The 72,089-nt window shown below is 46.7% G+C and overlaps 1 protein-coding gene and 1 pseudogene across 1 annotated transcript; one reads left to right on the top strand and one right to left on the bottom strand.

The window, feature by feature from the left end:
• Positions 1-9,824: 9,824 nt before the first annotated feature.
• LOC125516847 lies at positions 9,825-14,912 on the bottom strand (annotated as a pseudogene).
• LOC125512354 (putative invertase inhibitor) lies at positions 14,908-15,980 on the top strand. The gene has a single exon (XM_048677445.1). It carries the CDS (start codon positions 15,031-15,033, stop codon positions 15,592-15,594), a length of 564 nt encoding a protein of 187 aa, XP_048533402.1. The 5' UTR covers positions 14,908-15,030; the 3' UTR covers positions 15,595-15,980.
• Positions 15,981-72,089: the final 56,109 nt, after the last annotated feature.

The following is a 72,089-nucleotide window of genomic DNA, read 5'->3' on the forward strand; positions in this document are numbered from 1 at the left end:
AGGTTCGAAGGCAAGTTAAATGTCAAGGGAGGACTTGCAACTATGATAATGGTCAGCGGCAAGTTGTGTGTCGAGGGTGGACTTGCAACTTTGTTGGGGTTCAAGAGCAAGTTGCTGGTTGAGGGTGGACTTGCAATTGGATTAGGCCGGTTCATGGACAAGTTGCACATCATGGGTGGACTTTCAACTGGGTTGGGGTCAGGGATGAGTTACGTGTCGTTGGTGGGTTGCAACTATATCATGGACAAAAAAGGGGGTCGAGGGTGTCTAGTTGCATGTCAATGGCGGATTTGCAACTGGGACAAGGGTCGAGGGGTGGCAAATTGCATGTCGAGAGTGGACTTCCAACTAGGTCGTGGTTTGGGGGCAAGTTGCATGTCGAGGATGGACTTGCAACTGGGTCGGGGGTTGGGGACAAGTTACTTGTCGACATTAGGGTCCAAAAAGGGGTGAGGTTGGCAAGTTGCATTTTGATGTTAGACTTGCAACTGGGACAAGGGTTGAGGGTGGCAGGTTGCATGCCGCTGGTGGACATGCAACTAGATCGGGTCGAGGCAAAGTTGTAGGTCGTGGGTGGAATTGCAACTCGGACCAAGGGTCGAGAGTCGGACTCAGTTGTGTATCGAGGGTGGACTTGTAACTCGGGCCACAAATAGAGGCGGGCCTAGTTACATGTTAGGGTGGACTCGCAACTAGGACAAAATAGGGGCTACCCCTAGTGACGTGTCGAGGATGGACTTACAATTGGGACAAGGAAAAAAATGAGCCACCCGGTTGTATGTTGGGTGTGGAGTTATGACTCCGACAAAAAAGATCGCCCCACTAGTTGCGTGTCAATGATGGACTTGCAACTGGTACAAATAACAGGTCAGGCCCAGTTGGGTATCGAGGGTAGACATGCAACTCGGACCAAAAAAGAGATAGGCAAGCATAATTGCATGTGAGGGATGAACTAAGAACTAGGACAAAAAGGGGTCGGCCCCGGAGTTACATGTCACGAGTGGACTTGCAAATCAAACAAGAAGTAATGGGTAAGGCCCAATTACGTGTCTAGGGTGGACTTGCAGTTGGGATAAAAACATGGGCCGGGCACAGATGCGTATCAATGCTGGACTTGCAACTGGGGCAAAGAAATTGGTTGTAGTCCCTACTTGCGTGTTGATATTGGATTTGCAACTGGGACAAAAAAGGGGTCGAGATCCCAGTTGCATGTCAGTTGTCAACTTGTAACTAAGACAAAAAATGGTTTGAACCCTAGTTGCAAGTCGATGGTTGACTTGCAACAGTGACAACAACAAAAACGGGTCCATGCATGACAGGGTTGCACTTGCAACTAAATTTAGAAATATTTCGAGCCCAGTTGCATGTTAGTGGTCTATCGACAAGAAAAATAAAAGATGTTTGCTCTAGTTTGTAGGTCGGTGGCCAACCTGTAACTTGGACAAAAAATTTGAAAGGCCGGCCAAGTTACATGTCGAGAACACACTTGCTGCAGAAATCAAAAAATAGGCCAGGCTCAGTTGCATGTCGATGGTCAACTTGCAATTAGGACAACAAAAATAAAAGAGGCGGTCTTCTTGCATGTCAAGGTTAGACATGCAAAAAAAGGCGGTCTTTGCATGTGGTTATGGGATGAGGATCCCCTGCCGTGCCCCAGCCTACCTTTAAGTCACTCACACATGGGTCCCACAGAGCATGGGGCCCACCTGTCAGTGACTCAAAGGCAGGGTATGGCAGGGATTGCAAAGTCAGAGGATACACGTCCGTGCTTATGATGTTTGGAAGCAAATCATTGCTTGGGTCGCCTCTGCATGAAAGACAATGGGGAAAATGGGATATAAAGAGGGAAAGAGTAAAGAATGGAAATGATGATCCAACGGCCAGATCGTCTCTTCGACCTATACTGCCCCTCGTCTCTTTAATTATGACACAACTTAATAAAAATGAAATGTGCTACAAAAAAGGCCCAACAAAAAGACACACAACATAATGGGCCACAAAGTGGACAACAAACGCACAGAGAGATAGTACAAAACAACCCCATCAAAGAATTTCACAAAATTTACAGCGACTGATTGAAACTTACATAAAACATCACTAAAAATCTTCTCATTGAAATGAGTTTTAAAAATTATTCACATATTTAAAAAACAGTTGACAAAATTGAACAATGTTCGCCAAACACCCCAAACCCCAAAACTAATGCAAAAAGAAAAAAAAATACAAAAATAAAAATGGTAGTTACGCTCGCTCCTCTAGCTACATAGTCGAACCAAAACAAACAAAAACAGAGAATAAAAAGAAAATGACCCACTAGAAATAGTCGTATCGGACCTCACTGCTTCGCGAGGGACGAGCATAACATGAGACATATTGAGAGTGGATGCAACTAGGTCGGGAGTGAGGAAAAATTATGTGTCGAAGATGAACATACAACTGGGTTGGGGGGCGCCGGAGGTGGGGGGGGGGGGGTGGGGGCAAATTTTTTAGTCAAAAAATGACATGCAATGAATTTTTTTTAGGGGGGGGGGGGGGGGTCGACGCAACTGCACATATCATGTCAAGAAATATTCAAGTATTAAAAATAGAAAACTGAACACGACCTTAGAAAACACACACACACACACACAAAAAGGACTCAAAACCTCGTGGTCTGTCATCTCTTGGTCACGTGGAAGCTGGATCTGAGTGAACTCCCCTTCGTGCTCACATCGCAGTGAGAGAAAAGAGAGATCTTGCCTGAGTGAGCTCCCTTTCGTGCTCACATCGCAGTGAGAGAAAAGAGAGATCTTGCGTGCCAGGGTCAAGCTAGATGCCGTTAACAAATCCCTTATTTTTTTGGGGAGTAAAAAAAGCCTCGATTGTTCTAACCAAATAGTACGACGTTCATGCAATCAACAAGAAAAAAAGGCCCATATAGAGTCACATCGCCTGCAGCAGACATGGGCTAAGGCCCTCACGCATGACACGAACGAAGACAACAGGCGATCGACAAAAACGACAAGCCCGACCCAGGATAGCAGCCAGCGACAATAGATCAAGACGTTTGCACGAATTTTTCAGCGATTAGATCCTGTGGTAGACAACTTTTTTTTGCGAATGAAACTTGTATTACTCAACCCCCACGGGTACAATCAGCGAGACACAAGTTCTCGACATTCTCCGGGCCAGAACAAAGCCAAACTGCAGTACGATTGCTACGCCTAGCATAACTAGCTAAGAAGTGACTAATATAATTCTGGTCTCGCTTTACATGAGTAATGCAAGTCTCACGTGTGCTCAAGAGAGCTTTGATCTCCTTCACTAAAGTCATGTGTCCAGAAAGGTCTTGTTTCCTCTTCTTTAACATATTCACCATCTTCAAACAATCCATTTCTAGATGAATGGGGCCATCGCACCAATTCAGGGACAACGCCAAACCTTTCCTGGCTGCCATCAGTTCTGCTTCTAGTGCAGTTGAGCATCCGTCCAGATATCGGCAAGAGGTGAAGATGATTTTCCCTTGTTGGTCTCGTAAAATCATGCCTGTACTAGCAACCCCATCAGTAGTAAAAGAGCCATCTGTGTTTAGCTTAAACCAACCTGGATCAGGGGGATTCCATCGCCTACTGGGTGCCTCAAGAGATACTGAAGTTGGTTGCAGTTTTGAATTTCTATCTAGCCTTCACATAGTTCTCATTCGGAAAGTATTTGACTTGAACCAAAGAGCTCAGATAGCTGATTAAGAATCGGCAAGACACATCCAGTGGTGGAGGGATTTTATCATGGACAATCTCATTACGAACGAACCATATCCGCCAAAGAAGCATCAGAATCATATCAATAGTGTGCTTATCCAGACCACCCACAAGGATTAGCAGCCAATCCCTTCCCGTATTTGTAATTGCATCAAGCTGTGGAAGCTTCCAAAATTCAGACATATAATTCTAGAGCAGCCGTGCCATACGACATCGAACAAATGGATGAAAATTAACTTCAGGTTCAATGCCACAAACGGGGCATTGGTCCGTCACTTCTAGCTTCCTTTTCATCTTATTTCTCCAGGTCGGCAGTGAATCATCACGACAATTTAGATGTAACAATCTTAAATACTATGATTTAGATGCGAATTAGTCATTCTGTTTTACTATTTCTTATTATTATGACTGCCGGACTCCTTTTGTGCCTTTTTTTGCAACACAACCGTAAGCAACCTCGATTGCAAAAGGACTCTTTCATGACCGCACGCGTCAACGCGCGATCCGCTTCGTGCAACTCCAATCTGTTTCCATAAGCGATGTATATCTCTTTCCAATTTTTTTTTGTTGTTGCATTATTGCTTTCCAATTCAGTCGCAGTTGTTTCCATCTATTCGAATGGTGGCCTTCTATACTCGTTCAACGATGCAAGTATCCCAGCCCACCAGGGACTATGGTATCCCAGCCCATCAGGGTTTAAATCCTGATACTCGAATTTATTTCAGGATTTCCGGCGATGCACATTCAGTGAGAGGAGACGTTCCTGTCAACGACGAGACGTCTACGGTAACTTCATAAATCTCAAGATAATATACCGGCTCAGTCTTTCGAAGATGCTCATAAAGGTAAGGTGTGCGTGTGTACGTTCATAGAAGTGAGTGTATACACGTGTATAAGAGCACTTGTGTCTGTACTGATGCTAAAAAAAATATCCCATCATGCATGCACTTCATAATCTACAGCCCCTGATTTTTTGGTGGGCCCACCAATCTTTCCATCCATCAATTAGGAATAGCGCCCCGGTCGGAATTCGATCGCTCCAACGCGCGCGCATTAGCCTTCTCCAACTAATTTTTTTAGTAGAAAAGCATATAGCACACGTTGAACTGTTTTGTTTATAGCTTAAAAAAAAACTGTTCTGTTTACGTGACAGGCCAAACAGTTTGTACATCATGCTATTTTTATGTAATGCTATATTTTTTAAATTTCAACCGTTAATATCTAACATTTATAGTCGAGATAATTCAAACTACGTGGATGAACGTGATGGCTTATTTCACTTTTGTCTTAATTATATAATACTCCCTCCGTTTCTACATACTACCTCTCTCTCAGTTTATAGGGCGTGTGCGTATTCCTAGGTCGTCAATTTGACCAACCTAAAATAAGTCATATATTACAAAAAAATATACCAATATAAACTTCAGATGTTCTATTTTCAAACGATATAATTTTTATGTTATATAGTTTATATTAGGGTGATAAAATTGGCAACCTAGTTATACGCGTAGGACTTGTAAATTAAAACGGAGGTAGTATAAATTTTTCTCGAGATTTTAATATGGACTATATACGAATGTATATAGACATAGTTTAGAGCGTAGATTCACTCATTTTACTCTGTATGTAGTTTATATTAAAATCTCTAAAAAGACTTATATTTAGAAACAGAGTGATAGATAGATAGATTCTGAAAATTCACTCAAGAAAATCTTCTTGGGTCGGTCGTTCACAACTCTGGTGTCTAAAAATGGAGCCCAAGCAATTCTGGTTAACATGATACTCGATCCACCTCGTACGTGGCATTTCTCCAAATCGATCCTTCGCTAACCCTGTTAGAACTAGTAAGCTTGCACGTGCAATGCACGTCTCGATCGAAGCATCCTATTAAAATCAAATGAGTATTGAATTCTTAGTTCATATTCTAGAAATTTGGGGAAAAAGAATATCTATAGTGCCTGATGACCCCGCATGTCTAAAGGTCAAGTTTAATACAAACCATAAATTATCTTTTGATGATGTCATTTGAAGTTCAAGAAGACCAAAATGATTGTATAGTAAAGATTTCAGGATATCTAATTTTTTCTTGTCTGAACTTGAAGGACTTATAATAGGTATAGGTATTGCCCAAGTGAACATGGCTGCAAATTTTTAATAAATATAAAAGAAATAGTTGTCCTGGAAAAATTAAATCCATTCCCTCTTGGGTTCGGGCTACATGTTATCCTCACAAGTTGAATTGTTGGGCCTGACTACAACGCCACCAGTGGGAACACGGCGAGCTAGAAGAGTTCACCAATAGTCAGGACTATTTTGCTCCCATTCTGAGTTTGTCTCACCTCATGTAGTGCAACATATTGATGTACAAAAATGAAGAAATGGAATTTAATATTTTTGTATGACACAAATGGCATGCATCACGCCACAGTTTCTCTAAGCTAAGCTTAGCTCTAGAAGGATTAAACATGAATTAAACTTTTCATATCGACATCCTAACTGTGGAGAAAAGTCTAGTATTCTAGAATGATAAACTGTACAATAAGGTAAAAAGCTCTTAGTAAATCATGCGCTAGAATAATAATTGGTTAGCTAACCAGGAAAAAAACACGCGAAATTTAGGAAGACAAAAGCCACACAAAATAAATTTCTGATGAGATGAATATACCCTTAGGAAAATAAATCGCACCAATATCATGACGGACACACAAGTAACTTGGCAGGTTTAAAATGAAGGAAATGCATGATGTGATGCAACTATCAGTACATATTCCATTTGAAGCAACCTTATGTCAGTTAACTCACAAAAAGGGGGAAATAACATACTGAAAATGCTAAATACTCGAATTTCCATGATAGCCATAGTGACTCACTTCCTGTGTAATGAAACTTCAGCGGTGTTCTTTAGAAAGAAAATGATTAGGTGCAGATTGAAATACAGATACAAAATAGTCAAGTTGCCTGTCATCATGATTATCGAATCACGCAATGAACATCATGGAAGAAAGATAAGAAAAGTGCTTTCATTATGTATTGGAATATGAAATAGTTGTTCTGACTAAGCTTTTTAAGTGTAAGAAATGAACAGCATATCTTGCAAACTCTATACACAACATGCCTACCATATTTGGCTGCTGCACTTAAGCTCCTCCTCCTTCCATTTTAGAGCCCCATTCTTAAAACAAAACAGGGTTATTGTTCATGCATAAAAATCTGATCATTCTACAAAGGGGGAGTGGTAATTAAAAATCAATTCAGGAGCTATTATCAATATAAAATAAGAAGAAAAGAGAGAAATTTATTGTTAGCACTAATTCTATACAATGTAAACTTGTCATAGTCTGGATCCTCTTTTATTTGGCCACTATTAGCAAAAATTAGATCTATTTTTAGTTGCAACTATTATCAAACGTATTGTTAGACCACAAATTAAATCGTCTTATTGTTTAACATGTATGGCCGCAAGCCCTAACAGCAAAAGAAAAGAAAAAATAGTTGTTGCAGCTAAATGCTGGAACTGCATGTATACATAGAACAGAAAAAAATAGCAAATTTTTTTTTGGCAAAAAGTGCACTGATGATGGGCATATGTTTCCCCAATTGACATGTGGAAATTGTTGTAATGCACTAGCGAATTTGTGCCAGCAACTATGAATCAAAAATGGAAAAATAGACTCACCTGATTGAGCATCGAACGACAAATAATACAGCTGCAAATACTCCACGGATAATGGTGCAGAGCATTGCGTAATACATGAGTTATCTAGTTACGGCTGGTGTACGTAGGAACTTATTCTGAATTTTCTGATACCCAAAGGCAGATTTCAAACAAACTTCTTCCAATCTAGAAGTCTAGAAGCCTGACCAGTCCGAAAAGAGATACTGTAATTAAAAAAAACATATATGTATCAATACAAAGGGTGTTCAGTTTACCACAACACATGAAAATATAGTGCTACATCCCTGTAATAGCATCTATGACAACCATATAGAGATTTGAACAATAAAAAATTAAAAATGAATGATAAAGGGATCTACATGAAGCAACAATGGTGTAGGATCATGGAGAAAAGTAAAATATCTGGGATCTTCAATCTTGCAGGCACACATAGCGTTGGCCTTGTTTCCTGCAGATCGTCGTTCTGTTAGGAACATTTGGCTTCAGGCCTTTGGCTCTTCACCTCAAACCATTTTCTTAAGTAAATAATATGCAAATAAACCCACATCGAACCCATGAGTTGGCGCGGCGATGGTCGGCCTTGGCTGTGACCTCGTTAATCTAGCAGGTACAGTTTGGCGATTACTGGGATCGGCTTCGGTGGTGGCCCGTCTTCCCAGCCGCCATGGAGGAGTGCAAGGGAACGACCAGAGATGCGGAAGCGGTGCTGGGGTAGAGCTCTTCTGTTGGAAAAGGACAAGAATACATCATATATTTGTCATGCTTATCTATACCTACTATTAAAGGGAATAGGTATTCTTTGTCCGTCACACATATTTTATAGAATGACCCCTCACTTTTTTAAAAATCAACCTGCTATCAATCTACTATTTTTTTTAATATGACAGAAAACTTTTCATCCAGTTGGGCCTCGACTGCGCTCCATACGGCCCACCTCGCCTGTCCATCGTCTCCGGCGTGCGTAGCAAAAAAATAATAATGGCCAAAGTATGGGATCAAAACCGTGACCTGCCGCACAATAATAATGTGCACAACCAACTGATCTAACCATCAATTTATAAAATTATCTCATATCCTTTCTTTACCATCCGCCTAATCAACTTTATATGTAAGCAATTTAAAATCAATAAGCGCCTCAAGAATCAATAAGCAGAGAAACAAAATCGAAGGATTCGTGCGACACAATTAACAGGATTCTTGTGAAGTACCAAGGAAATAAAAAGATTTCAGCCGATATGCAAAGAAGTAATAAGGAAGGAAAGGAATTGAGTCCATTGTGGCAGGGGAAATAAGGAAGGACAAAAGAAACTGAAGTCGTTGTGGTAGAGAAACTAAGGAAGAAAAATAAGAGGATTTCATGCGAGTGCAAAGAAATAAGGAAGGGAAGGAATATATGAAAGAAGCAGTCCACACCTAGGAATATAAGGAAGGAGGAAAACAAGGAAGGACACCCTCTAATCCTCAACTTGAATAAGGAAGGAGAACATTACACATAATCAAAGGAGCATTATGGGCCTTGCTTAATATACAAGGGATTACATGCACATTGTGCCTTCACATATATGGGCCTGCATACGGTGATGATCAATAAAATCCCTAATCTTGTCTAAAAAAACCAAAATTATCTTGAGTAATCAGGGTTGCTTTAGCCAATTGAGATAAGAAAAGTTGTTCACAAGAACGGCCCACAAGTCGAACAATGCATTCATTTCCCCTGCCAAAAAAAAACAATGTATTAGACCTTTTGCAAAGATGATTGGCTTGAAAGAACAATTCTTCTTAATGTTAGGGATATTTGACCATATTTTTTAAACCATACTGATTGGATTATGAGTGTCGGAGGAGTGCGAGGAATATCTATCACGTTGCAACGCACGGGCCATTTTCCTAGTGGTCATAAATTTCTTATACGCACAAGGATACTTCAAAAGAAAAAAAATATCATATGTTAATTCATGAAAGTACCTAAGCAAAATCCCTACTAATGATCCACTTCCCGTTTTGAAAATGGTGATGACCAAAGTCTATATGAAGTACTGAAATTTCAATAAGTGTGCTTAGTAAAGGTTATGTTGACATACCTGGTTTCATTAGGGGTACATGAAATCAGCAGTCACCTGGACGTACTTCCCTTCATGACACCAGCCGGGCCTCCGCTGAATCCATACAGGTGCTGCCTTTGGCACGCTCCCGCGGGTAATCAGATCCACAACACCAACCATGACAAGTCAACGACAAGAATTATTCAGGAAACACATCAAAAGCAACAAAATCTAAAAAGATCTATCCTCATATTTTCCATCAAAGAAGAGACTGACGCAGTGCACTAACACCTTTTTAATTCAATTATGAACACCTATTTCCAATTTCAATTGGTCTCAGCTAGTGCTAAACGAATGTGCAGATAGAGATCACTCGCACTTATCAAAGACATCGCAGATCACATTCTGCCCCCCTAGAGCCTGGCCACCAGAAGGCACGACGCTGATCTTGAGCAGCTTCGATGTGACCGGCTCGGCCGAAGGCTGACCGTACAAGTTTGGGAACAGCTTGGCGATCTCATCTGTGGCAGATCGAGTCAAGGCCGTCAAATCCAAAATTCAAAGAAGCCCAGACCGCGATTCTGCTGGCCAAGGTCCGGGAGCGACGCATCCAAGACATAGGGAGTTCATTACTCACCGGGGCTTCCCGCGGCGGCGGTGGTGGTGGGCCCGTCGGCGAGTGTGAAATGGAAGCGGAGGACGGAGGGAAGGGGCAGCGTGTGCCGATGCGGCTCGTCTGCACCTCGCTGTACACGGCGACGGCTCGGGCAGCGACCTGCGGCGAAGGGCGCGGCGGCTCCCGTGGCCCGCGGTGAAGGGCGGCTCCGGCGGCGGCTCCGAGGCGGCGGCTCGGTGACCTGCGGCCCGCGCCCGGCTGCGGGAGGAACGGCGCGGGGGCATGAGGTCATGCGACGTGCGGGCGGGGCGAGAGGTTTGTGCGAACGGTTTCTTTTTTTTAGCGGCGGGGCAGCGTTAGTGATCGATGATCGATGGATTGTTGGCTTGATGCGTGTTTGCAGTGTTAAACACCGAAGGATTAAGGGTCATTGGATTTTGCTGATGGATGGATGAGATGATTTGGTTCTCCGCCCTCTCTTCCTTTTATAGGGGTAGTAGATAAATCCGAGGCATACCATTGATCATCTGAGGACCAAGCAATCACACGAGCATGACACCGAGATTTGTTAACGAGGTTCACCGATATGGCTACATCCTCGAAGCCTGACTATGGGCGCTCCTCCCCATGACACTGTTGGAAATATGCCCTAGAGGCAATAATAAAAGCATTATTATTATATTTCCTTGTTCATGATAATTGTCTTTATTCATGCTATAATTGTATTATCCGGAAATCGTAATACATGTGTGAATAACAGACACCAACATGTCCCTAGTAAGCCTCTAGTTGACTAGCTCGTTGATCAACAGATAGTCATGGTTTCCTGGCTATGGACATTGGATGTCATTGATAACGAGATCACATCATTAGGAGAATGATGTGATGGACAAGACCCAATCCTAAACATAGCACAAGATCGTATAGTTCGTCTGCTAGAGTTTTTCCAATGTCAAGTATCTTTTCCTTAGACCATGAGATCGTGTAACTCCCGGATACCGTAGGAGTGCTTTGGGTATACCAAACGTCACAACGTAAATGGGTGACTATAAAGGTAGACTACGGGTATCTCCGAAAGTGTCTGTTGGGTTGACACGGATCAAGACTGGGATTTGTCACTCCGTATGACGGAGAGGTATCACCGGGCCCACTCGGTAATGTATCATCATAATGAGCTCAAAGTGACCAAGTGTCTGGTCACGGGATCATGCATTACGGTACGAGTAAAGTGACTTGCCGGTAACGAGATTGAACGAGGTATTGGGATACCGACGATCGAATCTCGGGCAAGTAACATATCGATTGACAAAGGGAATTGCATATGGGGTTGATTGAATCCTCGACATCATGGTTCATCCGATGAGATCATCGTGGAGCATGTGGGAGCCAACATGGGTATCCAGATCCCGCTGTTGGTTATTGACCGGAGAGTCGTCTCGGTCATGTCCGCTTGTCTCCCGAACCCGTAGGGTCTACACACTTAAGGTTCGGTGACGCTAGGGTTGTGAAGATATGTATATGCAGTAACCCGAATGTTGTTCGGAGTCCCGGATGAGATCCCGGACGTCACGAGGAGTTCCGGAATGGTCCGGAGGTAAAGAATTATATATAGGAAGTGCTATTTCGGCCATCGGGACAAGTTTCGGGGTCACCGGTATTGTACCGGGACCACCGGAAGGGTCCCGGGGGTCCACCGGGTGGGGCCACCTATCCCGGGGGGCCCCATGGGCTGAAGTGGGAGGGGACCCAGCCCAAAGTGGGCTGGGGCTCCACCCCCCCAAGGGCCCATGCGCCTAGGGTTGGGGGGGAACCCTAAAGGGGGCGCCCCCTTGCTTGGGGGGCAAGCCCCCCACCCTTGGCCGCCGCCCCCCCTAGTAGATTCCATCTACTAGGGCCGGCGCCCCCCTGGCACCCCTATATATAGTGGGGGAGAGGAGGGACTTGACACACCAGCCCCTGGCGCCTCCCTCTCTCCCCGTTACTTCTCTCTCTCGTAGTATAGGCGAAGCCCTGCTACTGTGACGCCCTGCATCCACCACCACGCCGTCGTGCTGCTGGATCTTCATCAACCTCTCCTTCCCCCTTGCTAGATCAAGAAGGAGGAGACGTCTCCCGTCCCGTACGTGTGTTGAACGCGGAGGTGCCGTCCGTTCGGCGCTTGGTCATCGGTGATTTGGATCACGTCGTGTTCGACTACATCATCACCGTTCTTTGAACGCTTCCGTGCGCGATCTACAAAGGTATGTAGATGCATCCGATGACTCGTTGCTAGATGAACTCCTAGATGGATCTTGGTGAAACGAGTAGGAAAATTTTTGTTTTCTGCAACGTTCCCCAACAGACACCGCTACAATACCGCACCCGCTCGCCCTGGACACCGGCACATGCCATCGACTTCCCTTGCGTTCCGGTGCTATTATGTTGGCATATGTTACATCGTGTGTCTACCCCCATTATATATGAGAGACTTAGGATACAAGTGTCCTATTAGGACACAACTCCACATCCTATGTAAACACAATACAACTCCTAGTCCAACTGTAACTTACCTTGTACACTATATTCGACACAACTCTAACAAACTCCACCTTGGCGAATATACTCCACCACCCTGAATTTGTCCATGCGTCAAACTTCCATGTACATTGGACTTGAGCTTATCCCATGAGAACCGCTGCTACTCCAAAGACTCCATGTGACTTCACCTGCAACTTGTAGTCCCTTCTTTTCTTGACCACAGTCAACACTCGAGCAAAATCAAGTTTCACATTACTCTAGTTTGCACTCCCAACTTCCAGAGCATCAGTCCAACGCCATCACACACTGATCACTGACATGCGTGAAAGTGAACAACTCATATATTGGGTGTCAGACATGAGAGTTACCTGAACTCAACATCACCTCTCCTTTCTTGACCACCTGTCTGAAACTTGAAAGAATTTCACCATTGCTTATAGTCCTCCCGAGTCAAATTCGCAGTTGTCTCACCACATGTATGGCCACCAGAGCCCTGGCCCGTCTCCATGTCCGTGCGTACCGCACGCCTCGCCGCTATTACCGCGTCGAGCCTCTGCTGTCTCGGTCGGGTCTCAAGGGTCGCGAACCCACACCACTCAACCCCCACTGCAGAGTACCACCGATCATCACCGACCGATGACGAGTTTCACGCTTCCATCAGACCACTGGGCTCCAGTCCGAACTGCATGTCACTCGCTTTTCCCGCTGAATAGGCTTCGATTCCCTGGATCCTTACACCGTAGCCCCTCAATCCAGCTCCACATTCAACATGACTCCATGGTAGATTACCAGTCCACCCATGCGCCTCATCGACTTCAAGCTCCGTGTATACACCACCTTGAATCAATCCCGCGCCATAGTCTTGTCGAAGCCGCACAAGCCTCGGGCATGTGCATCACGTGTTTCCACGCCCCAGAAGTCGGTCACCATCAGCATCACGCTCCTACGTCGTCGTCGCCGATCCCACCACCGTCTTCTGTTCCAACCGGCTCACGTCGATCCGTCAGACTGTCCAGTCCGACCCAGCCGAACATATCCGACCGTAATCATGCTCCACCCTGCATCACAACTGCGTGCACGTCTATGCATGTCTTGGACGCCCTGTGTTTGCATGATCCTGCTCAACATGCTGCGGACTCCTCAAATCCTCAAGTGTGACTGCCATCCATACACAAACTGTGTACCAAACAAAAGGAGACCAAAAATAAAGTCCCATATAGCCTTCCTGTATGCACGTACCAGAGGAGACCAATGACACTAGTCAAACTCCACTCCACATACAAACACACGTAGCATCTGGACTTATCTTTCTTTCCTTTCTAAGTAGCAATCACGGTATGATTCTTGAGCCTTGTGCCAACTCCTTTTGTCAAAACAAATCTCCAGTACGTGCACGTCCAGCTCGCAACTTCCTGGCCAGTAGTACATCCTATCTGTACGCGCAAGCCGTGCGCTAGCACCTCGCCTTGATGTCCACTGCCTGACCCATGAAACAACCATGAAATTGGTGCATCGATGCCTCCGGCTACTCGCTGCCTCACGGTCGATCTTACCGCTACGCAGAACCACGTGCACATTGCTGGGCCTCACGATCGCTGCGCCAACACGCACCGAACCTGACCGCTTCCAGGCGCCGCACGCATCGATCTGCATGCCACTTGCGTGATGTCGCGGCGTTCCATCGATCTCGTCGAGACTTCCGCTGCACGCCGCGGACTTCCGCTGTACGCTGCACGCTGCTCGCCTTGGTCTATCCAGCCGCAAACCGATAGCTTCCACGAGAGAAATTTCTCAAACCGAATTCTCACGACCGCCGTCTTTGCACTGGATCTGACACGATCCATCCTCTAGATCAATCCGACGACCTCTTCGAACCTTGCTTTGATCCACTTGTTAGAATAAATCTGAGGTATACTATTGATCATCCGAGAACCAAGCAATCAAAACAAGCATGACACCGACATTTGTTAACGAGGTTCACCGATATGGCTACATTCCGGGGCCTGACTATAGGCGCTCCTTCCCATGACACCGCTACAATACCGCACCCGGTCGCCCTGGACACCGGCACATGCCGCCGGCTTCCCCTACGTTCCGGTGCTATTATGTTGGCATAGGTTACATCGTGTGTCTACCCCTGTTATATATGAGAGGCCTAGGATACAAGTGTTCTATTAGGACACAACTCCACATCCTATATAAACACAATACAACTCCTAGTCCAGCTGTAACCTATCTTGTACACTATATTCGACACAACTAAAACAAACCCGAGCATTTTTCTTTCGTGTTTTGATCGAGCATTCCACAATCTCGGACGCCATATCCCCATTCCCCACTAGTACATACTCCCTACCTCTCCACAGTCAGCCTGTCTTTCCCATTCACCACCAGACCTGAAACGTACACAACGCAGGCGAAAACCGTCGATCCAAGCCAACCATGAGGCCGCTCACCTATGTCTTCTTCCTCCTGCTCATCTCGTCAACCAGCGAGTCCTCCGCTACTACATTAGAAGACACATGCAAATCCTTCGCCGCAGGCCACCCGTCCATCGGCTACAACTACTGCGTCAAGACCTTCCACGCCGACAGCGCGAGCGCCACCGCCGACGCGCGCGGCCTCGCCGCCATCGCGGCAAAGATCGCGGGGGCGACAGCCAACGGCACGGCCAGACGCATCGCCGCATTGTGCGCCTCGGAGGAGGACGCCGGGAGGCGGGAGCGCCTCGGCGTGTGCGCGGAGGTGTACTCGGACGCCGTGGACCAGCTCGGCGAGGCCGCGAAAGACATCGCCCGGGGCGAGGACAAGTCCACCCGGGACGCGCTCACGCAGCTCAGCGCGGCGCTGGACGCGCCCGGGACCTGCGAGGACGCGTTCGGCGAGGCCGACGACGCGTCGCCGCTGGCCGCGGAGGACGCCGAGTTCAGGAAGCTGGCGACTATCGCCCTCGGCGTCACGGCGTTGCTGTCACCGCCGCCGTCGGCGCCGGGGATCAGTGACTGATAGTGCGTCCGTGTTGAGCATGCTTAGCATGGACAGGCAGGATCAAATAAGGTTTTCCGATGATTTCCATTGCAAGTGTGTGGTTTTTAATCTTTCCATGCTTTCGTTTCGTTTGGACGTGTTTGATTGCGTGGTGAGTGCGTTGCATGCCTCGCATGCAGTGGTTTGATCGATGGTGGTGTGGTGGGCGAGTGGCCAGCTTGGAATCTGCTCCCGCTTTTTTTGATCTTTGAACGTGGGGTGTTGGTTGTGCATGTGTGTCGTGGAACGTTGAGTGGAAGGAAGGCATGCTGCCTGCTGTAGCGCACCTTTGCCTTCCGATCTCGGCATATCTTTTTTCCCTCCATGGTTCATGGACATATATATATGGTTTTCAATGTTCGTTATTTGAGCTGATCAGTGCGAGTCTGTTAGCTGCAAGAGGGCTATGGATATTCATATGGACTAAGAAAACAGAGTGCGGATGATCCTACGCAGTGCCGGGCCCAAAAGGTCAAATTCTGCTTAAACTTAAATAATCTTTAACTTTTTAGCTTAACAACTAATCCCATTTCATATAATTTCTCTAGGGTAGGGGGTGGCACAGCCCCCCTTGGCCCTAGTGAAGCTCCGCCACTGATCCTATGCACACATGACAACATTGGCGGAGGACCCCCGGTGGGCAAGGTGTGGCAGTCGCCACACCTTGATTTGGTCCAAATTTTTTATATATACACTTCGTTCGCTAATCGCTAGGATTCTGGGAATTACTAATCGCTAAGTATATATATAGAGAGGCCGTTCATTTTATTGGGCCAGGCCGCCTTAGCCAGCCCAGTATTTGGGCCTTCTAGGGACGCATCATGCACGAACGCATCGAGATCGAGTCATTCATGTCAGGAGTAGGTGGAGTGGTGGAGCGATTCGAGCCAGGCAAACAGCGACCGAACGACGCAGCCGGCTGTGGCGTCGAGCATTCGTCGTTGGGCAAGCGTGAGGCGTGGCTGGGCGCTGATGAGACAGGGACGCGGGCACGCGGTGAGCGGCGGCTGCGGCTGGGTCTAGCAGACAACGCAACAGCACAACACGATGGCAGCCAGCTGCCCAGCTTCATGTCCTTCTCGTCTCGGTCGGCAGAAGATGGAGAGCAAGGGGAACGAGCCAATGGGGATATTTTTCTGAATTTTGTAGCATTTTTTGATACCTTGTAATATGCAGCAATCAGTAGTTCTAATTGCAATGATTTATCTCTTCTATTGCAAATGGAAATCATTTTTGGTGCTATATGAGCTATAATTATTCAGATTAGATGCACGTGTATTTTCTTAATTTTAAATCATTTTTGGATAGCATTTTTTGACATCTTGGAAGCAATGCAATATAGTGATACTTTAATGTTGTGAAATTGTGAATTGCAGGAGGGTAGGGCACCGCCATTGCCTGGGTCTTCTAGACACGATTGAAAGCTTCATTATCGGTATGTTTTAGATTGTTTTTCTATTGAAATATATCTACATTTTCATTGTATTTGGTATTTTGTTTGTGGTGTGCAATGTTAATGTGCATTTACTCTTTTGGTTTGTATCAAAAATACTCTTTGCTTAAGACTTTGCCACATCTTAAATATTTTTCGTCCTCCGCCTCTACATGACATGACAAGACTCTGCACTCGCAACGTGTTCTAGCAGTCGGCGAAAGCTTTACCTCTCTATTTAAAAATAGAATTAACTAATTCATAAGGAAAATCGACCAAAAACCATGCAAGCTCGATCAATATACAAAAAATCAGGCAAAAACATGTACAAAATGACCACACTGCCTAGCTAAACTAGTCATGGAGCGCCGCCAAACATGAGGAATCATGCCCCACCCGAGGAGCCATCGCTCCAAGAACGAGACATCCAATAAGGAGACGGCGTCGAAAACGCTGTCATGTTTTGATCCAAAAGGCATGGTCTGGGTTTTCACTCGAAGTGACACCCCAAGGGTTAGGGAGGTGTCGGGTCTCCAAAACATCGCCGCCAAGGAGGAAACCGACGCACACGAGCATCACCATTACCTGCAACAACTAGTCGGGGAAGGCTTTGTAACACCCACGATGCGGTTATATCTCCCACGTGTCGGAGCACGACTTAGAGGCATAACCGCATTGTAGGCATGTCGCAAGAGGGGTAATCTTTACACATCTCATGTACTGAATAAGAAAGAGATACAGAGTTGGCTTACAATCGCCACTTCACACAATACATAAATATAGCATTACATCATCCATATACAATCAAGGTCCGACTACGGAACCAAAATAAAGACAACCTCAAAAGCATAGGTCCTCGATCGCCCCAACTGGGCTCCTCTACTGATCAACAGGAAACAGAACAACACAACGAACAAGATCTTCATCGAGCTCCCACTTGAGCTGGGTTGCGTCATCTGCACTGGTATCATCGGCACCTGCAATTGTTTGGAAGTAATTGTGAGTCACGAGGACTCAGCAATCTCACACCCTCGCGATCAAGACTATATAAGCTTATGGGTAGGAAAGGGTAGTGAGGTGGAGCTGCAACAAGCACTAGCATATATGGTGACTAACATACGCAAATGAGAGCGAGAAGAGGAGCAAAGCACGGTCGAGAAACTAAAATGATCAAGAAGTGATCTTGAAACTACTTACGTTCAAGCATAACACAAGAACCGTGTTCACTTTTCGGACTCCGCCGAGAAGAGACCATCACGGCTACACACGCGGTTGATGCATTTTAATTAAGTTAAGTGTCAAGTTCTCTACAACCGGACATTAAAAAATTCCCATCTGCCCATAACCGCGAGCACGGCTTTCGAAAGTTCAAAACCCTGCAGGGGTGTCCCAACTTAGCCCATCACAAGCTTTCACGGTCAATGAAGGATATTCCTTCTCCCAGGAAGACCCGATCAGACTCGGAATCCCGGTTACAAGATATTTCGACAACGGTAAAACAAGACCAGCAAAGCTGCCCGAATGTGCCAACAAATCCTGATAGGAGCTGCACAAATCTCGTTCTCAGGGCACACTGGATGAGCAATCCGTACAACTAAAACCAACCCTCAAGTTTCCCTGAGGTTGCGTTGCAAGGGGCTCTAGTTTGGACCAACACTCAGAGGAGCACTGGCCCGAGGGGGTTAAAATAAAGATGACCCTCGGGCTCAGAAAACCCGAGGGAAAAAGGCTTAGGTGGCAAATGGTAAAACCAAGGTTGGGCCTTGCTGGAGGAGTTTTATTCAAGGCGAACTGTCAAGGGGTTCCCATTATAAGCCAACCGCGTAAGGAACGCAAAATTAAGGAACATAACACCGGTATGACGGAAACTAGGGCGGCAAGAGTGGAACAAAACACCAGGCATAAGGCCGAGCCTTCCACCCTTTACCAAGTATATAGATGCATTAATTAAATAAGAGATATTGTTATATTCCAACATATCCAATGTTCCAACATGGAACAAACTTCACCTGCAACTAGCAACGCTATAAGAGGGGCTGAGCAAAGCGGTAACATAGCCAAACAACGGTTTGCTAGGACAAGGTGGGTTAGAGGCTTCACATGGCAATATGGGAGGCATGATAAAGCAAGTGGTAGGTATCGCAACATAGCAATAGAGCGAGAAACTAGCAAGCAAAGATAGAAGTGATTTCGAGGATATGGTCATCTTGCCTGAGATCCCGCAAGGAAGAAGAACAAGTCCATGAAGAAGACAAACGGACGAAGTCGAACGAATCCTCACAAACGCGACGTTATCGGAACTAACCCGAAGAAGCAACACCGGAAAGAAGCAAACAACATAATAAACAACCACCGCATAAACATGGCATGATGCACAACCAAGTATGATGCATGTCCGGATTAATGAAGCATGGCATGGAAAAACGCACAAACAATCCTACAAATTAAGTGGAGCTCAATATGCAACGAGTTGCATATTGACGGAACACCACATCAATTATTTAGTTCACTCTCGTTTAGGTACCCAACAATTTTAAATGTTGTCAAACATGGCAAGAGGTGAAACATGAGCAAAATACACAGTTAGGCATTTTAAATGAGGCCGGAAACATCAAACAACAAATCCGGTAAACCCTCATGTGCATTAGTAATTTAATGCAACAACAATTTTTAAACATTTTTAATGTTATTATCATGATGCGGATGGCATGTTCAAGTTTTATGCAGTATTTATGAAAATGTCGACATGATAAGATATGAGGCATTTGTCATCATGGCGGAAACGAAAGGGGTGCCACGGCAACGAATCCGAACATGGTGCCACGACGACATATCGGTGATCCGGTAGCTCAAAGGGATACCGGTGCAAAAGGAAGTGGGTGTGAGTGTGTCATGCAAGATGATGGGGTGATCCCAGTTGCCGGGTTCCCACGGGTGGACGGCATGGCAACGAGGAGGAACATGCAAGATGGCAATTTCAGACACGGTGCAAACACGAGGTTCATCTCATTCAACACACATGCATTCGGTCCACGGACAGTCGTCTCGGGGTTATACCTTCAAAGTGCGCGGTTCGGGTTCGAAGGGACGTAGACGGAAGTAGGCGTTCTCGCCACGTTCGTAGTGGTAGTAGTTGTACTCATGCCGTGGTGGAAATAGTGGTTCACGTCGATGGTAGTGGTACATAGCAATCGTGGACGAACTTGGAGGGTCATCAGTAGTCGTTCATGAGGGTCTTGACGAATCCACGTAGTCGTACACGTTCAAGAAGAAATTTATGCAGCGTCGAGGCACTTGGCAATTTCGTGTAGTCGGTCTTGCCGGTCTTGGTCTCGACAATGTAGTTGTACAAGCACGCCATCGGACTTGTCGAACCCAAACTCTTCGAGGGCCGTCGTGGTACTTGGCGCTTGCCGGGTGGTGTTTGCCGAAACCAGGGGAACTTGACGAAATCTTCAACAATGGAACTTGGCGATACTCCTTGTTCGGTAGTCGTACATGGTTCGGAGTGGTACTTGCGTCTTCGGTCAGTAGTCGTTCGAGCATCCGTGGTCTTGCCAGAGGGGTACTTGGCGCTTGCGGTCCAACTCCGAGGTCATAGCCGTGTAGTCGAACTCCGTCATGGTCGTCGGTGTCTTGGCGGGTTGCAGAACAACAACGGAATGGAGGGAGACGAAGCCGCAGCCGGTGGTCAACGCCCATGGCAGTTCAGGGCGTGGTGCGGGGCTGCAGGCAGACGCTGCTGACGATCTGGGGACACCGGGACCGAAAGCAAAGGAGCAGGGGAGGAGATGGGAAGCAGCGGCTGCAGCTGGAGCTTGGGCCATGGCTGCACGACAGGAGAGGAGGAGGGCGCGACGAAGGGATGGCACGACCCGGTTGGCCGAGGAGTTCGACGGCGGCCATGCTTCAGCGGCCTCGGTCACCGGCAGCGGAGGTGCAAGGTGAGTTGCGGCCTCCTGGTGGTCACGGACGGCGGCGATGCTGGAGACAGAAGGAACGGCGCGAAGGACGGGCGGCTTGGGCGGCAGGATGTGCAAAAGGGAGCAGGGAGCAGAGGCCGACGGGCAGTGGGGATGGCCAACAGCGATGGACCCCAAGGAGCGGCGGTGCTGCAATCCTCCATGGCCTCGACATGGTTCCTGTTCGTCTGGTCGCTGGTCGTCGGCGCGTGGAGGAGCAAGGGCGAGGCAGAGGGGGAGAGGGAAAGAGGTGGCGGCGCTGTGGCCCTGGTAGGACGACGACCGTGGGCACAGGACCTCGCTCCTCTCCCTGGTGAAGCAAGGAAGGAGGGGATCGAGGGAGAGGGGTGCTGTGACCGAGAGAAGGTGGGGATCAAGCGTGGCTCTCTGGCGGCGCGAGGGAACGAGGAGGACGGGCGCAGGGGATCGAGCTAGCTAGGGTTACCTGCTACCTCTTGAGCATTGCGTTGGTTTTCCCCGAAGAGGAAGGGATGATGCAGCAAAGTAGCATAAGTATTTCCCTCAGTTTTTGAGAACCAAGGTATCAATCCAGTAGGAGGCTACGCGCAAGTCCCTCGTACCTGCACAAAAAAAAATCCTCGCAACCAACGCAAATAGGGGTTGTTAATCCCTATAAAGCCACTTACGAGAGTGAGATCTGATAGATATGATAAAGATAATATTTTTGGTATTTTTGTGATAAAGATGCAAAATAAAATAAAGGCAAAGGAAATAGCAAAGGAAATAACTAAGTAGTAGGAGATCAATATGATAAAGATAGACCCGGGGGCCATAGGTTTCACTAGTGGCTTCTCTCGAGAGCATAAGTATTCTACGATGGGTGAACAAATTACTGTTGAGCAATTGACAAAATTGAGCATAGTTATGAGAATATCTAGGTATGATCATGTATATAGGCATCACGTCCGAGAAAAGTAGACCGACTCCTGCCTGCATCTACTATTACTCCACTCATCGACCGCTATCCAGCATGCATCTAGAGTATTAAGTTAAAAACAGAGTAACGCCTTAAGCAAGATGACATGATGTAGAGGGATAGACTCATGCAATATGAAGAAAACCCCATCTTGTTATCCTCGATGGCAACAATACAATACGTGCCTTGCTGCCCTTACTGTCACCCGGAAAGGACACCGCAAGATTGAACCCAAAGCTAAGCACTTCTCCCATTGCAAGAAAGATCAATCTAGTAGGCCAAACCAAACTGATAATTCGAAGAGACTTGCAAAGATAACCAATCATACATAAAAGAATTCAGAGAAGATTCAAATAGTATTCATAGATAGAGTTGATCATAAACCCACAATTCATCGGTCTCAACAAACACACCGCAAAAAGAAGATTACATCGAATAGTTCTCCACAAGAGAGGGGGAGAACATTGTATTGAGATCCAAAAAGAGAGAAGAAGCCATCTAGCTACTAACTATGGACCCGTAGGTCTGAGGTAAACTACTCACACTTCATCGGAGAGGCTATGTTGTTGATGTAGAAGCCCTCCGTGATCGATGCCCCCTCCGGCGGAGCTCTGGAACAGGCCCCAAGATGGGATCTCGTGGATACAGAAAGTTACGGCGGTGGAATTAGGGTTTTGGCTCCGTATCTGTTCGTTTGGGGGTACGTGGATATATATAGGAGGAAGAAGTACGTCGGTGGAGCAACAGGGGGCCCACGAGGGTGGAGGGCACGCCTGGTGGGGGTGGGCGCGCCCCCCTACCTCGTGGCCTCCTGTTTTATTTCTTGACGTAGGGTCCAAGTCTCCCGGGTCTTATCTGTTGAGAAAATCACGTTCCCGAAGGTTTCATTTCGTTTGGACTCCGTTTGATATTCCTTTTCTTCGAAACCCTAAACAGGCAAAAAACAGCAATTCTGGGCTGGGCCTTCGGTTAATAGGTTAGTCCCAAAAATAATATAAAAGTGGATAATAAAGCCCAATAATGTCCAAAACAGTAGATAATATAGCATGGAGCAATCAAAAATTATAGATACGTTGGAGACGTATCATTACCGCGGGGCGTGGTTGGGCCTTGGAGGCCAGCCTAGCTGGGATGGGCTCTCTCCCCTCTATCTCTGATCATTAATAGAAGAAAGAAAGAAGAAAGAAAGGAAAGAGAGGAAAGAAAGAAAAAAAAGGAGAGAAGAAAAGGGATGATGGCACAGGGATTATTTTTCCTGGACTCACAAAATTGAGCTTGACCCAAGAAAAAAGGAAAAGCGCATGTGAGTGAAGTTTGGATTCAAACTCATTCGAATTATTTCAAATGGGTTCAAAAGTAAGGGGTGTTTGGAAGGCCCCAAAAATGTTCGGATTTTTGGAGGAACCTCGGCAAAAGGGAAGAGAAAAATTGGGCAAGGTTTTCAAGTCAAGCTTGAACTAGAAAAGACATGGGGAAAATGCAAGTGTGTTATGGTGAATTCCAAAAGAATGGAATATTTACTATAGCTCCCCAATATCGGGAGGATGTGTTATAAAGAGAATCACCATGTGAATTCCCTCGGTTTAAATGGACGGAAGATCCATGCGGTTTATTTATTTAAGTTGCCGAAAGGATCGATATGGTTGACTAGAGGGGGGGGGTGAATACGCAACTAACAACTTTTAACTTTTCTTTACCAAATTAAACTTTGCATCAAAGTAGGTTGTCTAGATGTGCAACTAGGTGAGCAACCTATATGATGCAATAACAACAAACAAGCAAGCAAGCAAGAGAAGTAACACTAAAGAGCTTGCATAAGTAAAAGTAAGAAATAACCAAGAGTAGATCCGGTGAAGACGAGGATGTGTTACCGAAGTTCCTTCCTTTTGAAGGGAAGTACGTCTCCGTTGGAGCGGTGTGGAGGCACAATGCTCCCCGAGAAGCCACTAAGGCCACCGTATTCTCCTCACGCCCTCACACAATGCGAGATGCCGTGATTCCACTATTGGTGCCCTTGAAGGCGGTGACCGAACCTTTACAAACAAGGTTGGGGCTCTCTCCACAACTTAATTGGAGGCTCCCAACGAAACCACGAAGCTTCACCACAATGGAATATGGCTCCGAGGTGACCTCAACCGTCTAGGGTGCTCAAACACCCAAGAGTAACAAAATCCACACAAGAAAGTATGGGGGAAGCAAATATCCTTTGGTGGAAGTGTAGATCTAGGTCTCCTCCTTCAATCCCTAGCAAATCAACAAGTTTGAGTGGCTAGAGAGAGAAAGATCGGGCAAGAGAGCTTGAAGTGCATTAATGGTGGAGTGAGAGAGGTCAAAGGTGAGAGTGGTAGGTGGGAGAAGCTCCCTTATATAGCAACCCTAAATTCCAGCCGTTACTGCGTTTTTTGCACTACAGCGGTACAACCGGTCCTCGTCCCGGTACAACCGGGACTCACGGTGTATCTGCAGAACCCTACCAAGCGGTACAACCGGACCTGCAGGCGGTAGTACCGGCTAAGAAAAATAACCGGACTAACCGCCTAGCCACCGCATCAAAACAGGAGCTTGACCGGTACTTGGGCGGTGCCTGGCCGGAACAACCACATGGCCTTGAGCTCTTGGGCGGCTAAGTTCTGAGCGGAAGAACCGCTCGGACCACCGGTGGTACCAGTCATCGAGGAACGACCGGACCAACCGGGCCACTACCGCCCAAGAACCGCATCAAAACAGAAGCGCGAGCGGTACTTGAGCGGTGCATGGTCGGAACCACCGCCCTAGCTTTTGCAGAGCATGGTGGCAGTACCACCGCCCGGAGGCAGCGGTACAACCACTTGAGCAAAGCTGATGAGCGACAAGACCCAGCGGTACAACTGCTCCAGAGAGCGTTACAACCGCTGGGCAGAAACAGTGAGCAGGAATAGATAAGGGAAGAGACAAGGAAAACTCTCTCTCACACACACACACCTGAGAAAGACAAAGGAGGGGTGATGAAGGTGTACGTGAAAAGATTCCCCCAGTTCTTTCTAATGAGGATTCCCTCTTGATAGTACGGGTTCCCTACGACCAAAGAGATAAAAAGCATAGGGGACTCCGTCTTCGATCTTTTCCTACAAGAGATAATAGCTTTCCGATGTGGGCCTAAGCGTCAAGAACCTGAAACATTTAGCACAGGATTAGACCAACAAAGGGTTGTCATCATTATCCAAAACATAAAGTAGGGAAATGCCCTTTCAATCTCCCCCTTTTTGGTGGATGATGACAACAATATGATTTGCAAGAGAGAAGTCTATGAAATCTAGTCAGAACTCCCCCTAGATGTGTGCCCCAATAAGAACACGCTGTTAGAAAGCATGGGCACACTCTCAGGGCTAGACTCCCCCTAGATTTTATAGACTCACCACTCTAAGTACATAATATGAGAGACAAGATAACGGATAGATAGGAAAAATAACAATAATAATAACCGACGAACTGATAGCAATAAAAGGAGTAGCAAAAGTCTCACACACAGCAAGAAACCACGAACAAAGTTCAACACTAAAAGAGAAACACGAGGAAACGAGAAACCCAACCCATGCAAATCCCGAGACCTATAGAACCCTCTCCCCCTTTGGCATCAAGACACCAAAAAGGAAAAGAGCGAAGCTAGCGTCCCAAAGCTCAGTAGTCCTCCTCTGACTCCTCGGTCGCATCTGGATCCTCATCAGCAGAGTCGTCATCGTCGTCGGGATCGGATTCCTCCATGGCATTGTCAGCAGCAGCAAAAGAGGTGGATGGCTGGGGAGGGGCCTCATCATCAGACCAGGTGATGTGGGTTGAAATCCAACGCTCCTCTAGGGTGATGCTCTTCTCAGAGCCACTCTGAACCAACATATTGAGGTGCTTCATCATTGCAATTTGGCGACACCGTGCAAGCTTCTCATTGACATGTGCCTCATGCATCTTCTTTTGGATTTCAGTCTGGAGACAAAAGGTCTTCTTCACCTTGGCAGTGAGCTTGGCCACCCAAGGGGGCTTGTCCCCTGGCTCCATCTCAAAGTACTCATCGTCAGAAGTGGCATAGACATCCTCAGGAGCATTGGCAGGGAAGCGGGGCTCGGCGTGCTTCTTCTTCTTAAGAAGCTTGACCTCATGAATAGTGAGATTGTCTGGAGAAGTGAGAAGCTCTCCAGGACGACGAACAGCCCACACAGAGTTCAAAAAGCACATGACAAATGGAGCGTAGATTGGGACCTTACGGTAGATGACCATGTTGTACATTTCATGCCACAACCAATTTGACACATCAAACGTTGCACCAGTCCCCACCATGGTCTTCATAGTAACCATGAAGTCAACCAGATAGCCATGAATCTCATCTTGGTTGCCCACCTTGGGCAAGAGCACATTACGGAACACTCGATGCATGATGTCATAGACCTTCTCCAAATCCTTGGATTCTCCAATAATCCCAAGGCCCCGAATGTATAGAGGGGCAAGCTTCCCCTTAGGCATGGACTCAGGATGGTCATGAGGACGAATGCCACCCCTTCCTTCCAGACCGGTATCATCATACCCAATAGCATTGCAGAAAGCCCTCCAGGGAACTTGAAAGAGCTCATCACGACACATGAAAGTGAGAGTGCGTGCGTCGTCTTCTCCAAAGTGAACCGTGGCATAGAACTGATGGATGGGTTGAACATCAAAGTCATAGTTGACTGACATGAGCTTGACAAGATCAAATTCCTCATAGAGAGCCAATGCCTCACCAAAATACTCCAAGTTGCTCCTCCAATGGTCAAGATCGTTGGTCCACTGCTTGGCATACCTGTTCTTGTTGTGCTCAAAGAGTTCATGTACAATTCGTACTTGCATCTCATTCCGGAACTGAACGGTGGTCCAACGAGGAGCAATGGGAACCTCATAAGGATTCTTCGAGTGGTAGGCTTCCCAATCCTTGGCTTTCCAGCGATGCAACGACAGTACCACACGTTGCTTTGCAGCAGCAGACTTTTCACGGCGAGTGGGCTTGGTGGGAATCACAACCTCTTCTTCATCATCAGACACAACCGGACGCAAGGTCTGTCATGCCCTCTTCTTGGTCTTGCGAGGAACAGAGCGAGAACTAGAGCCACCTGAACACACGCACAAGGAGAACACAAGAGACCCAACAAAGATGAGAGGATTGCACACACAAAGAAGATAAGATATATTGCACAAACTTTAGAAAATGAAACAGGGCTACATGGTGCAGATAACCCGGTTGAACCGGTTCTCCTACCGGTAGTACCGCTCCAGCGGTTGTACCGCCCGTAGAGGCGGTAGAACTGCTGGACAGTGGTACTACGGGTAGAGACTAGATTGAACCGCGAAATATGAATCATACTAGCCATATCTACTTTCAAAGACGTGCAATCTAAGCAGGAGGCAAAAAGTGATCTCTTCCACCCAATAGTTTAATCAATAAACGCGGAATGTCAAGTAATGCCCTAGAACAAAGGGAACAAACCCTAGAAGAAATAACGAAGGACAAGGGGCATTACCGGCATCCATGGGAAGAGATCGAGAAGGAGGAGGCCTCCTTGGAGAGGATCCACGGAGACCCCACGGATCCGAAGCGCGAGAAGCACTCCGGGGCAGAGGCAATGGCGGCCGGCGGCTAGGGCACAAGATGGGAAGGGCTGGGGAAGGAAGAAAAGAAATCCCCACCAACCCCGAGGGGTATATATAGACCCAAAGCCGCGCGAGGTTGTACCGCTCAAGGGAGTAGTTGTACCGCTGCCTGGTACGAGCCAGTGGTTACGGGCAGTACTTCCGTCGCCAAGAGGCAGCGGTAGTACCGCCGTAACCAACCGGTAGAACCGGTCAGACGGGCACCCCAGTGGTTGAGCGGTGGAACCGCTCAGCTATCGCTAGGAGACCGCCTGGAGAGCACCAGCGGTTGAACCGCCTATGACCCCGGTTGTACTGCCCGGACACCATCACCAAAGCCAAGGTCAAGAGTGTGCAAAGAGACTAGAAGGCTTGAGGAAGGGAAGGCTTGGGATAGAAAAGGCATGGGGAAAAAGGTGGGTCTCCAAGAAAAACAAAAAGAAAAAGAAAGAGAAACACCCTTGGAGACCCCAACACCTAGCGCCTAAGAAAACAAACTGAGGCACGAACAAGAAGAACTAACACAAGGCACAACATGAACAAGGGGGTCGGAGGCCGTAGCCCCCTATGTATGAGTCAATTGGTATGGCACCGCGAAGAATTATCCTTGGGCCCATGACCAAAACTCGTCTTTGAAGCACAAGTACCATCACAAATGGCTAATGTGAAAGAGTTGTTCAATTTATGCATAATGGGGGGAGGGAGAGTTCATCGAGAGAACAACACTCCCCCTATGTCCATGCCTGCATCTAAACGAGATAACAAGTTGAGTATTGTGGGTTGTGCAAGGGTTCAAGTAGCATTGCTCGAATCAATGATATTTAGCTCATGCCTTAACTCGCGAAATCTTGCTTCATCCAACGGCTTCGTGAAAATATTTGCAAGGTTATCATGAGTGTTGACATAGTTGAGCTCGATCTCCCCTCGCCTAATGTGATCCCGGATGAAGTGATACCGAATCTCGATATGCTTCGTCTTGAAGTGTTGCACCGGGTTGAGAGAAATCTTGATGGCACTTTCATTGTCACACCAAAGAGGCACTTTGTCACAAATGACACCGTAATCCTTTAAAGTTTGCCTCATCCATAGGAGTTGTGCACAACAACTACCGGCCGCTACATACTCCGCTTTGGTGGACGAGAGAGACACACAACTTTGCTTTTTGGAAGACCAACTTACCAAAGAGCAACCAAGGAATTGGCACCCTCCGGAAGTGGACTTCCTATCCACTTTGTCTCCCGCCCAATCGGAATCCGAATACCCTACAAGCTTGAAGTTTGATCCTCTTGGGTACCATAAGCCAAAGTTTGGGGTATGAGCCAAATATCGAAAGATTTGTTTGACCGCCACATAGTGACTTTCCTTAGGTGCGGGTTGAAACCATGCACAAATTCCCACACTCAACATGATATCCGGTCTAGATGCACAAAGGTAAAGTAAGGAACCAATCATGGAGCGATATACCTTTTGATCCACCGCTTTACCATTGGGATCTATGTCAAGTTGGCACTTGGTGGGCATTGGAGTGGAAGCCGGCTTGACGTCACTTAGCTTGAATCTCTTGAGCATGTCTTGAGTGTATTTGGCTTGGTTAATGAAGGTTCCTTCTCTTCTTTGCTTCACTTCGAACCCTGGAAAGAACTTCAACTCTCCCATGGAAGACATCTCGAACTTTGAGGTCATGAGAGCGGCAAATTCCTCATTGAAAGCTTTGTTAGGGGAACCAAAGATAATACCATCAACATATAATTGTCACACAAACAACTCCCCTTTGACCTTCTTAGTAAAAAGAGTGGGGTCAATTAGCCCAACTTCAAAACCACGGTCTTGTAACAACTCGGTAAGGTGGTCAAACCACACACGTGGGGCTTGTTTAAGGCCATAGAGTGCCTTATCGAGTTGATACACATGATCGGGAAAGTAGGGATCCTCGAACCCGGGGGGTTGCTTGACATAAACCAATTCATTAATAGGAACATTAAGGAAAGCACTCTTCACATCCATTTGTTGTAACTTAAAGTTATGATGAGAAGCATATGCAATCAACATGCGCATGGATTCAAGACGAGCAACGGGAGCAAAGGTTTCACCGTAGTCGATACCCTCGACTTGGGAGTAGCCTTGTGCTACCAAACGAGCCTTGTGCTACCAAATGAGCCTTGTTGCGAATGATAATCCCATGGGCATCTTGCTTGTTCTTAAATATCCACTTGGTTCCAATGACATTGTGGTTCCCCGTCAGCCTTGGCACCAATCTCCACACTTCGTTGCGCTCGAAGTTGTTGAGTTCTTCATGCATGGCATTGAGCCAATCCGGATCTTCGAGCGCCTCATAGACCTTGTGGGGTTCGACACAAGAGACAAACGCGTGATGCTCACAATAGTTTGCTAATTGTCTACGAGTGCTTACCCCCTTTCTTAAGCTTCCAAGCACATTCGTCATGAGATGATCCTTGGTGGAGAGCTTGGAAGCAACCTTGGCGGCACGACGCTCCAATTCCTCCTCGGGGGTGAGACGAGAAGTAGTCATTTGATCATCTTGAGCGTCGTCTTGAGCTTGTTCTTGTTATTGAACTTGCTCGGAGGAGAGAACTTGACCTTGGGCATCACTTGGTGTGTCAACACCGTCTTGAGCATGATCTTGTTCTTGAGGATGAGGGCCTTCATGTTGTTCTTCGGAAGCGTGTGGGCCTTGGGTTGGTGATGGCTCCACTCGAGTGGAGCATTGTCCTTCTCCCTTGGCCACAAGGGGTTCATCAATGGGTAGGATAAAGCTAACACCCATTCTTCTTATGGCTTGAGGAGGAATTTCATCACCTACATCACAAGTGCCACTTTGCTCCACTTGGGAGCCGTTATTTTCATCAAACTCCACGTTACACGTCTCCTCAATAAGTCCCGTGGATTTATTGAGGACACGGTAAGCATGAGAGTTTGTAGCATAACCAACAAATATGCCCTCATAAGCTCTAGCTTCAAATTTAGACAACCGAACACCTTTCTTGAGAATGAAACACTTACACCCGAACACCCGAAAGTACTTGAGGTTGGGCTTGTTACCGGTGAGTATCTCATATGGAGTCTTGTTCAAGCCCTTGCGGAGGTAGAGCCGATTGGATGCATGACACGCGGTGTTGATGGCTTCGGCCCAAAAGTTGTATGGAGACTTGAATCCGCCATCATGGTCCTTGCCGCATCCATCAACGTCCGGTTCTTCCTCTCCGAGACACCGTTTTGTTGAGGGGTGTAAGGTGTGGAATATTGATGCTTGATCCCCTCATCACTAAGAAACTCATCCAAGGTGTAGTTCTTGAACTCGGTGCCGTTGTCACTTCTTATTGTCAAGATCTTTGCATTGTGTTGACGTTGTGCTTCATTTGCAAAGTCAATGACGGTTTGTTGGGTCTCTCTCTTTCTCTTGAAGAAATACACCCAAGTGTATCTTGAGTAGTCATCCACAATCACCAAGCAATACTTCCTACCCCCAAGACTATTGAAGGATGGAGGCCCAAAGAGATCCAAGTGAAGGAGCTCCAAAGGCCTCTTTGAGTAAATGATAGTCGTGGGAGGGTGAGCCTTCTCATGTAGCTTTCCTTCGATACAAGCACTGCAAGCACGATCTTTAGCAAAACTAACATTCATTAGTCCATGGACATGGTCCCCCTTGAGAAGACTTTGCAAAGATCTCATATTAACATGGGCTAAACGGTGATGCCAAAGCCATCCCACATCAACTTTAGCCATTAGGCATGTCGCGGTCTTAGTGGGTCGCTCCGAAAAGTTAATCACATATATACCGTTCTCGACATGCCCAACAAAGGCTACCTTAAGAGTCTTGCTCCACAAGAGGGCCACGGTATTGATATCAAAGAAAGTGGCAAAGCCCATGATTGCAAGTTGACGAACGGAAAGTAAATTGTTTGCAAGGGACTCAACAAGCATGACCTTCTCGATCGTGAGATCATGAGAAATGACTACCTTGCCAAGTCCCAATACCTTAGAAGATGAGGCGTCACCCCACTCGACATTGGTGGGCATAGATGGAATCTTGTGCACGTCCACCACCAATTCCTTGCATCCGGTCATATGATTTGTAGCTCCGCTATCGAGCAACCATGATCCCCCACCGAAAGCAAACACCTACAAGAGATCAATGCTTGGTTTTAGGTACCCATTTTGTAATGGGTCCTTTGATGTTAGTAACAAGGGTCTTTGGAACCCAAATAGACCATTCAATGTACTCATGAGGGGAACCAACAAATTTGGCATAGACATGCCCATCACTAGCGCGACATAACATATAAGAAGGATTAAAATTGCCGGCTTTGATGGGAGTAGTGACATTGCCCTTTTTGACACCGCCACTCTTCGCATTGTTCTTCTTCTCCTTGGAAGCACTCTATCCCTCCTTCACAAAGGTTTGCATGAGAGGAGGAGGTCGTTTGGTCTTCTCATTCTTCTTCTTGTTCTTGGACTCGAGCACGTACCCAATCCCTTCCTTAGCCACAACTCCCTTTTGGTTGGTCAAGAGGTCGTTGAGGTTCTTCTTGCCTTGTATGCAAGACGCAAGACCTTTCTCAAGTTGCACCTTTAGCTTAGCGTTCTCCTCAACAAGATGCACATGCTCACAACACGGGTTAGTAGCATTTGCATTATCAATTAACATCATACGAGGAAAAGTGGCTTTTTCCTTGGTTAGCTTTACTTGAAGTTGATCATGAGACTCTTTGAGGCTAGCATGAGAACCCTTCAAGACCTTGTGAGCCTTGTCAAGTAGATCAAAATCCTCTTTGAGTCTAGCAAGATCAACCTCAAGTTCGGCCTTCTCGGATTTTAGCACACGAGAAACAATGACAACATGATCAAAATCTTTCTTTAAATTAGCATGATCAACGTTGTGTGACTCCTCAAGAGCCAAACGAAGACCACGCTCTTCCTCAAGAGCATTGGAAAGATCCGAGATCTCATCAGCATAGTCACGACTATGCCCTTCCATCTTAGAGATGGTATATTCGTGAGCCTCGATCATGTCATTGGCTTCACCAAGTTGTTCCAAGAGAGCAACAAAGTGCTTCTTGGATTTACCCTTAAGTTTGCCCATAAAGGCATCAAACTCATGCACTCCACATTAGCTCCCTCATGTTCATCAATGCTATCCGTCGAAGAAGGATGATTAATGATGGTAGTTTTGATGTTGGAGGTTACCTTGTTGGTGGCTTTATCCATGAGGCACTTGGCGGTGATGCTCTCATTGGGTGAGTCGAAGAGATACACCCGTGGAGTCGTCGCAATGGCAATAGAGGCCATGGCAACCGACCCACCATCTTCATCATCGTCATCATCCTCATTGTACTCTTCTTGTACCACCAATGCCTTGGGGGAGTCTTCTTGGTGAAGTTGCTCTTGTTGGGGAACGACTTGGCCTTGTCCTTTCGGATGAGCTTGCCACCATTGTCTTCGCTCTTCTCATACGGGCACTCCGCAACAAAATGACTCACATTGCCACAATTGTAGAAAGTCCTTACACATTGCTTGCTCTTCGTGCCACTTGAGTTGTTTTTGTTAAAGTTTGGCCTTGAGTTTTTCTTGCTCCAAAATTGCCTTGAAGCAAGTGCCATGTGTTCATGATATGCATACTTAGTATCTTCGGGGTTGCTCTCCTCTTCTTCCTCTTCCTCTTCTTCAACGCAGAGCTTGGCCTTCAATGCAAGGTTGGGCTTCTTTGCCCTTTGAGAACGAAGCACCGCATTATCGGTGGTCTTGTCCAAAATGTTCATGGCCACAAACTCATCCAACACTTCGCTTGAGGTCAAAGTGTGGAAGTCTGGCCTTTGACGAATGACGGAGGACATGGCCTTGTGGTAGGGCATCATTGCCTTGAGGAATTTGTGCTTGATCCAATTGTCATCCTTGTCCTTGCTCCCGTGATCTCGGAGTGAGACCACGAGTTTGGTTACTCTCCGATAAAGCTCACGAGGTTCTTCATCTTCTTTCATTGCAAACTCATCGGCCTCATCTTGCACCAGTTCATAGTTGGAGCGTTGAATGCTTGCGCTTCCCCGGTAGAGTGAGACAACACAAAGCCATGCGTCTTTGGCCAAGGCGAAGGGCCGAAGATGAGGTAGATCTTCGGGTGGAATTGCATCTTGAATGATGAAGAGAGCATTCTCATTGAATTGATTACCCGCGGCTTCTCGAGGAGTGAAGTTGCTTGGATCATGCGGATAGAAACCTTCTTCAATGATTCTCCAAAGATTAGTGTTCACATGATTTAAATGATGTTTAAAGCGGTAAACCCAAGAATCAAAGTCCTAATTTTTCACAATCTTAGGGGGAGGACCGGCATGATTCAAATGAGTGGAAGGAACCGGTCCACCATAAACAAGTGGTGGTTCCACATGAGCAAAGATGCCGATGCCATTCTTACCACTAGAAGAAGGAGCCTTTTCGCTACTAGCTTCCCCCTTATTGGAGGTAGCATCCATCACCTTGTCGGTGGGATTACCCACTTTCAACGGTGCGGTGGATAGTTTAAGCCCTTCAAGGAATTTAGTAAACATGCTTTCAACCTCGGTTGTCATGGAGGTTTTCAATGTCTCCAAGGCCACATTGAACTCCTCACGAGAGACCGAGGTTCCCCCATCGCCCGTAGACGAGATCGGATTCACACCGCAGTGTTCCACCACACCGTCTACGGTATCAACCATACTCTTAGGACGGTAAAGTCCTTAATAACGAGACGAGGCTCTGATACCAATTGAAAGGATCGATATGGTTGACTGGAGGGGGGTGAATAGGCAACTAACAATTTTTAACTTTTCTTTACCAAATTAAAATTTGCATCAAAGTAGGTTGTCTAGATGTGCAACTAGGTGAGCAACCTATATGATGCAATAACAACAAACAAACAAGCAAGCAAGAGAAGTAACACTAAAGAGCTTGCACAAGTAAAAGTAAGAAATAACCAAGAGTGGATCCGGTGAAGACGAGGATGTGTTATTGAAGTTCCTTCCTTTTGAAGGGAAGTACGTCTCCGTTGTAGCGGTGTGGAGGCACAATGCTCCCCAAGAAGACACTAAGGCCACCGTATTCTCCTCACGCCCTCACACAATGCGAGATGCCGTGATTCCACTATTGGTGCCCTTGAAGGCTGCGACCAAACCTTTACAAACAAGGTTGGGGCTCTCTCCACAACTTAATTGGAGGCTCCCAACGAAACCACAAAGCTTCACCACAATGGAATATGGCTCCGAGGTGACCTCAACCGTCTAGGGTGCTCAAACACCCAAGAGTAACAAAATCCACAGAAGAAAGTATGGGGGAAGCAAATATCTTTTGGTGGAAGTGTAGATCTAGGCCTCCTCCTTCAATCCCTAGCAAATCAACAAGTTTGAGTGGCTAGAGAGAGAGAGATCGGGAAAGAGAGCTTGAAGTGCATTAATGGTGGAGTGAGAGAGGTCAAAGGTGAGAGTGGTAGGTGGGAGAAGCTCCCTTATATAGCAACCCTAAATTCCACCCGTTACTGCGTTTTTTGCACTGTAGCGGTACAACCGCTCCTCGTCCCGGTACAACCGGGACTCACGGTGTATCTGCAGAATCCTACCAAGCGGTACAACCGGACCTGCAGGCAGTAGTACTGGCTAAGAAAAATAACCAGACTAACCGCCTAGCCACCGCACAACCACCGCATCAAAACAGGAGCTTGACCGGTACTTGGGCGGTGCCTGGCCGGAACAACCGCATGGCCTTGAGCTCTTGGGCGGCTAAGTTCTGAGCGGAAGAACCGCTCGGACCACCGGTGGTACCGGTCATCGAGGAACGACCGGACCAACCGGGCACTACCGCCCAAGACCCGCATCAAAACAGAAGCGCGAGCGGTACTTGAGCGGTGCATGGCCGGAACCACCGCCCTAGCTTTTGTAGAGCATGGTGGCAGTACCACCGCCCAGAGGCAGTGGTACAACTGCTCGAGCAAAGCTGATGAGCGACAAGACCCAGCGGTACAACCGCTCCAGAGAGTGGTACAACCGCTGGGTAGAAACAGTGAGCAGGAATAGATAAGGGAAGAGACAAGGAAAACTCTCTCTCTCTCTCTCACCTGAGAAAGACAAAGGAGGGGTGATGAAGGTGTACGTGAAAAGGTTCCCCCAGTTCTTTCTATTGAGGATTCCCTCTTGATAGTACGGGTTCCCTACGACCAAAGAGATAAAAAGCATAGGGGACTCCGTCTTTGATCTTTTCCTACAAGAGATAATAGCTTTCCGATGTGGGCCTAAGCGCCAAGAACCTGAAACATTTAGCACAGGATTAGACCAACAAAGGGTTGTGTTGGGGATATTACTACTGGGCATAAACCGGCCTACCTGGGCCGGATTAACTTCATCAGTAGTTCAAAGGTGTTAAAGCCCAAAGAGGCAGATAAAGGCCCAGGGCCCGTAGTCGGTTTACAACCTGTAGCCGTACACTGGCGTTTGTGCATATACTTGTACTGTAAGTTAGGAACAAGGAGGGACCAACCCGGATACGAGTATGAACCAATGTTGGGACTCTCTGAACCGGTAGGCGTCACCCGTGTATATAAGGGGCGACCCGGCGGCGGTTCAGGGGAGACAGACAACAACTCGAGACCTAGGCGAAGCTTGTTGGCTCCCTAGTCATCGAAACCCGAGCAATTCCATCACAACTAGACGTAGGCTTTTACCTTCCTTGAAGGGGCCGAACTAGTATAAACTCTCTTGCGTCCTTGTGTCCGCTTAACCCCTTCAAGCTAACCCGTCGCGATGGCTCCACGACTAAGTCCTTTCTCTAGGACATTTGCCATGACAAAACCACGACAGTTGGCGCCCACCGTGGGGCTATCGCACGATGGTTTCCAGTTCTTGGAGTGCCGCTTTGAAGGACTCGAGGGCTACGCTGTAGGCCGGATGACTAAGAGTCGTCGCGGCAGGCTCTACATCGACGATGCAGGCTGGGGCCCCGAGGCCGGCTCAATTAAGTACGGGTACTGGGTCCCCTTTGGTAGCATTCACGTTTTCATTGGCAAGATCGGTGAACCGGGCCCTGAGCCGGACATCTGCACCGACCTCGTCGAGACGGCTCAGCGTGCGCAATCTGCCCGGGTTAAACCGGCCATGAAGCGTGCCTTCGTGGGAGTCATCCATGGAGGAAGTTATGAGGATGGATCGGAATTTCGCGGGGCAACTGTCATTTGTTCCGGTGACGAATCTTCGACCAGAGAAACCGAATCTCTTTATCAGCTACAAAATGGCCGGATTGGGAGCTGTTCCGATGGCGACAGTATTCCGGACCCCTCTGATCCGCCCAACCGGGTTGGAATATTCATGGCCGAAACACAAGCAACGCTTCATTCTTCAACAGCTGCGGCAACGATTTCCGGTTCAGCAGCAGCGACGGCTACCGGGGTAGGGGGCCCTGTGCGCCCGCCGGCTCAGGTTTTATCAGAACTATTTGATGCGTTGGCTGTGCTTATGGCGGAAATTAATCCACCAGATCAGGACGTTCACAATACGGAGATTGCAAAGGTAAAGGAACAGATCACCCAGGCCAAGGCGGATCTGGCGGCTGAGGACACCAGGATGGCCGCAGAGCGGGCCGTTTTAGACGCACAAGCCTACAGGCTTATGTTGGACTAGAGCGCGTCGCATGAAGTCATGAGGAGGAAGCACCGATCCCGCTTACCTCCGGTTTTCGAGGCCAGAGACCTTTTCAACACCCCAGGGCCAAGAGCCGGCAATTCGCTGGAGCGGAACCGGGCAGAAGCCCCTGGGACCGGTGCACCGGTTCAGCCTCGTCAGATGGACCCGCCTCGTCAAAACACCGTTGTACCTCAGGCTGCTTTAACACCCCCGGGTCACTATTCCATCCCAATGGACAATCTTGTTGCCGCTGCTGCATGGCTGGAGGCCATTCCGATCGAAGGAGACTCGCCACAGGCAGTAGAGACACGACGGGTCAAGGAACTTCTGAGGACAGCTTTGGCCCAACAGGAAGCGTACTCGTACAGCCGCGACCGGATCCACTCGACCCCTCATCCAAGCCAGAGCTATAGTAGACATATGGATGAACCAGCAGTATCGAGTAATCAACGACGTGGGGCACCCCGGGACAACAACCCGGCGGGTGGTGCTGATGACGCTCAGGGAGTGGTGGACCGGGCCCGCGCGCGCAGGGAGGCCGAGTTAGCCGCACAGCATCAGGCTCGGCAGCTCACGCTGGTTCGTCCAACCACCTTGACTGAACCTGGTATTACTTCTAGTTCTTTAGGGGTGCCTTGCCTTATCCCCGCTTTGCGCAACGTGCACCTGCCCAAGGATTTCAAAGGCCCGCGCAAGGTACCAAATTACACGGCGGATCAACCTCCAGAGACATGGGTGGAGAGCTATGATATGGCCATGGAGATGCTTGATGTGGATGATGCGGCGTGTGCAAAATACTTCACCATGATGCTCGAAGGAACGACCCAATTACGGGCTCGGTTTATCAGCAATTTCAAAGATACCTGTAAACAGCCTATGTCGATAGTGGACTTAGCGGCATGCATCCAGGAGGAAGGAGAGTCAACGACTCATTGGGTGCGCCGGGTTTCACAAGTGTTGCACTCCTCAGACCGCATCAACGTTGACACCGCAGTATTAACCCTAGAGGGCAACTGCCGGTTTGGACCCCTGAAGCTGAAGTTGGGACGGATGAAGCATCATTGCACCGACATGGGGACCCTCATGGACGCTTTGGTGAAATATGCTGATTCTGATAGTACCAAGGATCCCGAATCTGATGATGACAAGACAAGGAAAGGAAAGAGGAACAACAGCTCCAAAGGTCAGCAGCATCACTGGGTAGGCAATGGTGGAGGTGTTGGAAATATGCCCTAGAGGCAATAATAAAAGCATTATTATTATATTTCTTTGTTCATGATAATTGTCTTTATTCATGCTATAACTGTATTATCCGGAAATCGTAATACACGTGTGAATACATAGACCATAATATGTCCCTAGTAAGCCTCTAGTTGACTAGCTCGTTGATCAACAGATAGTCATGATTTCCTGGCTATGGACATTGGATGTCATTGATAACGGGATCACATCATTAGGAGAATGATGTGATGGACAAGACCCAATCCTAAGCATAGTACAAAGATCGTGTAGTTCGTTTGCTAGAGCTTTTCCAATGTCAAGTATCTTTTCCTTTGACCATGAGATCGTGTAACTCCCGGATACCGTAGGAGTGCTTTGGGTGTATCAAACGTCACAACGTAACTGGGTGACTATAAAGGTGCATTAAAGGTATCTCCGAAAGTGTCTGTTGGGTTGACACGGATCGAGACTGGGATTTGTCACTCTGGATAACGGAGAGGTATCACTGGGCCCACTCGGTAATGCATCATCATTATGAGCTCAAGGTGACCAAGTGGTTGATCACGGGATCATGCATTACGGTACGAGTAAAGTGACTTGCCGGTAACGAGACTGAACAAGGTATTGGGATACCGACGATCGAGTCTCGGGCAAGTAACATACCGATTGACAAAGGGAATTGTATACGGGGTTGATTAATCCTCGACATCGTGGTTCATCCGATGAGATCATCGTGGAGCATGTGGGATCCATCATGGGTATCCAGATCCCGCTGTTGGTTATTGACTGGAGAGTCGTCTCGGTCATGTCTGCTTGTCTCCCGAACCCGTAGGGTCTACACACTTAAGGTTCGGTGATGCTAGGGTTATGAAGATATGTGTATGCAGTAACCCGAATGTTGTTCGGAGTCCCGGATGAGATCCCGGATGTCACGAGGAGTTCGGAATGGTCCGGAGGTAAAGAATTATATATAGGAAGTGATGTTTCGGCCATCGGGACAAGTTTCGGGGTTATCGGTATTGTACCGGGACCACCGGAGGAGTCCCGGGGGCCCACCGGGTGGGGCCACCTGTCCCGGGGGGCCACATGGGCTGTAGGGGTGCGCCTTGGCCTACATGGGCCAAGGGCACCAGCCCTACTAGGCCCATGCGCCTAGGGTTTCCACCACGGAGGAGTCCAAGTGGTGGAAGGCACCCCGAGGTGCCTTGGGGGGGAGGGAAACCCTCCCCTGGCCGCCGCACCTAGGAGATTGGATCTCCTAGGCTGCGCACCACCCCCCCTTGGCCCTCCTATATATAGTGGGGGAGAGGAGGGATTTCATACCTCAGCCTTTGGTGCTTCCTCTCTCCCCGTTACGTCTCTCTCTCGTAGTATAGGCGAAGCCCTGCTACTGTGACGCCCTGCATCCATCACCACGCCGTCGTGCTGCTGGATCTTCATCAACCTCTCTTCCCCCCTTGCTGGATCAAGAAAGGAGGAGACGTCATCCGTTCCATACGTGTGTTGAACGCGGAGGCACCGTCCGTTCGGTGCTTGATCATCGGTGATTTGAATCACGTCGTGTTCGACTACATCATCCCCGTTCTTTGAACGCTTCCACTCGCGATCTACAAGGTACGTAGATGCATCTAATCACTCGTTGCTAGATGAACTCCTAGATGGATCTTGGTGAAACCAGTAGGAAAATTTTGTTTTCTGCAACGTTCCCCAACAGTGGCATCATGAGCTAGGTCTATGCGTAGTTCTCTTGCACGAGTAGAACACAAAGTAGTTGCAGGAGTTCAAGAATTCTAATAATTTCTGGTATGATCACGAATCTGGTGATGGCTCAGGGTCCAGGCCGGGTTACGGTGGAGGAAGTTCCGGTTCAGGATTTAATGGTAAGCCGGGCGGAAATAATGGTCAAAATAATCGGAACAACCAGGGTGGTTACAACCAACAGCAGCAACAGTCAGGTTACCAGAGAAACCCACAGCAGTTGAGTGGTGGGCAGTACCATGTCTTTACCACTAGCTTGGACAAGCGAGACCGGAAGGTTCAGAGGCGGGCGGGCAACTTTGTTGAACCGGCCATCTACGTTGGTCTGAACAGCCGATCATATGGAGCAGAGAGGATCACCCACCCCAGGTCGATAATCCGGGTCAGTTGGCTCTGGTGGTGGCGCCTCAGGTGGGAGGTTATAAGTTCACCAAGGTGCTCATGGATGGAGGGAGCAGTATTAACATCCTGTACTATGAGACCTTCCGTCGTATGGGGCTAACAGATAAGAATCTCAAACCGTCTAATACAGTATTCCACGGTGTAGTGCCTGGCAGATCAGCATATCCTGTTGGTAAGATAGCTCTGGAAGTGGCCTTTGGGGATGATCATGATTCCAGGTCGGAGACATTAACGTTTGAGGTGGTGAAAAATCCAAAGTCCATATCATGCCCTGTTTGGGCGACCGGCATACGCCAAGTTTATGGCTCGGCCCTGTTATGTGTATTTGCAGCTCAAGATGCCGGGTCACAAGGGGACAAAATCGCTTTGGAATGCGAGGAAGGAGATGCGACTTATGCAGAGTCGGTTTGTGCCACCGAGGAGTTAAAGCACTATAAAGACAATGTTGATCCGGCGGACATGACTCCGTTGAAGAAGCCAACTACGGAGCATGATCCGGCACTGAAGTTCAAATCGGCAGCAGAGACTAAGCTTGTTGACTTCGTACCTGGCGATTCATCCAAGCAGTTCAGCATCAGTGCCAACTTGGATCCGAAATAGGAAAGCGCGCTCATCGAGTTCATCCGTGAGAATCGGGACATTTTCGCATGGAAACCCTCTGACATGCCAGATGTACCGAGGCAACTCGCTGAGCACATACTTAATGTGGATCCTAAATATAAACCGGTGAAACAGTTCCTCCGCCGGTTTAATGAAGAAAGACGCAAGGCGATTGGAGAAGAGGTAGCCAGGCTTTTAGCAGCTGGCTTTATTGTTGAAGTTTTTCACCCTGAGTGGCTTGCCAATCCGGTGTTGGTCCTCAAGAAAAACGGCACCTGGCGCATGTGTGTGGATTATACAGATCTTAATAAAGCTTGTCTAGCAGATCCTTTTGCCCTCCCCCGTATTGATCAAATTATTGATGCTACGGTGGGTTGTGAGCGTTTAAGTTTTTTGGATGCGTACTCTGGCTATCATCAGATCAAAATGGCAGTTAAGGACCAGGAGAAGACAGCATTTATAACTCCCTTTGGAGCCTTCTGCTATGTGTCTATGCCCTTTGGGCTCAAGAGTGCCCAGGCAACTTACCAACGGTGTGTACAAAATTGTCTTCACAAGCAGATTGGCCGTAATGTACATGCTTACGTGGATGATATCGTGGTTAAATCCAGGGAGAAGGAGACTCTGATTGATGATTTGAAAGAAACCTTTGATTACCTGAGAACGTACAAGATGATGCTTAATCCAGACAAGTGTGTCTTTGGTGTACCGGCGGGCAAGCTATTGGGTTTTCTAGTGTCCAACAGGGGAATTGAGGCTAACCCGGAGAAGATCACGGCTATCACCTCCCTGGCTAAACCGAAGTGTATCAACGATGTTCAACACCTGGCAGGCCGGATTGCTGCACTAAGCCGGTTTATCAGTCGCCTGGGTGAGAAGGCAATCCATTTGTATCAGATGTTGAAAAAGACGGATCAGTTTGTCTGGAGTTCTGCTGCTGATGAAGCATTTGAGGACTTAAAGCGGCAATTGGCCAATCCGCCTGTGCTCACCGCTCCCATTGACAAGGAGCCATTACTGCTATATGTTGCTGCTAATGTTCAGGCGGTCAGCGTAGCTATTGTGGTGGAGCGAAAGGAGGCAGGTAAAGAGCATCCGGTTCAACGTCCGGTCTATTATATCAGCGAGGTACTCATTGAGTCCAAACAAAGGTATCCGCATTGGCAGAAGCTGGTGTATGGAGTTTTTATGGCAAGCCGGAAGCTTAAACAATATTTCCAAGGGCACTCAATTACGGTGGTCAGTTCTGCTCCTTTGGGAGATATCATCTAGAACCGGGAAGCAACTGGCCGGATTGCAAAGTGGGCCATAGAGCTGGGGCCGTACGGTTTGAAGTATGTGCCTCGGACAGCGGTTAAGTCTCAAACACTTGTTGATTTCATCAATGATTGGACGGAAATGCAAGCGCCCGAGGAAAGGCCGGATCATACGTATTGGACCATCCATTTTGACGGATCCAGGCAGTTGGAAGGCTCGGGGGCTGGAGTTGTGTTAACTTCCCCACGAGGTGATAAGTTTTGTTATGTTCTCCATTTAATGTTCCCTTGTACTAACAATGCAGCTGAGTATGAAGCCTTGCTCCATGGTCTCCGGATGGCTAAGGAGATGAATCTAAGTCGAGTTAAGTGCTTCCATGACTCGGACCTTGTGGCTCAGCAAGTGTCTGGCACTTGGGACTCCAAGGACCCACTCATGGCAGCATATCGTCGCGAGGTGGATACTGTTGCAGGCTATTTCAAGGGCTATCAGGTGTACCACGTGGACCGGCGGAAAAATGAAGCGGCAGACGCTTTAAGCCGGCTGGGCTCTCAGCGCAAATCTGTCCCACCCAATGTTTTTCTGGATGTGCTGCACAACCCGTCTGTCAAGATCCCTGGTGAAGAGGATTTGGCAATTCCTGATCCGGAGGCTCAATTGGTGGCGGCTCTTCATGTTATTCTGGATTGGACGCTTCCTTACCTGGCGTACAAGAACCGGGGTGAGTTGCCAGAGGATGAAATTCTAGCCCGGCAGATAATCCGGCGATCCAAGTCCATGGCTATCATCAACGGCGAGTTGCATCATTGCAGTATATCAGGGGCTTTTCAACGCTGTGTGTCTCCTGAAGAAGGCCGTGAAATCTTGCGTGAGATCCACAAAGGAGATTGTGGTCACCACGCCGGTTCAAAGTCTCTGGTGGCTAAAGCATTTCGCCATGGTTTTTATTGGTTAACTGCTCATGCTGATGCGGAGGATCTGGTCAGACGGTGTGATGGTTGCCAAAGGTTTTCAAGGCGTGCTCATGTACCGGCTCAAGAATTGAGAATGATTCCGATTACTTGGCCGTTTGCGACTTGGGGGCTGGATATGGTTGGGCCTTTCAAAAGGTCCAAAGATAACAAGACCCACCTCCTGGTGGCGATTGACAAGTTTACAAAGGGGTGGGGCAGAACCTGTTAGCAAGTGTGATGCGGCCACGGCGGTTCAGTTCATCAAAAAGGTGATTTTTCGGTTTGGCTTTCCGCACAGTATTATCACAGATAATGGTACCAATTTATCAAAAGGTGCTATGAAGGAGTTCTGCGAACGGGAGCACATCCGGCTCGACGTTTCATCAGTAGCACATCCACAGTCCAATGGTCAAGCAGAAAGAGCTAATCAAGAGATCTTGAGAGGCATCAAGCCCCGGCTCATGGTTCCTTTGCAGAGAACGCCGGGTTGTTGGGTAGAAGAATTACCATCTGTGCTATGGAGCATCAATACAACACCCAACAGATCAACAGGATACACGCCGTTCTTCATGGTTTATGGAGCGGAGGCGGTTCTTCCCAGTGATATCCGCCATGATTCACCTCGTGTCACGGCTTATGTTGAAGCGGAAAACGAGATAGCACGGCAAGATGCTTTGGACCGGTTGGATGAAGAGCGTGACATCGTAGCCGCCCGATCGGCGATTTACCAGCAGGATCTTCATCATTATTACAGTTGCCGGGTCAGAACCAGAACCTTTCAGGAAGGAGATTTGGTGCTTCGGCTCATCCAAGATCAGACTAATATGCATAAGCTATCCCCACCTTGGGAGGGGCCTTTTGTGGTCAGCAAAAATCTGCACAACGGGTCGTACTATCTGATCGATATTCGAGAGCATAAGGACTCACGTACATCAGAGGAGGAGATTAACAGGCCGTGGAATATAGCTCATCTTCGGCCTTACTATACCTGAGCCATTGGCTATACTTATGTACATATTACGACAATGTATATATTATGATTAAATATAATAAACCGGAACCTCAGCTAAAGCGGGGTATCTGTTCTTTTACATCATGTGAGGTTACACGGACTTGCTCTAAAGCGGCCCCCGGTTTACCCCTTGAGTTCGCTTTGCTAAAAGCATCGCGTTATATCACTTGGAGGATTGATCGTGTCCGAACCAATACCATGCCTCTTGATAGGCGAAAGCCACCAGATCACTTGGGGACTAGGTCATGTCTGAACCAGTCACGCCTCTTGATCGGCCTAAGGCCACAGAATCACTTGGAGGCTTGGTCGAACCCGAACCATGACCACGCCATTTGGTCGGCATAAATGCCACGGTTTCATTTGGGGACCTGGTTGACTAGAACCATAGTTACACCTAACGGGAGCTTGGTCGTGTTTGGCCATGGTAACACCATTTGATCAGTTTAAATAAAACTTTTCTTTTGCTTCACACTTTTCTTTGAAGGGGGGTTTTTGCTTTTCATTGTGCGTTTTTTAAACCGACAATTTTTTTTCAATTGACGGAACACAGTTCACGTCAATCCGGAGACTATTTGATCGGTTTGATCCGTGTTGTTAACATCCTCTTATGGAGTAACACGGTCTTTATTATAACCCGGCACGGTTTATAATGGTAAACCAGCGTCATATATATATATACAGGAGCTGTTATCTCCTCCAACAAGTGTGGGTTTGCAAAACTCCGCTTCAAGATTGGCCAAGCAAACTTCAAGCTCAATGACGGCAGGTATTATGTATCTCAAAAATTTGTTCATATACTTAAAATTTTGTTTTGATTTCATATATGCAGACATCATATTCTTCCTGACGGTACAACCGCGGTGGCACTTGACGAATTTTTCATTTCAGAAAGTGTTGTGGAAAGTACATTACCACAAGAAGAACAAAGTATGCATGAAGGCATATCAACATCAAAGGTATCAGCTAGCCTATTACAAGGCAACATGGTGCCCATAATAAAATAATTGTTTTTCGCGAAGGAGAGGCAGTTTTAAAACCGGCTTCCGGTTCAAGCTTGGTCACCAGCCTGGCCTGATGGTTGCGGGTCATCCTGCGCCGCTTCAGCCTCCGTGTCCCTACCCAGTGGCTGGAAATCAACAGTTGTCCAGTCGATTCCCATTAATGCTTGAAAAACAACTTCATCGTGGATCAGCAATGACGGGTCAATATCGGGAGCGTAAGTATGCTTACGGATTGGAGGAATCAGATTTTCTGATTCATGGATTGGCGCAGCTATTTGCTTGTTCTGACTGTCATATTGCGCTTGATAACGAGACAAGTCTGCTTTCTCAGCCAACTGACAAGCTAGTGGATGCACCTCCCGGTTTATTGCTCGCAGATCCGCTTCACCGAATTCTGACCCATCTTCCTTCAAGCTGGGATAGCCCTGAGCCGCTTCAATAGGATCAAAATCCAGCACCCAGGCTTTTGCCTGGATTAAAGCATTGATTGCGCCGGTTCGAGCAGCAGATTTCTTCAGCTCTTCAACCCGGGCAGGAAGCACCGACAGTTTCATTAGAGTATCTTGAATCAAAGTGGGCGCCGGTTTGTTATGAGATGCGGTACAGATGATCCGCTGGGCAACAGTATACAATTGTTCAACCAATGTATAGGCGGCTTTTAGTTTCTTCCGCACATCTGACCCCAAGTGACCAATGCGTGTCCCTGAAATACCAAAAAAGGGTTAATAAACCGGCGACTCTGTCAGAAGGCAGAGCCAATTCAGAAGGCAAACTGGCTTACCAAAGATAGCAGCAGTCATGGCATGCACGTGCCGCTTTATGCTGGTCAGTTCATCCGCCACTGGTTTTAGTGCAGCCTCAGCATCCTCTGCTCGTTTGATCAAAGCGGACTTTTCAGTGGCCCAGTCCGCCCGTTTCTTCTTGAAGTTCTCCTTAAGTTGTTCCATGGCGCTTAAAGCACTGGCCAATTCCTCTTTTCCTTTGGAGGTTTCAGCCTGTTGGGTTTTCAAGTTTTCTTGAAGATCGATGACTTGGTTTTCTTTCGTCTTCAGCTCCGCCTGCATGCATACAGATATATGTTTCAACAAACCGATAGAAGGATTCAAGTACCAACCACATAACAAGTTATGCGCTTAGCACTTGGGGGCTAATGCATGTTTGATCTTCATCTTTCAATTGTTTACAAAGTCCCAAGATCAATACAAGTATTCAACTTGGCACTTGGGGGCTAATGGCTTTGATCATATATATTCTGATGCGGCAGTTTCAATTACTTAAAGTACCGGCTTAACTACGCTAAAGTTGAACCGGCCCTTGGGGGCTACATCAACAAATTTCAAAGCAACAAGATTTATATTATTTAAGTCCTGGTTTGAAAGAATATTCCAAACCGGCCCTTGGGGGCTAGGAGAATCAAGAATGGAAGCATACAAGTAGGAAGAAGCATATGGAAATTACCTCATATTTATCTTTCATCATATTAACCAGACCGGCTTTGTAGTCACGGCTGGTATACAGCCGGTTCAGATAGCCGGAATGGATATCTTGGGCATTCAGAGCAGCGTAAGTCGTCAGATCAGCATTCCACTTGCCTTTGCCAAAGGCAGCAAATTCTTCCCTGGCAGAATGTTTGGATAAAGCGACAGGATTGTTTGGCTCAGTATGGCCAGTACCAGTAATGACAACCTCATCATCTTTGGTACCGCCGGTTTGCACTGGAGCTGTTGGCTTGTCAGTAGGCTTTGCTGGACCGGTGGAGCTTTCAATCCGGATGGAACCTGTGGGCTGATGGGTTAGACCTGAGGTGTCAATAGGTCTCTCCTCTGTAATAAGATCATCATCTTGTTGGTGGATCGTTGGGAATATCCTCAGGAATAGCCGCTTTAGCATTGGGTGTCTTGTCTGCTTCAAGAACGACATCTTCTTCGGCCGCTTTGTCCAGGCGGGCCTTCTTGCTTGGCCTAGGTTTGGCCCTGAGAAGAGTAACAAAATCAAATACAGAATATGTTCTAAGGCAATGTACTGCAAACATCACAATAAGTATAGCTTACCCAAGCACCGTTTTGAGCGGTGGGAGCTGAGTAGCCGATGACTCGCCAGAAGATGAGTGGGAAGTAACCTGATAATCGGAGTCAGACGGATTAAGAGGTTGACGAAAGCAGCCCCCTTTAGGACAAGGACTGACAAGCAAATTAGAGACCTTGGAATGGTGTTTCTGAACCAGACTGTTCGGTAAACCGGCGGAGGTAACTACCTATCCGCTGGGTCGGGTGGTGCGGCGAGCTTCGTGTTGTTGGGTCTTCATAAGAAGTTTAGGATCCAGATAAGCAAGAGGATGAGAAAATTTAACTTTCCGGTTTGCCTGACGGATTTTTTGTGAAGGCAAAGTTTCTGAATCGGAAGAGAGAATAATTACCTCTGCAACATCCGTGTGGCTGGCTTCGACATCATCCTGACAAATATCCTCATCAATAAGACGCATGAAAAATAAACCAAGTGAGTCAAGCTCTACCTCAAAGTCCGGATTATCCACCTCATCTTCAGGAGCCGGATTAGAAGATGTAGTGGTTCTTTTCCTATGGGTAGTCTTCTTCACAGCTTTAGTCTTTTGCCGGGTTGCTCTTTCCGGTTTGTCTGGTTTTTCTGGTTTCTCCTGCGGCAGTTTTTTGCTCCAAAACGGATCATCGCCCTGATTATGCAGACACTGATATTAAAAACAATGACCAAACATATCAATAACAGATTCAGCAAAGAGAAAAATGAAAGTCTTACAGCTGGCGGTTTGTTGGTGGCACAGAAGGGAAGCAGGCCGGTTCTGGCGCAGACGTGTTCCGGTTCATTCAGTATCTTACACACAGCCTCTGTGATTTCTTCACCGGAGAGCTGGAGTCTTGAGTGTCGCAGTGGGTCATCAACACGGTCAATATACTCGCACATCAAACCAGAGCGCAAACTAAGAGGCAGTATGCTCCATGATATCCAACAGCGAGCAAGGTCAACCCCTGTTAAACCATTGGCCATAAAAGCTCCGAGCTTTGATAGCCGAGGAGCATATTTACTTCTCTCCTGTGCAGTCAATCTTTGTGGAGAAGGGTGTGTGTTGCTGAGCCGCTCCGGTCGAAAGCCAGGCAAGGGATTCTCACCAGCAGGGGAGGTGTCTTTGCAGTAGAACTATGTCTGATTCCATTCTTTGGGGTGGCTATGCAGTTTGGCGTGAGGGTATGTGACCTCTTTCCTTTTCTGAATCACCACACCACCCAACTCCGTATTGGAGCCGTCAGTAAATTCAGTATGACCGTTTAGATGGAATAGGTCTCTGAACAGTTCCACTGTGGGCTCCTCTTGAAAGAACGCTTCATAGAGCACTTGGAAGTGACACATATTTGTAACAGAGTTGGGGCCAGTATCTTGTGGATGGAGCTGGAAATCGGCTAAGACATCCCGGTAAAATTTAGAACCGGGCGGCTTAAAGCCCCGGGCTAAGTGATCTATGAAAACAACAACCTCTCCTTCTCGAGGTGTGGGAGGGCATTCTTTGCCAGGAGCCCTCCAATGGATTGTATCTTTGCTGCCTAAAGCACCAATCAGGACTAAATCGTCCAGTTCAGCCTCTGTGACGCGAGAAGGAACCCAATTGCACTCATACACTTGCTTGGCCATGATGGAATCTACAAGCAACCAACATCTGGCGGTTCAACAAGGGGACTAATGGCATATACCGGTTTGGAAAATTTTCTATAAGGTTAAACCGCCTGATCTAAACATTGAAGCAATTAAGATTGCGGATGGTTAAGTATGCAGAAACAGGTTTCACAAGATCTTGTTACGGCGTTGGATCTGAAGCAAGTTCAGAAAATAAGAAAGATAGTCGAAGATCAAAGCAGAACAGTATTGAATCAATGAGCAGAAGTATATGTAAGATCTATGATTTTGGGCAGGAAACTAGCGGCGGATACTAAAAGTTACCGCTACACAAAGCAAGGGTTCACATGTGCATCCAGGAGCTAGTACATGAGTATGAACAAGTGATGAACACCGCAAGAACACGAAGCCCTAGATCAGATCTATGTTGAGAAGAACAGAAGACCTACCAGAGCTGAGGAAGACGCGGAAGGTCGCCGCGGCTTTCTGGTGCGTTCAGGTTGATGCAGCGGCCAAGGATGATGCAGAAGACGACGACGGCGGCGGAGCTCTAATACTGGCGACGCGAGGAAGACGAAGAGGAAGGGCACGAAGGGAAGAAAAGAAATGACCCTTCGGGCCTATTTATAAGGCAAAGGACATGTGTCAGGCGTGTGAATCAAGGGACCGCAGATTTTGGAAGTGGAGCTGTCACCTCGGTCATTGTGAATCTATTAAACAAGAGGATATCATGGATGTTTTCTTTATGACAGATGACGTCACGCCGGTTTGCAGCAAACAGAGAAGATGACGTCACGGCGGTTCGACAACTACAAGAAGATGTTGAATACGAAGATTTTTGCTAAGGATTGACATGAACCTGTTCAAATCAATCTGGGGCCTAATGTTGGGGATATTACTACTGGGCATAAACCGGCCTACCTGGGCCGGATTAACTTCATCAGTAGTTCAAAGGTGTTAAAGCCCAAAGAGGCAGATAAAGGCACAGGGCCCATAGTCGGTTTACAACCTGTAGCCGTACACCGGCGTTTGTGCATATACTTGTACTGTAAGTTAGGAACAAGGAGGGACCAACCCGGATACGAGTATGAACCAGTGTTGGGACTCTCTGAACCGGCAGGCGTCACCCGTGTATATAAGGGGCGACCCGGCGGCGGTTCAGGGGAGACAGACAACAACTCAAGACATAGGCGAAGCTTGTTGGCTCCCTAGTCATCGAAACCCGAGCAATTCCATCACAACTAGACGTAGGCTTTTACCTTCCTTGAAGGGGCCGAACTAGTATAAACTCTCTTGCGTCCTTGTGTCCGCTTAACCCCTTCAAGCTAACCCGTCGCGATGGCTCCACGACTAAGTCCTTTCTCTAGGACATCTGCCGTGACAAAACCACGACAGGTTGTCATCATCATCCAAAGCATAAAGTAGGGAAATGCCCTTTCAGTTGCAAAGATTAATGACATGATGGCATGATGACATGATGCAATGCAAAAAAAGAAAGAGCAAGCACAAATGAAACACACAGCGATCACGAAAATATGGAAGTCTTCTGAAGCGTCAGTCTCGGGGAGTCACAACACTCCACCACTACGAGAGGATCTCGTCCCGAGATCTAGGATGGTACCGGATAGAAAATGGAAGAGGAAGAGGTAAAACAAAGTCGCTTCTTTGACAAACGAGTGAAACCAAAGAACCTTGAGATGTTGAAAAACTTGAAAGAAAGAATACCAAGTTCAAAACACTCTGTTAGAAAAGAGGAACAAGGAACATTACCAGAACCTTGTAGGTTGAAAAGGGTTGCAAAGGACAAGAAGTACATACAACCACTCCGGTTGAAACAAGATGTACAAGGAACGATAAAGAACAATAACGACAACATTCCGGTTGGAAATGGAAGGCATAGAATATGAACTTGGCAAAATTATAGCACTTGGATGAGAGTCCGGTTCGAAGAGGAATGATAGCCACAACTCTCCGGTTAAAACAAGATAGAGAAGGAATAAGAATGATATAATTTGGACATCACTTCGACTGTAAATGGAAGGGATTGAAGATGATCTTGACAAGATGAGAAGATACTTGATGAAATCAACAACACACTGCCTCCGGAACAAATGTAAGAATGAAATCAAAAGAACGGAGGAGAAGACAACATCTTCTACCTCAAATGAGCTTGAAAAAGCATCTTTAGGAGAAGGGTCAAACGGAGTTGTTGGAAAACCAACAATGAAAAGAGTAAGCTTGTTGTGGGCTTATGGAAAACATCTCAAAGCTGAGGTGAAATTCTGCCACCGAAAGCAATGATTGATCGGGAACAAAGAAGATATGAAAAAAAACTTCTTCACCGAGAAGAGAAAGAGAAACTTGGATCATTGACAAACACCATGATAGCATCATTCCCAATGGAAGGCTTTAGGTGAATTTTTCCAAGATAGCACCAACGAAAGGATTGATTGGTTGAAAAGATCTCTTGAGCGAAGAGAAAATGATGGATTTAAATATGTCACTCTTTGAAAACTTGTGAATCATGAAACCCGAAGGAAAATTATCAAGAGTGACATAACACCACCTCAAATGATAAGGTAGAAAGAATTGCACATCAAAATGTAAGATAAAGAATGCTTGAACTCCTCAAAACAAGACATGCGTTGAGCCCCATGTTTATTTGAGAGTATAGCTTGGCGGATCTGAACTCCGAGAGAAATCTTGAAGAACAAATGGAGAATGAAAGAAAGCCTTGACGAACCACCAGGTTGATCCTCCATGAAGAACTCCGGTAATGAAAGAATGATCAAAAGGAAAGAGAGTTGAAAACACAAGGTGAAGCCTTGCAAAGATTTGGATGGAGCTTTGCGACGATATAATGCGGATAAACTTGGAACTCCGGAAAAGAAAGATGAACAAATGAAATCAAGAATTTGATGTGAAGGAAAAATGCCCTAGAGGCAATAATAAAGTTATTATTTTATTTCCTTATATCATGATAAATGTTTATTATTCATGCTAGAATTGTATTAACCGGAAATAGAATACTTGTGTGAATACATAGACAAACTAAACGTCACTAGTATGCCTCTACTTGACTAGCTCGTTAATCGAAGATGGTTATGTTTCCTAACCATAGAATGTGTTGTCATTTGATTAACGGGATCACATCATTAGGAGAATGATGTGATTGACATGACCCATTCCATTATCTTAGCACCCGATCGTTTAGTATGTTGCTATTGCTTTCTTCATGACTTATACATGTTCCTATGACTATGAGATTATGCAACTCCCGTTTGCCGGAGGAACACTTTGTGTGCTACCAAACGTCACAACGTAACTGGGTGATTATAAAGGAGCTCTACAGGTGTAACGCCCTCGATGCGGCTATATCTCCTACGCGTCGAGGCACGACTTAGAGGCATAACCACATTGAAAGCAATGTCGCAAGTTAGGCAATCTTCACAACATCCCATGTAATAAATAGATAATAAAAGGGAGATACATAGTTGGCTTACACTCGCCACGTCAATCAAAGTACATAAATAGCATTACATCAACCAAACACTCATGGCCCGACTACGGCGCCAAAATAAAAGATAAGCCCAACATGCGACACGGTCCCGATCGCCCCAACTGGGCATCACTACTGATCATCAGGGAAAGACACATAGTAACGGCGTGAGTCCTCGTCGAACACCCACTTGAGCTCAAGCGCGTCATCTGAAACGGAATCATCAGGCCCTGCATCTGGTTTGGAAGTAATCTGTGAGCCACAGGGACTCAGCATTCTCGCACCCTCGCGATCAAGACTATTTAAGCTTATAGGTAAGGCAAGGTAAATATGTGGAGCTGCAGCAAGCGACTAGCATATATGGTGGCTAACCTATTCGCAAAAGAGAGTGAGAAGAGGAGGCAAAGCGCGAACGAATAACTAGAGAGCAACCTGCGGCAAGCATTACTCCAACACCGTGTTCACTTCCCGGACTCCGCCGAGAAGAGACCATCACGGTAACTCACACAGTTGATTTATTTTAATTAAGTTAAGGTTCAAGTTATCTACAACCGGACATTAACAAATTCCCATCTGCCCATAACCGCGGGCACGGCTTTCGAAAGTTCAAATCCCTGCAGGGGAGTCCCAACTTAGCCCATGACAAGCTCTCACGGTCAACGAAGGAATAGACCTTCTCCCGAGACATTCCGATCAGACTCGGTATCCCGGTTCTACAAGACACTTCGACAAGTTAAAACAAATCCAGCAACACCGCCCGAATGTGCCGACAAATCCCGATAGGAGCTGCACATATCTCGTTCTCAGGGCACACTCAGATAGGTCAAGCTACGAGTAAAACCAGCCCTCGAGTTTACCCGAGGTGGCCCCGCAGGCTGCCTGGTTCGGACCAACACTCAGAGGAGCACTCGCCCGGGGGGGTTTAAATAAGATGACCCTCGGGCTCCGGAAACCCAAGGGAAAAAGAGGCTAGGTGGAAAATGGTAAAACCAAGGTTGGGCATTGCTGGAAAAGCTTTAATCAAGGCGAACTATCAGGGGGTTCCCATTATCACCCAACCGCATAAGGAACGCAAAATCCGGGAACATAACACCGATATGACGGAAACTAGGGCGGCAAGAGTGGAACAAAACACTAGGCGAGAGGCCGAGCCTTCCACCCTTTACCAAATATATAGATGCATTAAGATAACAAGATAATATAATGATATCCCAACAAGTAAATAATGTTCCAACAAGGAACAGCCTCCAACCTTCACCTGCAACTAGAAACGCTATAAGAGGGGCTGAGCAAAGCGGTAACATAGCCAATCAACGGTTTGCTAGGACATGGTGGGTTAGAGGTTTTGACATGGAAATTTGGGAGGCATGATGAGAAAGTGGTAGGCATCGTAGCATAGGCATAGCAAAAGAGCGAGCATCTAGCAAAGCAAAGATAGTAGTGATTTCGAGGGTATGATCATCTTGCCTGCAAAGTTGTCAGAGTTAACTGGATCCTCGAAAGCAAACTCAACGGGCTCCTCGTTAGCGAACTCGTCTCCCGGCTCTACCCAAACAAGACAAACAAGCAAACGGAACACAATCAACCACGTGCAAATCTCAAACAATATGATGCAAACATGGTATGCTATGCGGGATGCGATATGCGATGCATATGCAAGATTTGACAAGGATTGAATGAACCTGGCCTCAACTTGGAAATCCAAGTGTGCCACTGGAAAGGTGAGATGAAAACGCTTGAAAACGATATAAAGAAAAGCAACTTAAATATGACCACGGTCTGCGATTTACAGCAAGTAGCCATCTAAAAGCAACAAGATGAACATGCTACAGCACTCAAACATGACAACAAAATACATGCCAGGGATACATACATGATGCTTAACAAAAGATGAACACTGAGCTACGGCCAATTCATCCATTAACAGGTTCAAACAAGCATGGAAAAAATGCATTTGGTAAACAGATTTCAGACTTGGTGAAATTAACACTTGTCTGGAATTTCAGATCAGGTAGCACACTTCGGAGCATGAAAACTATATGCTACAGGACCTGAACATGGCAAGGTAAAGCATGGCATGGAGCTACTCAAAGATCTTAACAAAAGTCCCTTAGTGACCTTGAGCCAAAAGGGATCAGAAAATACATTTGCAAGCATGTGAACATGGCAAAAACATAATCAGTTCTCAGACTTAGTGAAAACTGGAACATGCAAAATCAGATATTAAGTAGGCATGTTTACGAGCTCGATGCACTCATTACAGAGTAAGTCATGACAATCTAAGCATACACCCATCAATAATACACATTATACAAGCTAGACATGGCAAGAACAATAACATAGCATGCACGGATCAACTAAAACATCCTCGGCAAAATCGCTAACAAGTAGACAATCTGCCAAGATTCACGAAATGACAAAAGTAGAGCTTGATTGACTCAATCTAGGGTACTCCATAATTGCAAACAAAGACATGGATGGATAGAGCACTACAAGATTAACAAAACATCCTTACTGATCATCCTCAAAAGAGACACGGATCACTAGGAAACAACATGAACATATGGCATATTAAGATAAACAGGTCAAGGACTTAGTGGAAATGTTGTCCCTGAAATCAGCATTAACGAATGCACCACTTTGCAAGCTTGTGCTAGTCACCACACGCATCAAAAAAATACATGGGTTGCACCTTTGGAAAGATGACAAAGCATATAACAAAACACATGTAGAGCTCAGGGGTATATCATGCACACAATAATCATGGCAAAAATGACAAATATCTAACTGGAGCAGCAGATCTGACAATTATCTCAAATAGCATTCTTCCAACAGCATTTCGGGCATCAAGATGAAATCAAATGAAAATGATGCAATGAGATGAAATGATGTGCTCTCTGAGACGAACATTTTGATCTGCTATATGCCCAAAATGGAGCTATGGATGCAAAGTTACGATGCGATGAACATAGCCAAATACTTAGGGTTTCGGGCAAAAGTCAACCGAGACAAATCCCAGATCTAGATCCGGCCCGCGTGTACTGTAGCAGTGGCGTGGTTGCCGAAGTTTGCCGGAGAGCTTGGGGCTCGCCGGAGTCGTTGGAGACCGCCGGAGGAGGAGAAGACGGCCGGGGCGGCGGTGGCGATGGCGGTTGCCGGCGATGGCGGCGGGGAAGGTCCGGCCGCCGGAGGAGGAGCGGGCGGTGCCAGCTTCCGGCGAAGTGACGGTCGCCGGCATGGAGGCGGACGAACGCCAGCGGGGAGGCGGCGGATGGCGGCGGGCGAGTGGAGAGGCGGCGGGGCGCGCGGGCCTCGGGGGCCGGCGATGGGCTTGCCCGGGCCGGCGGCGCGGGGCGGTGATATGGGGCGCGCGGGGACACGTGGCGCCCCAGGATTGGCGGCGGCGGGTGGCGGACGCGTCCGGCGCCGTCCGGACATGTCCGGTGGCGGCGGAGACGATTTTTTTAGGGTTTGGATGGGGGAGATCCGGAATTTCGAGAGGGTGGTCTTTATATAGAGGTAGAGGGAGCTAGGAGTGTCCAAATGAGGTGCGGTTTTCGGCCACGCGATCGTGATCGAACACTCTAGATGATGGAGAGGGTTTTGGTGGGTTTTGGGCCAACTTGGAGGGGTGTTGGCTGCAACACACACGAGGCCTTTTCGGTCCCTCGGTTAACCGTTGGAGCATCAAACGAAGTCCAAATGGTACGAAACTTGACAGGCGGTCTACCGGTAGTAAACCAAGGCCGCTTGGAAAGTCTCGGTCCAATACGGAAATGTTTAATCCCCACACACGAAAGAAAGGTAGAAATGACCACAGGAGGAGAACGGAGCGCCGGAATGCAAAACGGACAACGGGGAAAATGCTCGGATGCATGAGATGAACACGTATGCAAATGCAATGCACATGATGACATGATATGAGATGCATGACAACGACAATAACACACGGAGACAAGAACCCGAACCTGAGAAAATAAAATAACTTAAGGCCGGAAATGGCAAGAGTTGGAGTACCTATTGGGTAAATCATATCCGGGGTGTTACAACACTCCACTACGAAAGGATCTCGTCCTGAGATCTAGGATTGAAAGAACGCCGGGTACTCAGAACGGAGGTGATCCTCGCGTTCCCAGGTAGCTTCACGGTCGGAATGGTGTGACCACCTGACTTTGAGGAATTTGATTGACTTGTTGCGAGTCTTGTGTTCAGTCTCTTCAAGAATAGCAACGGGGTGCTCACGATAAGACAGATCTTCTTGGAGCTCAATGTCCTCGAAGTTGACGGTGCGGTCAGGAGTCTTGAAGCACTTTCAAAGCTGAGAGACATGGAATACGTCATGCACATTCGCAAAGTTTGAAGGAAGCTCGAGTTGATAGGCGAGATCGCCTCTCTTGCTGACGATCTTGAAAGGTCCCACGTATCTAGGGGCAAGCTTCCCTTTGATACCGAAGCGACGAGTACCTTTCATTGGAGAGACGCGGAGGTAAACATGATCTCCGATCTCGAAAGCCAAATCACGGTGCTTACTATCATAGTAGCTCTTCTGGCGGGATTGGGCTGGTTTGAGGTTATCTCGAATGACTTTGCACACTTCCTCTGCCTCTGTGATTAAGTCATTTCCCAGAAGTTGACGTTCACCGGTTTCAGACCAGTTGAGAGGGGTACGGCACTTCCTGCCATACAGAATTTCAAATGGGGCCTTGCCCGAACTTGCTTGAAAACTGTTGTTGTAGGAGAATTCAGCATATGGAAGACAATCCTCCCACTTCATGCCGAAGGAGATCACACAAGCCCTGAGCATATCTTCAAGAATCTGGTTGACACGCTCGACTTGACCGCTAGTTTGAGGATGGAAAGCTGTACTGAAGCGGATGTTGGTGCCCATGGCCTTCTGAAAAGAATCCCAAAACTTGGAGGTAAATATGCTGCCACAGTCTGAAGAGATCACTTGTCGAATACCGTGCAGAGAGACAATTCGAGAGGTATAGAGCTCCACCAATTGAGCTGCAGTGATTGACTCTTTGATAGGCAGGAAGTGAGCCACTTTAGTGAGTTTGTCGATGACAACGAATATAGCATCATTGCCACGCTTGGACTTTGGAAACCCAGTCACGAAGTCCATCTCAATGTGGTCAAACTTCCATTTTGGAATGGCAAGAGGTTGGAGGAGACCAGCTGGCCTTTGGTGTTCTGCCTTCACTCTTCTGCAGACATCGCATTCATTCACGAGCTAAGCAATCTCGCGCTTCATTCGAGTCCACCAATAAGCCTGCTTGAGATCCTGATACATCTTCGTGCTCCCAGGGTGGATGGAGAGGAGAGAATTGTGAGCCTCGTTCATGATCACTTTACGAAGGTCACCTTTGGGCACAACAATATGATCCTCTAAGAAGAGAGTGTCCTTGTCATCAAGGCGGTAGCACTTGTACTTGGGTTGACTCTTGGCAATCCCAATCTTCACCTTTTTCACCATAGCATCAAGAAGCTGAGCTTGGCGAATATGGTCTTCCAAGGTAGGAGAGACTTGAAGGTTGGCGAGGAAACCTTGAGGAACAACTTACAGATTAAGTTTGCAGAAAGCTTCACAAAGCTCGGGTTGATAAGGCTTGAGAATCAGGCTGTTGCAATAAGCCTTCCTGCTCAATGCGTCAGCAATCACATTGGCCTTGCCTGGAGTATACTCGATACTCGGATTATACTCTTGAATCATTTCGACCCATCGAGTTTGCCTGAGGTTGAGATTAGGCTGAGTGAAGATGTACTTGAGACTCTTGTGGTCAGTGAAGATGTCCACTTTTCTTCCCAATAAGAGATGTCTCCAAGTCAAAAGAGCATGCACAACTGCCGCCAACTCAAGGTCATGAGTGGGGTAGTTCTTCTCGTTGGGCTTCAACTGGCGAGAGGTATAAGCCACAACTTTCTTTTCTTGCATCAACACTGCGCCGAGACCTTGGAGAGAGGCATCGCAAAAGACCTCGTACGGTTTGGATTCATCAGGAGGGGTCATAACTGGAGCAGTGACCAATTTCTCTTTCAAAGTGTTGAAAGCGATGTCACATTCCGGAGACCAAATGTACTTGACGTGCTTCTAGAGAAGATTTGAGAGAGGCTCGCGATCTTAGAAAAGTTTTCAATGAATCTTCGACAGTAGCTTGCGAGACTGAGGAAGCTACGGAGTTGCTTCACGTTCTGAGGTGGTTCCCAATTAACAATTGCAGACACCTTCTCAGGATTTACCGCAATGCCCTTGGCAGAGATGATATGCCCAAGATAAAGAACCTCATCGAGCCAAAATTCGCACTTGGAGAACTTGGCGTAGAACTGGTGTTCCCTGAGCTTATCGAGTACCAAACGCAAGTGCTTGGCATGATCTTCCTTGTTCTTCGAAAAGACCAAAATGTCGTCGAGATAGACCAAAACGAAGTCATTGGTGTAGGCGTTGAAGATGAAGTTCATCATGCGAGAGAAAGTCGGAGGAGCGTTGACGAGGCCAAAAGACATGACAGTGTATTCATATGAACCAAAGCTTGTCCTGAAAGCCGTCTTGGGAATATCTTGCTCACAGATTCGAATCTAATGATAACCCATACAGAGATCAAGCTTGGAGAATACTTGGGCACCTTTGAGTTGTTCGAACAGCTCATTGATGTTGGGAAGTGGGTATTTGTTCTTGATAGTCTTCTTGTTCAATGGACGGTAATCAACACAAAGTCGGTCCGTTCCATCCTTCTTCTTCACAAAAAGAACACCACAACCCCACGGAGAAGAACTAGGTCGGATGAGGCCCATTCTCTCTTGAACATCGAGTTGTTTCTTCAGCTCCTTCAACTCTTCAGGTCCGAGCTTGTAAGGACGCTTGCACACAGGTTCTGTACCCGGCTCAAGATCGATGATGAATTCAACTGGCCGGTGCAGAGGCATTCCTGAAAGCTCTTCTGGAAAGACGTCTTGATATTCGCAAACGACTGGAATTTGCGAGATGGCATCGAGTTCACCCTTCTCATTGAGAGAAAAGAGACGGATGGTATCATCACGAGCAGCAAAGACAATTACATCCTCAGACGAATGAGTCAATTGAATCTGCCTGGCTGCACAATCAAGCTGAGCCTTGTGCTTAGAAAGCCAATCCATTCCGAGAATAAGATCAATGTCTGAGTCACCAAGAACCATTGGGGAAGAAAGGAACTTGTAGTCGCCCAAGGTGATAGTAACATCTGGCACCTCCAGACTTGCACTCAAACGTTTGCCAGGAGAAACGATATCCATTTGTTTACCGAAATGAGAAGAAACGAATTCATGCTTGGTAAAATATGGCTTTGACATGAAACAATGCGATGCACCAGTGTCAAAAAGAACTCTTGCAGGAATATCGTTAACAGGAAGGTTACCCATGATGACATCTGACGAGTCCTCTGCCTGAGCTGCATTCATCAAGTTGACCTTGGCGTGCTTGGGGTTATGCTTGACCACAGCTGTACTTGTCGATCTCATAGGAGGAGGAGGATGAAGACGCCTCTGATTGAAGCATTTGTTGGCATAGTGACCCTTCTGTTGGCACTTGTTGCACGTGACCTCTGAAAGAGGACGGTGATACAGAGCACTCGATCTTGGAGCTTGAGACGAAGTCTTGTTCTAAAAACCAGGGGTGGGGGGGGGGGAAGATCCACTGCCACCTTTGCTCTTCTGATATGGCTGACGGAACGGAGGAGGAGGAAGCCAATACTTCTGCTGCTTGGCCACTTGAGTAGAGGAAGAAGGAGTAGCATCTCCGACTCGCTTCTTGGAAGCATCACACCTCAGTTGAGCGGCCTCTTGCTTCAATGCCATGTTGTAGAACTCATCGTACCTCAAGGGCTCAAAGAGAACAAGAGCTAGCTGGATTTCTTCTCTGAGACCACCCCTGAACTGGTATATCATGCTCTTCTCGTCAGGGACGTCCTGCTTAGCAAAGCGGGCGAGCTTCTGAAACAACTTGTTGTAGTCATAGACAGACAAAGAGCCTTGCTTCAGGTTGCGGAATTCCTCACGCTTGCTTTCAACCACGCTCTGAGGAATACGATGAGCTTTGAAGTCTTGACGGAATTCATCCCAGGTAATCACACTGCCTCCTCTGGAATCTTTGTACTGCTGAAACCATTCTGCAGCTTGGTCTTTGAGTTGGAAGGAAGCGAACTTGACGAAGTCCTCAGGCCTGACGTTACTGCACTTGAAATGCTTGCACAGATCCACGAGCCAATCGTCAACATCAGTTGCCTCAACACAATTGCTGAAAGTCTTTGGCCCGTTAGCAAGGAACTGGTTGAGTGTAGCAAAGTGATTCTGATTGTTGCCTTGGTTGCCTTGGTTCGCTTGATTGCGCTCTTGAAGAATTTGCATGATCAACTGTGTGTTTGCATTGGTTGCGGCCATCACAGCTTGCCATGCCTCCAGAGGAGGAGGAGGAGGAGGTGGTGGTGGTGGATCCTGATTCTGATTCTGATTTTGATTGCTGCTCTTAGCGGGAGCCATCCTGAAGAGGGTGACAACCGTTAGCACATTGACAGATAAAATGAAGCTGAATCCAACGGGTTGAAATTGCAACATATAGTGTTCACATCCGAACATAAGAACGAATGCATTCCACTTAAAATGGTCACATATCCATAAATTGAGAAGCCACTTAGAATTCAGGTAGAACGAATACTCGGTAAGAAATCCCAATCTCGAACCAAATATCCGTGGAAGAAGAACTAGAGCTACAAGAATTCACACCTATGAAACTCCTGAACCTTTCTGGTTATGCAATCAGGTGTTGGGGATATAGGGGAAGCATAATATCTCACCCAAATCTAGCAAATCCTACATCCAGCTGTATCCATCCTTCAACAGATAACCAAGAAAAACTTCGGAAACCATCTACCTCAACCTTCGAAAAGCATCCATTATACAAGTTATGGCAATACTCCCGAACTCCCGCCCCAATACTGGGTGGCGTCGAGGTTATCTCACCAACGAACTGCATAAAAGAGATTTTCGATGTCGGCGTACTAAACTCAGGTATTCCAGAACTGCAACGATAAAATTGTGACGACAACACCTCGGAGCTCAACTTCTCGGGACACTGCCACAACCCCTAAAGACAGGAGGCACCAAGAACAATGTTCTCGTCACAAAACCATCGAAACGATTCCAAGATACCCGCGTGATCCTAAATTTTTTTAGTGAAATTTGAGAAGAGAAGAGTCAAAACTCTACGTCAGGATGCCTAACCAGAGCGATGAGGAGACTGGGAGTAAAAAGAATTCCTAACTCTCCGATATATAATTCCTAAATGACTCAAAACATTTTTCTAGACTCAACAACGGCGGCTAAAAATGATCAAGCAATGGGGGCTCCTAAGGTCGGGGAAGGCTCTGATACCAACTTGTAACACCCTCGATGCGGATATATCTCCTATGTGTCGAGGCACGACTTAGAGGCATAACCCCATTGAAAGCAATGTCGCAAGTTAGGCAATCTTGCACCCTCGCGATCAAGACTATTTAAGCTTATGGGTAAGGCAAGGTAAATATGTGGAGCTGCAGCAAGCGACTAGCATATATGGTGGCTAACCTGTTCGCAAAAGAGAGCGAGAAGAGGAGGCAAAGCGCGAACGAATAATTAGAGAGCAACCTGCGGCAAGCATTACTCCAACACCGTGTTCACTTCCCGGACTCCGCTGAGAAGAGGCCATCACGGTAACTCACACAGTTGATTTATTTTAATTAAGTTAAGGTTCAAGTTATCTACAACCGGACATTAACAAATTCCCATCTGCCCATAACCGCGGGCACGGCTTTCGAAAGTTCAAATCCCTGCAGGGGAGTCCCAACTGAAGGAAATATGCCCTAGAGGCAATAATAAAGTTATTATTTATCTCCTTATATCATGATAAATGTTTATTATTCATGCTAGAATTGTATTAACCGGAAACATAATACATGTGTGAATACATAGACAAACAGAGTGTCAGTAGTATGCCTCTACTTGACTAGCTCGTTAATCAAAGATGGTTATGTTTCCTAACCATGGACAAAGAGTTGTTATTTGATTAACGGGATCACATCATTAGTTGAATGATCTGATTGACATGACCCATTCCATTAGCTTAGCACCCGATCGTTTAGTATGTTGCTATTGCTTTCTTCATGACTTATACATGTTCCTATGACTATGACATTATGCAACTCCCGTGTGCCGGAGGAACACTTTGTGTGCTACCAAACGTCACAACGTAACTGGGTGATTATAAAGGTGCTCTACAGGTGTCTCCAAAGGTACATGTTGGGTTGGTGTATTTCAAGATTGGGATTTGTCACTCCGATTGTCGGAGAGGTATCTCTGGGCCCTCTCGGTAATGCACATCACTTAAGCCTTGCAAGCATTGCAACTAATGAGTTAGTTGCGGGATGATGTATTACGGAACGAGTAAAGAGACTTGCCGGTAACAAGATTGAACTAGGTATTGGATACCCACGATCGAATCTCAGGCAAGTAACATACCGATGACAAAGGGAACAACGTATGTTGTTATGCGGTCTGACCGATAAAGATCTTCGTAGAATATGTAGGAGCCAATATGGGCATTCAGGTCCCGCTATTGGTTATTGACCAGAGACGTGTCTCGGTCATGTCTACATTGTTCTCGAACTGTAGGGTCCGCACGCTTAAGGTTACGATGACAGTTATATTATGAGTTTATGCATTTTGATGAACCGAAGGTTGTTCGGAGTCCCGGATGTGATCACGGACATGACGAGGAGTCTCAAAATGGTCGAGACATAAAGATTGATATATTGGAAGCCTATGTTTGGATATCGGAAGTGTTCCGGGTGAAATCGGGATTTTACCAGAGTACCGGGAGGTTACCGGAACCCCCCGGGAGCTACATGGGCCTTAGTGGGCCTTAGTGGAAGAAGAGGAGAGGTGGCCAGGGCTGGGCCGCGCGCCCCTCCCCCCTAGTCCGAATAGGACAAGGAGAGAGGGGGTCGGCGCCCCCCTCCTTTCTCTCTCTCTCTTTTCCACCTCGCGAATCCTATTCCAACTAGGATTGGGGGAGAAGTCCTACTCCCGGAGGGAGTAGGACTCCTCCTGGCGCGCCCTATGATGGCCGGCCGGCCTCCCCCCTTGAGCCTTTATATACGGAGGCAGGGGCACCCCAGAGAGACACAAGTTGATCTTCATGATCATTCCTTAGCCGTGTGCGGTGCCCCCTTCCACCATATTCCACCTCGGTCATATTGTTGCAGTGCTTAGGCAAAGCCCTGCGACGGTAGAACATCAAGATCGTCACCACGCCGTCGTGCTGACGGAACTCCTCCCCGACGCTTTGCTGGATCGGAGCCCGGGGATCGTCATCGAGCTGAACGTGTGCCAAGAACTCGGAGGTGCCGGAGTAACGGTGCTTGGATCGGTCGGATCGGGAAGACGTACGACTACTTCCTCTACGTTGCGTCAATGCTTCCGCTTCGGTCTACGAGGGTACGTAGACAACACTCTCCCCTCTCGTTGCTATGCATCACCATGATCTTGCGTGTACGTAGGAATTTTTTTGAAATTACTACGTTCCCCAACACCAACTTAGCCTATGACAAGCTCTCACGGTCAATGAAGGAATAGACCTTCTCCCGAGACATTCCGATCAGACTCAGTATCCCAGTTCTACAAGACACTTCGACAAGTTAAAACAAATCCAGCAACACCGCCCAAATGTGCCGACAAATCCCGATAGGAGCTGCACATATCTCGTTCTCAGGGCACACTCAGATAGGTCAAGCTACGAGTAAAACCAGCCCTCGAGTTTCCCCGAGGTGGCCCCGTAGGCTGCCTGGTTCGGACCAACACTCAGAGGAGCACTCGCCCGGGGGGGTTTAAATAAGATGACCCTCGGGCTCCGGAAACCCAAGGGAAAAAGAGGCTAGGTGGCAAATGGTAAGACCAAGGTTGGGCATTGCTGGAAAAGCTTTAATCAAGGCGAACTATCAAGGGGTTCCCATTATCACCCAACCGCGTAAGGAACGCAAAATCCGGGAACATAACAACGATATGACGGAAACTAGGGCGGCAAGAGTGGAACAAAACACTAGGCGAGAGGCCGAGCCTTCCACCCTTTACCAAATATATAGATGCATTAAGATAACAAGATAATATAATGATATCCCAACAAGTAAATAATGTTCCAACAAGGAACGGCCTCCAATCTTCACCTGCAACTAGCAACGCTATAAGAGGGGCTGAGCAAAGCGGTAACATAGCCAATCAACGGTTTGCTAGGACATGGTGGGTTAGAGGTTTTGACATGGCAATTTGGGAGGCATGATAAGCAAGTGGTAGGCATCGTAGCATAGGCATAGCAAAAGAGCGAGCATCTAGCAAAGCAAAGATAGTAGTGATTTCGAGGGTATGATCATCTTGCCTGCAAAGTTGTCAGAGTTGACTGGATCCGTCGGTGCTTGGATCGGTCGGATCGGGAAGACGTACGACTACTTCCTCTACGTTGCGTCAACGCTTCCGCTTCGGTCTACGAGGGTACGTAGACAACACTCTCCCCTCTCGTTGCTACGCATCACCATGATCTTGCGTGTACGTAGGAATTTTTTTGAAATTACTACGTTCCCCAACAGTGGCATCCGAGCCTAGGTTTTATGGTTTGATGTTATGTGCACGAGTAGAACACAAGTGAGTTGTGGGCGATATAAGTCATACTGCTTACCAGCATGTCATACTTTGGTTCGGCGGTATTGTTGGATGAAGCGGCCCGGACCGACATTACGCGTACGCTTACGCGAGACTGGTTCTACCGACGTGCTTTGCACACAGGTGGCTGGCGGGTGTCAGTTTCTCCAACTTTAGTTGAACCGAGTGTGGCTACGCCCGGTCCTTGCGAAGGTTAAAACAGCACCAACTTGACAAACTATCGTTGTGGTTTTTGATGCGTAGGTAAGAACGGTTCTTGCTAAGCCCGTAGCAGTTACGTAAAACTTGCAAAAACAAAGTAGAGGACGTCTAACTTGTTTTTGCAGGGCATGTTGTGATGTGATATGGTCAAGACGTGATGAGATATAAGTTGTTGTATGAGATGATCATGTTTTGTTGAAGTTATCGGCAACTGGCAAAATCCTTATGGTTGTCTCTCTATTGCATAAGATGCAAGCGCCCAATAACTGCTTTACTTTATCGCTATGCGATAGCAATAGTTGCAAGAGCAATTGTTGGCGAGACGACCACGTGACGACACATTGATATAGATCAAGATGATGGAGATCATGGTGTCATGCCGGTGAAGATAGAGATCATAACAGTACTTTGGAGATGGAAATCAAAGGCGCAAGATGATGATGGCCATATCATGTCACATATTTTGATTGCATATGATGTTTATCTTTTATACATCTTATTTTGCTTAGTTTGACGGTAGCATTTTAAGATGATCTCTCACTAATTATCAAGAAGTGTTCTCCCTGAGTATGCACCGTTGCGAAAGTTCTTCGTGCTGAGACACCGTGATGATTGGGTGTGATAGGCTCTACGTTCAAATACAACGGGTGCAAAACAGTTGCACACGCGGAATACTCAGGTTATACTTGACGAGCCAAGCATATACAGATATGGCCTCGGAACACAGAGACCGAAAGGTCGAGCGTGAATCATATAGTAGATATGATCAACATAGTGATGTTCACCAATGAAACTGCTCCATCTCACGTGATGATCGGACATGGTTTAGTTGATTTGGATCACGTGATCACTTAGAGGATTAGAGGGATGTCTATCTAAGTGGGAGTTCTTAAGTAATATGATTAATTGAACTTAAATTTATCATGAACTTAGTCCTGGTAGTATTTTGCAAATCATGTTGTAGATCAATAGCTCGCGTTGTTTCTTCCCTGTGTTTATTTTGATATGTTCCTAGAGAAAATTGTGTTGAAAGATGTTAGTAGCAAAGATGCGGATTGGATCCGTGATCTGAGGTTTATCCTCATTGCTGCATAGAAGAATTATGTCCTTGATGCACCGCTAGGTGACAGACCTATTGCAGGAGCAGATGCAGACGTTATGAACGTTTGGCTAGCTCAATATGATGACTACTTGATAGTTCAGTGCACCATGCTTAACGGCTTAGAATCGGGACTTCAAAGACGTTTTGAACGTCATGGACCATATGAGATGTTCCTGGAGTTGAAGTTAATATTTCAAGCAAATACCCGAGTTGAGAGATATGAAGTCTCCAACAAGTTCTATAGCTAAAAGATGGAGGAGAATCTCTCAAGCAGTGAGCATGTGCTCAGATTGCCTGGGTACTACAATCGCTTGAATCAAGTGGGAGTTAATCTTCCAGATAAAATAGTGATTGACAGAATTCTCTAGTCACCATCACCAAGTTAGTAGAACTTCATGATGAACTATAATATGCAAGGGATAACGGAAACGATTCCCAAGCTCTTCGTAATGCGGAAATTGACGAAGGTAGAAATCAAGAAAGAGCATCAAGTGTTGATGGTTGACAAGACCACTAGTTTCAAGAAAAGGGAAAAGGGAAGAAGGGGAACTTCAAGAAGAACGGCAAGCAAATTGCTTCTCAAGTGAAGAAGCCCAAGTCTGGTCCTAAGCCTGAGACTAAGTGCTTATACTGCAAAGGGAGTGGTTACTGGAAGCGGAACTACCCCAAGTGATTGGCGGATAAGAAGGATGGCAAAGTGAACATAAGTATATTTGATATACATGTTATTGATGTGTAATTTACTAGTGTTTATAGCAACCCCTCAGTATTTGATGCTAGTTCAGTTGCTAAGAGTAGTAACTCGAAACGGGAGTTGCAGAATGAACAGAGACTAGTTAAGGGTGAAGTGACGATGTGTGTTGGAAGTGGTTCCAAGATTGATATGATCATCATCGCACACTCCCCTATACTTTCGGGATTAGTGTTGAACCTGAATAAGTGTTATTTGGTGTTTGCGTTAAGCATGAATATGATTTGATCATGTTTATTGTAATACGGTTATTCATTTAAGTAAGAGAATAAATTGTTGTTCTGTTTACATGAATAAAACTTTATATGGTTACACACCCAATGAAAATAGTTCGTTGGATCTCGATCGTAGTGATACACATAATCATAATATTGAAACCAAAAGATGCAAAGTTAATAATGATAGTGCAACTTATTTGTAGCACTGCCGTTTAGGTCATATTGGTGTAAAGCGCATGAAGAAACTCCATGCTGATGGGATTTTGGAATCACTTGATTATGAATCACTTGATGCTTGCGAACCATGCCTCATGGGCAAGATGACTAAGACTCCGTTCTCCGGAGCAAGCAACTGACTTATTGGAAATAATACATACTGATGTATGCGGTCCGATGAGTGTTAAGGCTCACGGCAAGTATCGTTATTTTTTGAACTTCACAAATGATTTGAGCAGATATGGGTATATCTACTTGATGAAACAAAGGTCTGAAACATTTGAAAAGTTCAAAGAATTTCAGAGTGAAGTGGAGAATCATCGTAACAAAAATGAAAGTTTCTACGATATGATCGCAGAAGTAAAATATTTGAGTTACGAGTTTGGTCTTCAATTAAAACAATGTGGAATAGTTTCACAAACTCATGCCACCTGGAACACCACAGCATAATGGTGTGTTCGAATGTCATAACCGTACTTTATTAGATATGGTGCGATCTATGATGTCTCTTACCGATCTACCACTATCGTTTTGGGGTTATGCATTAGAGACAGCTGCATTCACGTTAAATAGGGCACCATCTAAGTCCGTTGAGATGACACAATCTGAACTGTGGTTTGGCAAGAAACCAAAGTTGTCGTTTCTTAAAGTTTGGGGTTGTGATGCTTATATGAAAAAGTTTCATCCTAATAAGCTCAAACCCAAATCGGAGAAATATGTCTTCATAGGATACCCAAAGGAGACTGTTGGGTACACCTTCTATCACAGATCCGAAGGCAAGATGTTTGTTGCTGAGAATGGATCCTTTCTAGAGAAGGAGTTTCTCTCGAAAGAAGTGAGTGGGAGGAAAGTAGAAAACTTGATAAGGTAATTGTACCTTCTCCCTTATTGGAAAATAATTCATCACAGAAATCTGTTCCTGTGACTACTACACCAATTAGTGAGGAAGCTAATGATGATGATCATGTAACTTCAGATCAAGTTACTACCGAATCTCGTAGGTAAACCAGAGTAAGATCCGCACCAGAGTGGTACGGTAATCCTATTCTGGAGGTCATGTTACTTGACCATGACGAACCTACGAACTATGAGGAAGCGATGATGAGCCCAGATTTCGATAAATGGCTTGAGGCCATGAAATCTGAGATAGGATCCATGTATGAGAACAAAGTGTGGACTTTGGTGGACTTGCCCGATGATCGGCAAGCCATAGAAAATAAATGGATCTTCAAGAGGAAGACGGACGCTGATAGTAGTGTTACTATCTACAAAGCTAGAATTGTCGCAAAAGGTTTTCGACAAGTTCAAGGTGTTGACTACGATGAGATTTTCTCACTCGTATCTATGCTTAAGTCTGTCCGAATCATGTTAGCAATTGCCGCATTTTATGAAATCTGGCAAATGGATAAACAAAACTGCATTCCTTAATGGATTTACTAAAGAAGAGTTGTATACGATGCAACTAGAAGGTTTTGTCGATCCTAAAGGTGTTAACTAAATATGCAAGCTCCAGTGATCCATCTATGGACTGGTGCAAGAATCTCGGAGTTGGAATATACACTTTGATAAGTTGATCAAAGCATATAGTTTTATACAGACTTGCGGTGAAGCCTGTATTTACAAGAAAGTGAGTGGGAGCACTACATCATTTCTGATAAGTATATGTGTATGACATATTGTTGATCGGAAATAATGTAGAATTATTCTGCAAAGCATAAAGGAGTGTTTGAAAGGAGTTTTTCAAAGAAAGACCTCGGTAAAGCTGCTTACATATTGAGCATCAAGATCTATAGAGATAGATCAAGACGCTTGATAAGTTTTTTCAATAAATACATACCTTGACAAGATTTTGAAGTAGTTCAAAATGGAACAGTCAAAGAAAGAGTTTATTGCCTATGTTACAAGGTGTGAAATTGAGTAAGACTCAAAGCCCGACCACAGCAGAAGATAGAAAGAGAATGAATGTCATTCCCTATGCCTTGGTCATAGGTTCTATAAAGTATGCCATGTTGTGTACCAGATCTATTGTATACCCTACCACTGAGTTTGGCAAGGGAATACAATAGTGATCTAGGAGTAGATCAATGGACAGCGGTCAAAATTATCCTTACTGGAATAAGGATATGTTTCTCGATTACGGAGGTGACAAAAGGTTCATCGTAAAGGGTTACGTTGATGCAAGTTTTGACACTGATCCAGATGATTCTAAGTCTCAATCTGGATACATATTGAAAGTGGGAGCAATTAGCTAGAGTAGCTCCATGCAGAGCATTGTTGACATAGAAATTTGCAAAATACATGCGGATCTGAATGTGACAGACCCGTTGACTAAACTTCTCTCACAAGCAAAACATGATCACTTTTTGGGTCTTAATCACATAGCGATGTGAACTAGATTATTGAATCTAGTAAACCCTTTGGGTGTTAGTCACATGGAGATGTGAACCAATCACATAAAGATGTGAACTATTGATGTTAAATCACATGGCGATGTGATCTAGATTATTGACTCTAGTGCAAGTGGGACACTGAAGGAAATATGCCCTAGAGGCAATAATAAAGTTATTATTTATTTCCTTATATCATGATAAATGTTTATTATTCATGCTAGAATTGTATTAACCGGAAACATAATACATGTGTGAATACATAGACAAACAGAGTGTCACTAGTATGCCTCTACTTGACTAGCTCGTTAATCAAAGATGGTTATGTTTCCTAACCATGGACAAAGAGTTGTTATTTGATTAACGGGATCACATCATTAGTTGAATGATCTGATTGACATGACCCATTCCATTAGCTTAGCACCCGATCGTTTAGTATGTTGCTATTGCTTTCTTCATGACTTATACATGTTCCTATGACTATGACATTATGCAACTCCCGTGTGCCGGAGGAACACTTTGTGTGCTACCAAACGTCACAACGTAACTGGGTGATTATAAAGGTGCTCTACAGGTGTCTCCAAAGGTACATGTTGGGTTGGTGTATTTCAAGATTGGGATTTGTCACTCCGATTGCCGGAGAGGTATCTCTGGGCCCTCTCGGTAATGCACATCACTTAAGCCTTGCAAGCATTGCAACTAATGAGTTAGTTGCGGGATGATGTATTACGGAACGAGTAAAGAGACTTGCCGGTAACGAGATTGAACTAGGTATTGGATACCGACGATCGAATCTCAGGCAAGTAACATACCGATGACAAAGGGAACAACGTATGTTGTTATGCGGTCTGACCGATAAAGATCTTCGTAGAATATGTAGGAGCCAAGTTGTTCGGAGTCCCGGATGTGATCACGACATGACGAGGAGTCTCGAAATGGTCGAGACATAAAGATTGATATATTGGAAGCCTATGTTTGGATATCGGAAGTGTTCCGGGTGAAATCGGGATTTTACCGGAGTACCGGGAGGTTACCGGAACCCCCCGGGAGCTACATGGGCCTTAGTGGGCCTTAGTGGAAGAAGAGGAGAGGCGGCCAGGGCTGGGCCGCGCGCCCCTCCCCCTAGTCCGAATAGGACAAGGAGAGAGGGGGCCGGCGCCCCCTCCTTCTCTCTCCCTCTTTTCCCACCTCGCGAATCCTATTCCAACTAGGATTGGGGGAGAAGTCCTACTCCCGGAGGGAGTAGGACTCCTCCTGGCGCGCCCTATGATGGCCGGCCGGCCTTCCCCTCTTGAACCTTTATATACCGGAGGCAGGGGCACCCGAGACACACAAGTTGATCTTCATGATCATTCCTAGCCGTGTGCGGTGCCCCCTTCCACCATATTCCACCTCGATCATATTGTAGCGATGCTTAGGCAAGCCCTGCGACGTAGTAGAACATCAAGATCGTCACCACGCCGTCGTGCTGACGGAACTCCTCCCCGACGCTTTGCTGGATCGGAGCCCGGAGATCGTCATTGAGCTGAACGTGTGCCAAGAACTCGGAGGTGCCGGAGTAACGGTGCTTGGATCGGTCGGATCGGGAAGACGTACGACTACTTCCTCTACGTTGCGTCAACGCTTCCGCTTCGGTCTACGAGGGTACGTAGACAACACTCTCCTCTCGTTGCTATGCATCACCATGATCTTGCGTGTGCGTAGGAATTTTTTTGAAATTACTACGTTCCCCAACACCCAACTTAGCCCATGACAAGCTCTCACGGTCAACGAAGGAATAGACCTTCCTCCCGAGACATTCCGATCAGACTCGGTATCCCGGTTCTACAAGACACTTCGACAAGTTAAAACAAATCCAGCAACACCGCCCGAATGTGCCGACAAATCCCGATAGGAGCTGCACATATCTCGTTCTCAGGGCA

Source organism: Triticum urartu, chromosome 6 (genome assembly GCF_003073215.2).
Source record: "Triticum urartu cultivar G1812 chromosome 6, Tu2.1, whole genome shotgun sequence".
NCBI lineage: Eukaryota > Viridiplantae > Streptophyta > Magnoliopsida > Poales > Poaceae > Triticum > Triticum urartu.

What these genes read in the sequence shown, in the direction of transcription:
- LOC125512354 (XM_048677445.1), top strand. Translation starts at nt 15,031, where the DNA reads ATGAGGCCGCTCACCTATGTCTTCTTCCTCCTGCTCATCTCGTCAACC.